Genomic DNA, 72,089 nt, shown 5'->3' on the forward strand with positions numbered 1-72,089 from the left:
AGTGATGGCCTGGTCCGCTATGGCAGGTGTGTTGGACGTGTAGTAAGTCGCCACAGCTGATAGGAATCCGCTGTGCGGATGCGTGGTAGCGAGGAAGTGCCGCTGGAACAGTCCCGCTGTAGCGGACAAGGGGCCACTACAGTGGATGATACAAACCAATTTCTATTTAACGACTATACAAAACCCTTCATTTCCTATCCATTCATTTATTGTTCCTAAGCACCTTTGAGGCGATTTGAGGAGGTTTCAACTAGATTTCTCTTGAGGGTAATTTCTCCAACTTATATTTCATTCATTTACTTTGCTTAAGCATGAATCCTTGATAGAAAATCTATAGAACTTAATAAGGAAGATGGGTTTGATGTTCCTTTCATTATTTGATTTTTAGCCTTTCTAAACGAGATTTGTTGATGGATTTGACTAATCTAAGTATGGAATTTGATGATTTAGTAACTAATAGGCTTGAATCTTCCATTATTGTTGATTAATTGAAAGATTGAAAGTTAGGGTTTATACCCAAATTGGGGGTTTTGACTTGGATGGTGAAATTGACCTAAACTTGAATTATTTTAGCAATTGAAGAGCAGAATTGAACTTTTAGAAAGTTGGGTTACCTATTCCACCTTTCAAATACCCGTTTTACCCTTGTAGGCCCATTTTCCCACTTTTCTTAATTGATTTGAATTTTAACTAAGTGTAGCAATATGAGTATCGTTATTTTTTATTTCTATCTTAGAATTCGATGATGGATAGACTTTGAGTACTTGGAGGCTCACCGAAAAGGTAAGGCGAAGGTTTGATTGTTATCTGCTTCCACTTGGCTACCAAGTAGGTTACGACTTACCTTTCGGTTAGACTTCAGTTAGCGAAGCATATGTATAAGTTAGTTATTGAAGGAGAAAGCATGTTAAGCCTTCGGGTATGAAGTTGGGATGGATATTCTTAGGCTTGCATTGTTGATTGACTATGTGGGTTCGTCGCCATGATTGTTGAAACTGGCCTGTCGCCCTAAGGGCTATGTGTGATATCCTTGTGACTGACATACTTTCCCCTCACCCTCTTGTTATTCCATGTTCATATGAAAGAAGATTGTTATTGAGAATTGAAATGTTGATATGCACAGTATAATATAGATTTGAAGACTTGGGGGATTGATATGTCTAATTGGGGCTGACGAAGTGTACGACATGCATTAAATAATTCATATGTGATCGCTGTCTCTCGTTGTGTATTGACTTGTTGCCATGTGTGTGATATTGGACTCATTATTTAGTTGTCATATCGTGATTGTCAAACTTTATCTCTCACTTATTGGGTATTGTCTTGCAAAGTGGAAGGATTGACTTATTCGTGATATTGTGATATGTGTCCATGTGTGGCATGATTGGTATTGATAGATTCTCGTTGGAATTGATATCATTCATGCATTTATACTTATATATTAGATTGGGTTGAGCATCGCAACATATATATACATATATTGGATCGGGTTGCGCGCCGCAACATATATATACATATATTGGACTGGGTTGCATGTTCGTGTCCATGTGTGGCATGATTGGTATTGATAGATTCTCATTGGCATTGATATCATTCATGCATTCATACTTATATATTAGATCGGGTTGAGCACCGCAACATATATATACATATATTGGATCGGGTTTCGCGCCGCAACATATATATACATATATTAGACCTGGTTGTATGTTCCGCAACATATATTTATTGGATCGGGTTGTGCGCCGCAGCAGGTACATGGGCTTTGTAGGTCTCCCGTGGGTCATGACTGTCGAGGCGTGGTGGCATTCCGCTCGGAGCATGTGTGTATCATTGCATTGCATGGGCATTTATTATTATCATCTCATTTGACATCTAGTGATCGGGGGTTGTACTTGTGTTTGTGATCATTTTGAGGAATTATGGGAAACTTGGCAGACTTGTGTTTAGGTCCTTCACCATAGGCCATGATTTGGCTGTTTATCTTTCTGTACTTGTGAGGATGATATTCTTGGACTGTGTTGTATTTATTATATTGTATAGTGCATTTTCGCATTGATTCCTAGGTTGATTATTGACTTGAGTTGTCGTGCGCTTGGTTAATACATACTTGGGAATTGATGGACTCGAGCATTAAAGACTTTCTCCCAGGCTATCACTTAAGGTTATAGAGATTTATTGTAGTTCTTATTACTGTGAGTCAACTTGTATTTTCTTGGTGATCATATTTGATTCTTTACTTTCCTTTTTGTTGATCTCTTTCTTTTATATATGTGAACTAACTGTTGTTGGCTTGATGCCTACTCAGTACGTGTTGTTTGTACTGATGCTACCTTGCTACACTCCTTTTCGGAGTGTAGAGTTTGAGACAAAATCCACGCCAGGCCCTCGTGAGCGATCCTCGAGGCAGTTCCTTTAGAGACTTAGGGTGAGCCACTGCCAGATCTGCAACCTGAGTTTCCATTCCTTATTATATCTGTCTTTTACTTTTTGAATAGTATTCCTCATCTTGTTATGAGCCCTGCATGGCAATATTCAGATATTTGTACTTATTGGTTTAGCTTTATGCAGTGAGTAGTTGCTCTTGTATTGATACTGATCAGATGCCTTGGGTAGTTTATGTATTTCCGCATTTATTACTTTTATATGATATTTGAGACTTATCAGCATTTATATTATTCTTCTGCATTGATAGATTATATGTTGGGTAAGGAAGGGTTGGCCTACCAAGGTGAAAAATGGTAGGTTCCCGCATGACTAAGCGATTTTGGGTCGTGACATGTTGGTAATCAGAGCCCTAGGTTACGGTCTATAAGTGCAACAGCATACATGAGGACATTAGTAGGATTGTGTATGTGATACGCTGGATTTAGAGAGTATTTTAGTTTAAGAGTTGAGTGGGTTAAGCGAACTCTAGCGTGTGGTATGCTACCATCTCCAGGATTGACTAGGCTAGTTTGCAAAACTTATGATTATGCGATATTCTATTGAGTGGGTTAAAGTAATGGTGATACGGTGACGATGATTATGATTTGATTGGAATTAGGGAATTGAAGAGTCAAGAAAAGGTATAGTTGATCGAGAATCAGTAAGAAAGAGGTACATCTTTGGGATTACTTGGGTCAGTGTGGATTGTGGTGCTATTTTCTTGCATGTTTCAGATGGGTTGTGATTGTTGAATACGCTTAAGGAAGGAAGCCTATAGAAATGGGCTAGTGATATGACAGAGTTTCGTGAGGTTTCGTGATCAGCAACTAGTGAGAAGCAAATTTCAGATAACCGACATGTTAAGCTTCTGAAAGTGGCTTGTGTGGTACTCAGTTGGGTAATTTCGTAAACTCTTCGGGGGATGAGTTAGTGTGGTTTAAGAGAAAGGAATTGTGGAAATCCCTATTATGTGAGGGCTAGAGTTATACTTTCGGGATGTGACCGTATTCGTGGTAATGTATTGTGTCACAAGTAATATTAGTTGGATCGCTTGGATGAGCACTTTTGGATATTAAGGGCTTGGGAGCAGTTACGTAGAGCAGTAGTTGTAAGATTTGATACCTTCGAAATTGTTATGGGCATATCGAGGTGTTACAACGGGAGATTTGATGGTTTAAAGGGGTATTATATGAGGGTACAAGTTTTGCGTCAAATTTTTTAGGGTTGTACCAGATTTGCGTATCGGGTGAAGGTTGAGAAAAATGAAGGTTGCAATCATAAGGTATACATCTTCGGTACTAAGTTGAGATCTTGGAGAAGACTCAGCTTTTGGAGCCGAGGGTGACAGACATGATTGATTATGCATGAGGAAAAAATTAGAATTGGCCGCCATAGATGTGTGGTAGGACTGTGATTGGTTTTGGAAAGTTGGAGTCGGTTCGAGTGGCTATTGGTGGTATTCAGGGGTGGTGCACTCATTCTGGGTCAGGATTGTTTGATAGTTTGATGGACTATGTTTATATTCCCAGAGGGACTTATGGGTTCCAGTAAATCACCTTCACGGATTTGATGAGTTTCAGTTCAGAATTGAGGTATGACAGGTGTACCGAACTTTATCAGGGTCTGTGAGTGGACTTTATGATAATTTATCGAGAGCAGCTATTCGGACAGGTATAATGGTTTACATCGGTACTTGTTAATGATTTGAGGAGGTACCATAGTTGCGAAAGGTCTTTAGAGTGATTAGATGGTTTCCTACGAACTTGGCCCGCGCAAGGTACGTAGTGGTATGCTTTATGTATTGTGATTTGAAGGTTTAAGAATACTTGGGACTAGCGAAGTCGGCTATGAGTAAGATCAGTTTGATGGAATTTCTTAGAGTTTCTCCAATAAGCAAGAATTCTTTTTTGGCAAGAGTAATTCGTTGTTTTGGGCTTGTGTTTATGTGTTTCTAAGAAATCGTGGTGGGAAGAATGGCTCTGAAGGGTGAAAGAAAGGTTAGCGGAATCAAAATATCTTTCCGGTTTAGAGTGGGCTATGATCATGTCTATGTCTAAAGGTTTGTGTTGTTTTGAGAAATGTTTAAGGGACCTATTGATCGCGTTCAGAGGTATGGTTATATCGAATCAGAGAATTCCAGCAAAAACAGTTCTTTATTTTGGGGAACAGTTGTGAGCGAAATTCGAGTATGGAAATATGGAAATTGGGTCTTTTAGCTAAGTTAGAGGAAGTTTTGACTGATAAGGTGAGTGGGCAGTGATTTTGGCGTACTTCGAGCCGTGGAGGCTTCCGTGTTTTTATATTAAAGATTTCTTGGTTACCGTCAGCTTTCATACTCTCTTTCTTCGTTCGAGGACGAACGATTGTTTAATTAGTATCTGATGTAACAACATGTTTGGTCGTTATTGCACTTTTGACTCATTTACCCCTGTTGGCCCCTCCTTGAGTTCTGTTTTTATGATTTTGATCCTCGGCGGTGGGCGACACGGTTCTCGAGGTAGTCGGGCGAGTTTTATGATGACTTATGTGAAATAAAGCCTTAAAGTGAAAAATATTTGACCAATAGTTGACTTTTGGATAAATGGACCTTTTTTAGAAATCTGTCGATTCCGAGATATCCGGATGGTCGATTATGACTTGGTGGGATGTTCAGTTCAGCTTCCAAGGCACTCGAGAGAGTTTTGGGTTATTGGTTGGAAAATTAGTCTTTGACCATCGGGTGTTGACCCGGTCAAATAGGCCTCCATTGGGAATTCTAAGACCACGAGTGAGTGCGTAGTGTGTTTTTATGTATGAGTGCATGTCTAGTTTATTTCTGGGAGGTCTCGGGTTATTGTCGGATTTTGGGATCGATTTTGGGAAAAACCAGAAGTTTTCTGGTTCTCTAGTGTCCGTCGTAGCGGACCAGCCGCAGCGGGGGCCTGGTCCGCTATGACGGGTGTGTTGGACTTGTGGTAAGTCGCCACAGTGGACGAGGATCTGCTGTGGCGGATATGTGGTAGCGAGTGAGGTGCTGTAGGCGTTGTCCCGCTGTAGTGGACAAGGGATCGCTGGAGCAAATGACACAAACAAGATTCTATTTAATGCCTAGACAAAACCCTTCATTTCCTATCCTTTCATTTATTGTTCCTAAGCACCTTTGAGGCGATTTGAGGAGGTTTCAACCAAATTTCTTTTGAGGGTAAGTTCTCCAACCTAGATTTCATTCATTTACTTTCCTTAAGCATGAATCCTTGATAGAAAATCTGTATAACTTAAGAAGAAAGATGGGTTTTGATGTTCCTTTCATTATTTAAGTTTTAGTCTTTCTAAATGAGATTTGTTGGTCGATTTGACTTATCTAAGGATGGAATTTGATGATTTAGTAACTAATAAACTTGAATCTTCCATTATTGTTGATTAATTAAAAGATTGGACATTAGGGTTTATACCCAAATTGGGGGTTTTGACTTGAATGGTGAAATTGACCTAATCTTGAGTTATTTTAGCAATTGAGGAGTAGAATTAAAGTAGAATTAAACTTTTAGAATATTGGGTTACCTATTCCACCTTTGAAATACCCGTTTTACCCTTGTCGGCCTGTTTTTCCCTTTTTTTCTTAATTGATTTGGATTTGAACAAAGTATCTTATTTCTATCTTAGAATTCGATAATGGATCGACTTTAAATACTTGGAGGCTCTCTGATAAGTCAAGGCGAAGGTTTGATTATTCGTGGATCCCGCTTGGCTACCAGGTAGGTTACGGCTTACCTTTCGGTTAGACTTCAGTTAGCGAAGCATATGTATAAGTTAGTTATTGAAGGAGAAAGCATGTTAAGCCTTCAGGTATGAAGTTGGGATGGATATTCTTAGGTTTGCATTGTTGATTGACTATGTGGGTTCGTCGCCATGATTGTTGAAACTGGGCCTGTCACCCTAAGGGCTATGCGTGATATCTTTGTGACTGACATACTTGCCCCTCTCCCTCTTGTTATTCCATGATCATATGAAAGAAGAATGTTGTTATTGAGAATTGAAATGTTGATCTGCACAGTATAATATAGATTTGAGGACTTGTGGGATTGATGTGTCTAATTGGGGTGGAGGAAATGTACGACATGCATTCGATAATTCATATGTGATCATTGCCTCTCGTTGTGTATTAGTTTGTTTCTATGTGTGTGATATTGAACTCATTATTTAGTTGTGATATCGTGATTGTGAAACTTAATCTCTCACTTATTGGGTATTGTCTTGGAAAGAGGAAGGATTGACTTATTCGTGATATTGTGATATGTGTCCATGTGTGGCACGATTGGTATTCATAGATTCTCATTGGCATTGATATCATTCATGTATTCATACTTATATATTAGGCAGGGTTGTGCGCCGCAACATATATATATACATATATTTGACCGGGTTGCATGTTCCGCAATATATATATATATATATATATATATATATAGGATCGGGCTGTGCGCCGCAGCAGGTACATGGACTTCGCGGGTCTCCCGTGGGTCATAACTATCGAGGCATGGAGGTATTCCGCTCGGAGCATGTGTGCATCATTGCATTGTATATGCATTCATTATTATCATCTCATTTGACATCTAGTGATCGGATTCTTGGGTTGAACTTGTGTTTGTGATCATTCTGAGGAATTGTGGGAAACTTGGTAGACTTTTGTTTAGGTGCTTCACCGTAGGCAATGATTCGGCTGTTGATCTTTCTGTACTTGTGAGGCTATTCTTGGACTATGTTGTATTTATTGTATTGCATGGTGCATTTTCGCATTGATTCCTGGATTGATTATTCATTTGAGTTGTCATGTGCCTGGTTAATACATACTTGGGAATTGATAGACTCGAGGATTAGAGACTTTCTCCTAGGTTATGACTTGAGGTTACGAAGATCTATTGTGGTTCATATTACCGTGAGTCGAATTGTATTTGCTTAGTGATCATATGATCAGTACGTGTTGTTTGTTTTGATGATACTTTTCTACACTTCTTTTCGGGGTGTAGAGTTTGAGACAGGATCCATGCCAGACCCTTATGAGCGATCCCTGAAGCAGTTCACTTGGAGACTTAGGGTGAACCACAGCCAGATGTGCAACCCGAGTTTCCATTCCTCATTATATTTGTCATTTACTTTCCGGACAACATTCCTCATCTTGTTATGAGCCTGGCATGACAATATTAAGATATTTGTATTATTGGTTTAGACTTATGCATTGAGTAGTGGCTCTTACATTGATACTGATATTTGAAACTTATCAGCATTTATATTATTCTTCCGCATTGATAGATTGTATGTTGGGTAAGGGAAGGGTTCGCCTACCAATGTGGGAAATGGTAGGTGCCCGCACGACTAAGCGATTTTGGGTCGTGATACCCTCGCAATACTAGCACGGGTCTTCACCATTTATGAGAGAATAGGAGTTAAGTCAGATACCAATTTGGACATCCTAGATTACAATTTATAAAGTAGCACGAAAGGAATGAAAAAATGGGAAATTTCATAAATGTCCTATAGCCTCTCCCAGATAAGTACAGAGCTCATCGAACCAATCCACAAGACTCTACTAGGCGTGCTCTCGTACTCTTAAGACCGGAAACCTAGGGCTCTGATACCAACTTGTCACGACCTAACTCCCCACCCCCTCTTCCCCCGGTGGGCGAACCCTTCCTTCTACTTAATCACTTTTAGGTTATCACATGCAAAAGATAAATAACACAACAATCTCAATGTATAATTAACTACTAAGTGCGGAATACTAATACATCGATACCCAAAATATGGTCTAAATACAATACAAGAGCTACTAATAATACTCTACAAGTCTAGAGTAAATACAAGTCTCATAATACGAAAATTATCTCAGAAAGCAAGAGAAGACAAATAATAAAATAGGAATCTCTGGGCTACGGAATCCATCAAGTGCCCCACCCTGAAAACTCAGAAAACAGGCCTTGGGATCACTCGCAAGGTTCGGAAGTAAAGCCTGTGACGAACACTGCACTCAAAAAAGAGTATGACAAGGTAGTATCAGTACAAACAACTAGTACTGGTAGGTATCATAGGCCGATAACAATTAGTTCACATATATGAAGAAAGAAATCAACAAGTAGACATGTAAGCAATCAAGCACATTCACGAACCAATTCAACATAAGATCAATTCAAATATCAAGTGTCATATACAAAATCAAGCAATGAAGAATGGATGTAAGTGTCAATGAATATTCGATGCAATGCACTTGTCACACCCCAAAACCCACCCTAGACGTGACCGGCATCCGACATCATGAACAACATTGGAAGAACCTAAACAGTGCAATAATAACACTTGAACCCGCCAGGTTCAATATTCGCCTCCAACAGTTTATAAAATAAATGTAACAAATCATGAATATATGAATTAAATCAGCGGAAGTCTTTATTCATCCAATACTTAGTCAAACGTAATAACGTGCCCCAGAATTAATCAATAACTCAACAACTACCCATAATAACGCATACTATAGAGCTTCTAAGATAAAGGAATAATAGTTTGACTCATCGGGACGCAGCCCGAAAAACTAATAATGAATAAACAACTAAATAGGGTGTCCCACGAATGAACGTGTGGGCTCACCAAATCAGCAGCAACAGCAAGTCCTTCCTAAGTGCCTGAAGTGTCAAGAACCTGCTCTTCTCCGTTACGTAACATACCATCAAAGACAACAATGGTATGTCTGAGTACTTCGTACTCAGTGAGTGCCTCGGGGACAATAAGTAATATGAAAATAAATTATGACAATACATAAAGAAATCAGTCCTGAAAAGATAACATAAAAATAGTCATTCCACTTGTGATTCTCAATATCATTTATTAAACAGTTTTAAAAGCCATTTCGTAATCCGAGTTACAATTATGCTTAAAGTCAATCAGGCATAAATACTAGTTCCATAATAAAGATGGATATCACAATCGCCTGTATAGGCCCAACTAAATAGCAACAACACTGCGCAATACACCAGAATATGGATTCACGGTGGCTACTCTTCCTCCCGAATAGCAAGGACATTAATACACCCCAGGTAGCGAACTCGGAAGTGACCACTTTCCCCCCTGAATGGCAAGGAAATTAATACACTAGGATCCGTAGTGACTACCCTTCCTCCCGAGTAGCTAGGCATAAACGCACCGGAATATGAAATCCTCGGTGACCACTCATCCTCCCGAGTGGCTAGGCAAAATCACATCAACAGAGTTCCTGGCATAAAAGCCGAATTACAATTCATCTCAAGGTAGTCACATCACCATTTACTATTAAGGTTCATTATGCCATATCGTAAAGATAAATCATTTCAAAGAATATCTTGAAAACGTTTCACTGCCTTAAACAAGTTTCAATTTCCATAATTCGTGATAACATACTTTTATGAGTCAACAACCTTTCAAGTAACTAGTTAAATCATCCATGAAGAGAATTCCAATATTATTACCAATCATTATGCTTCATTATTAAGCATCTCTTATAGAGGAAAACATTCATAATATCATATGCATATATAGGGTTTGTTACAATCTAGGTTTAATGTGGGTTTGTCCCCTCACACACATTAACCACCATTTAGACATGAATTGGAGTTCAAAAAACATGAAAAGATTACTTTTCCTTTCATTCATTAAATAATCTTGAATAAAATTTATACTTCCAACAATAGTTTCAAAAGTGATTTTCATTCAAAATAAGTTTTCAAAAGAGAGACATACAAATCACCTTTATAGTCAAAAAGGATTTTTAAAGAGACATACCTTAATATGTTAAACAAAGTTTAACAATTCACTTTTCTAATGAAGAACACCCAAACCCTAGCTTGAATCACTTTGGGAAGAATTATGTTGCAAACCCTAGGTTTTGGTCACAAGAATCATGTTAAGAATCATGGGTTTGATGTTAGAATGGATTAGGAATGTTAAGGATGTTCTTACCTTTGATTTGGAGACTTGGAGGAATGATTTTCGTCCTTAGGGTTGTTCAGAAAGTGGAGGAATAAACAAAACAAGTGTCTTATTTATATTTTTCTGGTGAAAACGGGCCAAAGGACGCCCCCGAAGGATGGACCGTCCTTCGTGTTACGGACCGTTCTTTGGACGTCCTTTAATGGAAATTTCCAGAGAGTTCTGATGATTTTTGAGGCGTTACGGTGCCATGTTACGGCCCGTAACACGTGTTACGGTCCGTAACGTCTCACCGTAACACAGGCTAAATTTCCAGCGAAGACAGGCTTCAGTAAAACGGGCATAACTTTTTGTAAGAAACTTTGCTTGGGCTGAGCGACCTATTGTTGGAAAGCTATTTCAAAGATCGACAACTTTAATTAAGGTTTTCCAAATTCTCAACACATTGTCATGAAAATCGCCCTGAAGACAGACCTATCAAAACTTCGGCGAATTTAAGAGCCCTTAAGAACTTCAATTGTTGGTTTGACTTCAAAACGACCATCTTCCACCCGAATTCATCAAGAATGGATTCATATAGATATAATATCATCTTAACACTAGATTTTTACACATTCACACCTAGTTCAAGTTTACGGGGTGTTACAGCACTGGTCAACTGTCCATACCGTACACACATGCTTAGGACGGAAACCTCCACATCTCAATAGTCATGACCCATGGGGGACCCGCGAAGTCCATGTACACACTTGTCCCGACAAGAAACCTGAGGCAGCGAGTACAACACATTTCGCTCAGGTAGCAACCTCGGATCACAGATTCTCATCTCTCTTTTACACGATCCAGCAAAGACCTCGGATGTTCCAGTTTGGTCGCTTATCATCATTTATTACCAAGTCACAGTTCTTATCCATGCATCAAATGAAATGAGAATGTATGCAATGCATGATATCGCAAACAACAGTAAATCATGATCAAGATCTCATCTGTGTCTTATCATAACTACACATCACGATACAAGCCTAATCTCATTATTCTTCTTTTTTCCGATGATAAGTAACATAACAAGAGAGAGATGAATGCATACACAAGTCACAACATAGCAAATAAGGCGACAAGCCCAATAATAACAACAACAGAACCAACCTAATAGGATTTAACCTCCACACCATACCCGAACAAGCTTTCCCCGTCAATATCTAACTCCTACTTATGCTTCACCAATTGGAGTCTAGGCGAAAAGTAAACCATAACCTGCCTCGATGCCAAGCGGTGGCCACGAACTATCCCACGATAGCCTTACCAACGTAATCTACATTATAAATGAATATTAATGATACCCATATTGCTACAATACTATTTGAATCGAAAACAACCCTTTTAAAGAGGAAACTGTGCCAACAAGGGAAAAATAGGAATTTCAAGTTACAAACGGTTAATCAACGCTTTGGAAGTCCAATAATATCACTCAATTACTAATTACAATCACTTTATCATCAATTCCAACATAAGATCAAAAACCTCCAGATTAGAGAAGAACCCTAATTTCCATGACTTTGATTCTTGAAATAAAAGGAAGATTCAACTCGAGGAACTAATTATCCAATGATTAGATGGTAGAAATCATTAAATTTACTAATAAGACCCAATTCGATTGAAAGATCCTAGAGTTCATGAAACCATCTTCTTCAAATAGCTCATTAAAACTACGATGGATTCCATTCTTAAACATAAGTAAATCACAAAAGGAGAAATAGGAGCTTACCCAAGGAAGAATTTACCCAAAAGCTCTGCAAATCTCCCATACAAACACTCTCTAGATTTAGAATTTGAGAATGGTTCGAAATTGGGAAATTATAGCTTCTGATTCGGCGATTTCGCATCCGGGGACACTTAGTCTGCAGACGCGGACGCCCCTACGCGAATAAAAGACCTGCATAATCGGAGTCACTTGGCACCTCATAATCTCACGTCTGCGGGCCAAGTCCCGCAGAGGCAGACACTTACCTGCACCTGTAGAAGCGGAACATCAGAAAATAAGAAAATTTTGGTTTTCACCAAGTTCCACCCTAATCCCGATATCTATCAGAGACCTCCCGAATACAAACCAAACATGTGTCTACGCGCTACGAACTCAACCGTGACCTCGGAATTCCCAACGGAGGTCACCTTGACTTGGTCAACCCCCAATCGCCCAAAATAAAGTTTCCAATCAAGGGTACAAAATGCTCCTGAATGCCTTAGTAACCGAACCCAACATCCCACCAAGTCATAATCGACCCTCCGGACGTCATGGAATCTGCGAAATTCCCAAAAAGGTCCGTTTATCCAAAAGTTAACTATTGGTCAAACATTTTTCACTTTAAGGTTCTAAATTCCTCAAATCTCGCCAACACTCGCCCGATGACCTCAGGAACCGTGCCGCCAATCCCTAAAGGTCAAAAGCACTCTAACGGCGCCAGGGGAAGGGTCAACGGGGGTAAAATGGTCAAAACACACCTAACGACCAAACGGGTTGTTACATTACTACATAAAGTTACCTCAAATAACTTTAAATTTTTAGGGCGACTTGATATAATGTAAGAATTCGTTACATATTTTTTTTTGTGGTTTCCCACCCGGTGTCCGACCCGCATTGGAGCCCGACTACATTCGGATTCGCGCATCGTAGGGCCCCATTCGGGGAGAAAAGCTCCCTTTCAAGGATTGTTTCATATTCAGGGCTCAAACCCGAGACCTTTGATTAAGGGAGGAGCAGCCCCATCCGCTACACCACATCCTTTGGTGGTAAAAATTCTTTACATTATCGGTGTATAGAAGTTAAAATCTAGTTATAGTCAAAACATATGTAATTATGTGATAAACTAAGCCCTCATGTCTTTTTACATCAGACAATAAATAGCTGCAGTTTGATTTACTAGTTATCTTAATATGGGTATATGATTAAATTTCAATATTTAGAATAAAATGTAAGTACGATGTGTGCAAGTATTATTATAGCTGGAGTCTTATTTTGGGAAGCAAGTGAGAGTATGTGCAACAAATAATATAACTTGAGTTGATTTCTATTTTGAGAAAATTAAAGTATGCCCATCGAGGAACAGAAGTCTATAGAGTAGTAGTAACTAACTTCGGTTTGAAGAAACTTTTGTTTAGGTTTTCTTGGTTTTTGATAGGTTAATATTCAGTCAAGTATGTTTACATGTGTCACTAATGTGCTTCGCCTAGTACTTATGATATTACTAGATACGGATGTCAGTGCTATGCACAGGCCCAACACTACAACTCACAAATTTGAGCTTACGTGACAAAATAAGTTGAAGTATGATATTACTATATAATATAAGAGGGAATGTGAGGACTTTTGTAGTCCTCACAAGAGTTTCCCAAATTTTTAAAAACTTTTTAATTAATTACTTTTATGTCCTAATTTTATTTATTTAAGTAAATTTTTTTATTTTTTATTTTTAAGGTCTACTTTTCAAAAGCTATCGAACCTGGGGACTTTTGTAGTCCTCACAATAATTTCTAATTCTTTTAAAAAAAAATTAATTAATTATTTTTAGGTCCTAATCTTATTTATTTAAGTCAATTTTTTTTATTTTTTATTTTTAAGGTCTACTTTTCAAAAGCTATCGAACCTTCTACCTCATTTTTCATGTTCTTTGATTTTCTGGTTCGTGCTCGATATCCGCATTTAAGTCCAATTAATCTAGATAATTAGCACTGTATCGCGCCTATTCGGAGGGAACGCTTCCTCCAAAGATTTTTTCCATATCCATGTTCGAACCCCTAATCCCTAATTAAGAGAAGAGCAGCTCCATCCGCTGTACAAGTTAAATTATGTATTTGTCTTAAAAGTTCATTAACTATGTATAGATTATTTATTTAGAACTAAATAACTTCAAAAAATTAGGATACATAAGTTATATATGTCAAATTCTGGCTCCGCATTTGATTTGAAGTAAATAATTTTATCAAAATGGAAGTTAAAATATTAAAGCAGTGGAATGAAAATTTTGCTTTTATATAATTACCCACTTGTAGGACTACAATGGGTATATGGTTGTTGTTGTTGTTGTACACTTGTACTAACACAGATTATATTTTTTTAGTTAAAATATCTACTTTTATATCTTGAGTTTGGGCCCGGGCTTAGCACGGGCTTCACATAACTAGTCTCAGAGATAAGGCAGTAGCTATGAAGCAGTAGATACGGTTGACAGTAGAAACAGATACAATAGATACATTTTATCCATTGATAGCTAATTATATTAGATCCTGTATAAGGATGGGAAACATCCTTGACCGCTGCGTGTTTGCTTAACTCAACAGATCTGGGTACAGAATCCAAATTACTAAAAAAAAGATTACAACTGATTTTAACTTGGAGATTCTTCTCCATGTTTTTTGTCACTTTCTCACGGAATCATACGTGCACATTACTGCTCATACAGCTCCCAACCAGCAAGCAATTAGCCTTCCTTTACTGAGAATAGAAGTGTGGATGAATCGACATCAAATATAGGATTGACATTGTACACGATCTGCCTTTCCCTTGACTTCCCGGACCAACCAACCCGGATTAGCCTTCGCAAGTCTCTTCATTTTAGGTGCAGAGAATGCAGTAAATTGAGCAACGAATCTTAGAAAATTTACACATTTTCAACGTATTCGTATATTAAGAACAAAGATCCTTCAGCACAATATCCTATCAAACGTACTGAAAATATTTCAACATGTGAAATATTAACTCTTATTCTCCATAAATCTCAAGTACAGCAGAACTAAATCACCATTCTTGACTTTCATAGGGAAAAGTATCACGTTAGCTAGCTAAATGGCTCAGACCACTGAACGGATTGACATATTGAGTAATGCAAAATCTGGAAAGGAAGTTTATCATTGAAAAATGGAATGTCCACCAAATTTTTTAAAATTGCACTACAAATAAGTTAAAAGATTGCCGATGTCTGTAAGTTTAACCATCCATAATGGATATTTCTTACCATAGACTCAGAGCAGGTGCTAAAAGAGGTTATAATCAAGGAAAAATAGATAGTATATACTATGAGTAATGAATTTACCAAGATCAAGATGTACATGCGTCAAAATCTTCAATTCAGCAAGAAACCTTTTTGTTGCTTGCATATCCATCTTCTTGATCACAACTTTCTGCATATTATTAAGATATTAGTACTCACAAAAATTAAGTTGGTAATTTCACCTAAAAGGTTAAAAAAAAAAAACAAATTTGATTGCAACAAACGCACATAAAGTGACCTTCCAGAGAAGTTGATAACTTCACATGTTCAGGTCTTTCTCAAGATAAACCAACTTCAACGGGAAAAGAGTAAACTGAAAGACTACCCTATGTTTTTTTTTTCTATTGCAACAATTTTTTTTAAAAAAAAAAAAAAAATTAGTTAAAACATGTCTTATCTAAGCTCATAGATGAACAAAATTGGAAGCTGCAATGGAAACATATTTTAGACGGGAAAAATAAAAAATAAAAAATCAGATAATTGCACGTACAATTGTTATTACTATATCTAGGCCTTTGACGCTCTCTGGAAAAGTTTCTCAAGTTGCCACGCTTATAGCATCTGACCTCCTAAGTCTGTGACACAGAAACTGAAGATTTGGTATAGCCACCACGGTTTGCTGGTCGAGAATAGAAACCCCTAGAAGTCTGCCTTGTACAAAATCTGTTCTGCCTTGAAGGACCACTAGCTAAAGCCTTGAGCGATGACTGGATGGGGTGGCCAGGATAATATTAGTGAGTCCTGCCCGACTGGCCCCCACCGCTTGAAGTATAACCACTAAAACTGCCAACCTGTCGGGCCTTCTTGTCACTACCTTCACCTCGAGTTCAGAGCCCAACAGGCTCACACTCGTAGCATGATCTACCACTGATTGGAATGAAGAACCTTAGCCACAACCTAAAGACAACAAAAATGAAACGAAAGTACCAACCCCTTAACAAATCTCCTAAGCCTCTCAGCCTCGGTGGGAATCAATTGAATAGCGCAGCCAGCCAAGGAAAGGAATCAAGCCTTGTACTCAGCAACTGATATACCCCTCTGCTCCAGATTGTTAAAATCGTCTCTCCTCATATCCCTTAGAGTACGGGGGACGTACTTCTCCAAGAATGCCTGATGAAACTGGGCCCAAGACAATAAAGGCAATCCAGTTGCCGACACTCGACAAAGGACCCAACCATATCTTTATGTCCCCATGCAACTGATAGGAGACATAATCAACTCCATGTGAATCAACAATACCCATCTTGTACAAGGTTTCATGACTGTCAATGATAAACTCTTTAGGCATTCTCAGCCGGAGTACCAAAGAATTTCGGCGGCTCCATCTTGATAAATATAGAAAATAACTGATGATCCCTCACAATCATAGCTGGACTGCAAACAGGCAAAAGATCATATGCAGGTGTTGGGATCTCGTCGATATGGGGATCCATAGAACCAGCAGGCTGCATCCCGTGGGTCTGGCCTTGCTCGAGAGCCACACTCCCGCTCTAGTCTGAGACCCTCCTAGAGTGGCCGGAAGGCCACCCACCGCATGCACCCAACAAGATAGTTCAGTAAATGGACCATGGTATCCTGAAGCACAGGATTAACAATCACCTTAGGCTGAGCCTGAGCTGGTCCCAACTCTCCTTCATCTATAGGCTCGTGCTCAGGTTAATGCTCTGGCTCTGGAGATAAGGATCTGGCTCATCTTTGACTAATTGTAGCGGCCCTGCCCCTGGCTGGTGTTGCACTATGACCTCTCACTCAGCCTCGTGCTCTGTCCTAGCAGCGAGCTCGGGCACCTCATCCCTTTGTAACGACCCGTTTGGTCGTTATTGTACTTTTGACCCACTTACCTCCGTTGGCTCCTCCCAGAGTCCTGTTAGTATGATTTTGACCTGCAAGGGTGAGAGACACGATTCTCGAGAGTCGAGAGAGTTTTATTATGACTTATTTAAAATAGAGCCTTAAAATGAAAAACATTTGACCAATAATTGGCTTTTGGGTAGAACGAACCCTTTTCGGAAATACGCCAATTTTGATAAGTCCAGATGGTCGGTTATGACTTGGTAGGTTATTCAGTTTGACTATCAAGGCACTCAGGAGAGTTTTGGGTTATTGGTTGGAAAGTTGGTCAACGACCATCGTTGTGTTGACCTAGTCAAATAGACCTCCGTTGATAATTTCAAGACCACGAGTATGTTTGTAGCATGTTTTTATGTGTGAATTCATGTCTGGTTAGTATCTGGAAGGTCTCGGGTGATTATCAAATTTTGGGATCGAGTTTGGGAAAAACTAGAAGTTTTCTTGTGTCTGGTGTCCGCTGTAGCGGCAGCAGATGTGCCGTAGCGGACCCACCGCAGTGATGGCCTGGTCCGCTATGGCAGGTGTGTTGGACGTGTAGTAAGTCGCCACAGCTGATAGGAATCCGCTGTGCGGATGCGTGGTAGCGAGGAAGTGCCGCTGGAACAGTCCCGCTGTAGCGGACAAGGGGCCACTACAGTGGATGATACAAACCAATTTCTATTTAACGACTATACAAAACCCTTCATTTCCTATCCATTCATTTATTGTTCCTAAGCACCTTTGAGGCGATTTGAGGAGGTTTCAACTAGATTTCTCTTGAGGGTAATTTCTCCAACTTATATTTCATTCATTTACTTTGCTTAAGCATGAATCCTTGATAGAAAATCTATAGAACTTAATAAGGAAGATGGGTTTGATGTTCCTTTCATTATTTGATTTTTAGCCTTTCTAAACGAGATTTGTTGATGGATTTGACTAATCTAAGTATGGAATTTGATGATTTAGTAACTAATAGGCTTGAATCTTCCATTATTGTTGATTAATTGAAAGATTGAAAGTTAGGGTTTATACCCAAATTGGGGGTTTTGACTTGGATGGTGAAATTGACCTAAACTTGAATTATTTTAGCAATTGAAGAGCAGAATTGAACTTTTAGAAAGTTGGGTTACCTATTCCACCTTTCAAATACCCGTTTTACCCTTGTAGGCCCATTTTCCCACTTTTCTTAATTGATTTGAATTTTAACTAAGTGTAGCAATATGAGTATCGTTATTTTTTATTTCTATCTTAGAATTCGATGATGGATAGACTTTGAGTACTTGGAGGCTCACCGAAAAGGTAAGGCGAAGGTTTGATTGTTATCTGCTTCCACTTGGCTACCAAGTAGGTTACGACTTACCTTTCGGTTAGACTTCAGTTAGCGAAGCATATGTATAAGTTAGTTATTGAAGGAGAAAGCATGTTAAGCCTTCGGGTATGAAGTTGGGATGGATATTCTTAGGCTTGCATTGTTGATTGACTATGTGGGTTCGTCGCCATGATTGTTGAAACTGGCCTGTCGCCCTAAGGGCTATGTGTGATATCCTTGTGACTGACATACTTTCCCCTCACCCTCTTGTTATTCCATGTTCATATGAAAGAAGATTGTTATTGAGAATTGAAATGTTGATATGCACAGTATAATATAGATTTGAAGACTTGGGGGATTGATATGTCTAATTGGGGCTGACGAAGTGTACGACATGCATTAAATAATTCATATGTGATCGCTGTCTCTCGTTGTGTATTGACTTGTTGCCATGTGTGTGATATTGGACTCATTATTTAGTTGTCATATCGTGATTGTCAAACTTTATCTCTCACTTATTGGGTATTGTCTTGCAAAGTGGAAGGATTGACTTATTCGTGATATTGTGATATGTGTCCATGTGTGGCATGATTGGTATTGATAGATTCTCGTTGGAATTGATATCATTCATGCATTTATACTTATATATTAGATTGGGTTGAGCATCGCAACATATATATACATATATTGGATCGGGTTGCGCGCCGCAACATATATATACATATATTGGACTGGGTTGCATGTTCGTGTCCATGTGTGGCATGATTGGTATTGATAGATTCTCATTGTCATTGATATCATTCATGCATTCATACTTATATATTAGATCGGGTTGAGCACCGCAACATATATATACATATATTGGATCGGGTTTCGCGCCGCAACATATATATACATATATTAGACCTGGTTGTATGTTCCGCAACATATATTTATTGGATCGGGTTGTGCGCCGCAGCAGGTACATGGGCTTTGTAGGTCTCCCGTGGGTCATGACTGTCGAGGCGTGGTGGCATTCCGCTCGGAGCATGTGTGTATCATTGCATTGCATGGGCATTTATTATTATCATCTCATTTGACATCTAGTGATCGGGGGTTGTACTTGTGTTTGTGATCATTTTGAGGAATTATGGGAAACTTGGCAGACTTGTGTTTAGGTCCTTCACCATAGGCCATGATTTGGCTGTTTATCTTTCTGTACTTGTGAGGATGATATTCTTGGACTGTGTTGTATTTATTATATTGTATAGTGCATTTTCGCATTGATTCCTAGGTTGATTATTGACTTGAGTTGTCGTGCGCTTGGTTAATACATACTTGGGAATTGATGGACTCGAGCATTAAAGACTTTCTCCCAGGCTATCACTTAAGGTTATAGAGATTTATTGTAGTTCTTATTACTGTGAGTCGACTTGTATTTTCTTGGTGATCATATTTGATTCTTTACTTTCCTTTTTGTTGATCTCTTTCTTTTATATATGTGAACTAACTGTTGTTGGCTTGATGCCTACTCAGTACGTGTTGTTTGTACTGATGCTACCTTGCTACACTCCTTTTCGGAGTGTAGAGTTTGAGACAAAATCCACGCCAGGCCCTCGTGAGCGATCCTCGAGGCAGTTCCTTTAGAGACTTAGGGTGAGCCACTGCCAGATCTGCAACCTGAGTTTCTATTCCTTATTATATCTGTCTTTTACTTTTTGAATAGTATTCCTCATCTTGTTATGAGCCCTGCATGGCAATATTCAGATATTTGTACTTATTGGTTTAGCTTTATGCAGTGAGTAGTTGCTCTTGTATTGATACTGATCAGATGCCTTAGGTAGTTTATGTATTTCCGCATTTATTACTTTTATATGATATTTGAGACTTATCAGCATTTATATTATTCTTCTGCATTGATAGATTATATGTTGAGTAAGGAAGGGTTGGCCTACCAAGGTGAAAAATGGTAGGTTCCCGCATGACTAAGCGATTTTGGGTCGTGACATGTTGGTAATCAGAGCCCTAGGTTACGGTCTATAAGTGCAACAGCATACATGAGGACATTAGTAGGATTGTGTATGTGATACGCTGGATTTAGAGAGTATTTTAGTTTAAGAGTTGAGTGGGTTAAGCGAACTCTAGCGTGTGGTATGCTACCATCTCCAGGATTGACTAGGCTAGTTTGCAAAACTTATGATTATGCGATATTCTATTGAGTGGGTTAAAGTAATGGTGATACGGTGACGATGATTATGATTTGATTGGAATTAGGGAATTGAAGAGTCAAGAAAAGGTATAGTTGATCGAGAATCAGTAAGAAAGAGGTACATCTTTGGGATTACTTGGGTCAGTGTGGATTGTGGTGCTATTTTCTTGCATGTTTCAGATGGGTTGTGATTGTTGAATACGCTTAAGGAAGGAAGTCTATAGAAATGGGCTAGTGATATGACAGAGTTTCGTGAGGTTTCGTGATCAGCAACTAGTGAGAAGCAAATTTCAGATAACCGACATGTTAAGCTTCTGAAAGTGGCTTGTGTGGTACTCAGTTGGGTAATTTCGTAAACTCTTCGGGGGATGAGTTAGTGTGGTTTAAGAGAAAGGAATTGTGGAAATCCCTATTATGTGAGGGCTAGAGTTATACTTTCGGGATGTGACCGTATTCGTGGTAATGTATTGTGTCACAAGTAATATTAGTTGGATCGCTTGGATGAGCACTTTTGGATATTAAGGGCTTGGGAGCAGTTACGTAGAGCAGTAGTTGTAAGATTTGATACCTTCGAAATTGTTATGGGCATATCGAGGTGTTACAACGGGAGATTTGATGGTTTAAAGGGGTATTATATGAGGGTACAAGTTTTGCGTCAAATTTTTTAGGGTTGTACCAGATTTGCGTATCGGGTGAAGGTTGAGAAAAATGAAGGTTGCAATCATAAGGTATACATCTTCGGTACTAAGTTGAGATCTTGGAGAAGACTCAGCTTTTGGAGCCGAGGGTGACAGACATGATTGATTATGCATGAGGAAAAAATTAGAATTGGCCGCCATAGATGTGTGGTAGGACTGTGATTGGTTTTGGAAAGTTGGAGTCGGTTCGAGTGGCTATTGGTGGTATTCAGGGGTGGTGCACTCATTCTGGGTCAGGATTGTTTGATAGTTTGATGGACTATGTTTATATTCCCAGAGGGACTTATGGGTTCCAGTAAATCACCTTCACGGATTTGATGAGTTTCAGTTCAGAATTGAGGTATGACAGGTGTACCGAACTTTATCAGGGTCTGTGAGTGGACTTTATGATAATTTATCGAGAGCAGCTATTCGGACAGGTATAATGGTTTACATCGGTACTTGTTAATGATTTGAGGAGGTACCATAGTTGCGAAAGGTCTTTAGAGTGATTAGATGGTTTCCTACGAACTTGGCCCGCGCAAGGTACGTAGTGGTATGCTTTATGTATTGTGATTTGAAGGTTTAAGAATACTTGGGACTAGCGAAGTCGGCTATGAGTAAGATCAGTTTGATGGAATTTCTTAGAGTTTCTCCAATAAGCAAGAATTCTTTTTTGGCAAGAGTAATTCGTTGTTTTGGGCTTGTGTTTATGTGTTTCTAAGAAATCGTGGTGGGAAGAATGGCTCTGAAGGGTGAAAGAAAGGTTAGCGGAATCAAAATATCTTTCCGGTTTAGAGTGGGCTATGATCATGTCTATGTCTAAAGGTTTGTGTTGTTTTGAGAAATGTTTAAGGGACCTATTGATCGCGTTCAGAGGTATGGTTATATCGAATCAGAGAATTCCAGCAAAAACAGTTCTTTATTTTGGGGAACAGTTGTGAGCGAAATTCGAGTATGGAAATATGGAAATTGGGTCTTTTAGCTAAGTTAGAGGAAGTTTTGACTGATAAGGTGAGTGGGCAGTGATTTTGGCGTACTTCGAGCCGTGGAGGCTTCCGTGTTTTTATATTAAAGATTTCTTGGTTACCGTCAGCTTTCATACTCTCTTTCTTCGTTCGAGGACGAACGATTGTTTAATTAGTATCTGATGTAACAACATGTTTGGTCGTTATTGCACTTTTGACTCATTTACCCCTGTTGGCCCCTCCTTGAGTTCTGTTTTTATGATTTTGATCCTCGGCGGTGGGCGACACGGTTCTCGAGGTAGTCGGGCGAGTTTTATGATGACTTATGTGAAATAAAGCCTTAAAGTGAAAAATATTTGACCAATAGTTGACTTTTGGATAAATGGACCTTTTTTAGAAATCTGTCGATTCCGAGATATCCGGATGGTCGATTATGACTTGGTGGGATGTTCAGTTCAGCTTCCAAGGCACTCGAGAGAGTTTTGGGTTATTGGTTGGAAAATTAGTCTTTGACCATCGGGTGTTGACCCGGTCAAATAGGCCTCCATTGGGAATTCTAAGACCACGAGTGAGTGCGTAGTGTGTTTTTATGTATGAGTGCATGTCTAGTTTATTTCTGGGAGGTCTCGGGTTATTGTCGGATTTTGGGATCGATTTTGGGAAAAACCAGAAGTTTTCTGGTTCTCTAGTGTCCGTCGTAGCGGACCAGCCGCAGCGGGGGCCTGGTCCGCTATGACGGGTGTGTTGGACTTGTGGTAAGTCGCCACAGTGGACGAGGATCTGCTGTGGCGGATATGTGGTAGCGAGTGAGGTGCTGTAGGCGTTGTCCCGCTGTAGTGGACAAGGGATCGCTGGAGCAAATGACACAAACAAGATTCTATTTAATGCCTAGACAAAACCCTTCATTTCCTATCCTTTCATTTATTGTTCCTAAGCACCTTTGAGGCGATTTGAGGAGGTTTCAACCAAATTTCTTTTGAGGGTAAGTTCTCCAACCTAGATTTCATTCATTTACTTTCCTTAAGCATGAATCCTTGATAGAAAATCTGTATAACTTAAGAAGAAAGATGGGTTTTGATGTTCCTTTCATTATTTAAGTTTTAGTCTTTCTAAATGAGATTTGTTGGTCGATTTGACTTATCTAAGGATGGAATTTGATGATTTAGTAACTAATAAACTTGAATCTTCCATTATTGTTGATTAATTAAAAGATTGGACATTAGGGTTTATACCCAAATTGGGGTTTTGACTTGAATGGTGAAATTGACCTAATCTTGAGTTATTTTAGCAATTGAGGAGTAGAATTAAAGTAGAATTAAACTTTTAGAATATTGGGTTACCTATTCCACCTTTGAAATACCCGTTTTACCCTTGTCGGCCTGTTTTTCCCTTTTTTTCTTAATTGATTTGGATTTGAACAAAGTATCTTATTTCTATCTTAGAATTCGATAATGGATCGACTTTAAATACTTGGAGGCTCTCTGATAAGTCAAGGCGAAGGTTTGATTATTCGTGGATCCCGCTTGGCTACCAGGTAGGTTACGGCTTACCTTTCGGTTAGACTTCAGTTAGCGAAGCATATGTATAAGTTAGTTATTGAAGGAGAAAGCATGTTAAGCCTTCAGGTATGAAGTTGGGATGGATATTCTTAGGTTTGCATTGTTGATTGACTATGTGGGTTCGTCGCCATGATTGTTGAAACTGGGCCTGTCACCCTAAGGGCTATGCGTGATATCTTTGTGACTGACATACTTGCCCCTCTCCCTCTTGTTATTCCATGATCATATGAAAGAAGAATGTTGTTATTGAGAATTGAAATGTTGATCTGCACAGTATAATATAGATTTGAGGACTTGTGGGATTGATGTGTCTAATTGGGGTGGAGGAAATGTACGACATGCATTCGATAATTCATATGTGATCATTGCCTCTCGTTGTGTATTAGTTTGTTTCTATGTGTGTGATATTGAACTCATTATTTAGTTGTGATATCGTGATTGTGAAACTTAATCTCTCACTTATTGGGTATTGTCTTGGAAAGAGGAAGGATTGACTTATTCGTGATATTGTGATATGTGTCCATGTGTGGCACGATTGGTATTCATAGATTCTCATTGGCATTGATATCATTCATGTATTCATACTTATATATTAGGCAGGGTTGTGCGCCGCAACATATATATATACATATATTTGACCGGGTTGCATGTTCCGCAATATATATATATATATATATATATATATATATATAGGATCGGGCTGTGCGCCGCAGCAGGTACATGGACTTCGCGGGTCTCCCGTGGGTCATAACTATCGAGGCATGGAGGTATTCCGCTCGGAGCATGTGTGCATCATTGCATTGTATATGCATTCATTATTATCATCTCATTTGACATCTAGTGATCGGATTCTTGGGTTGAACTTGTGTTTGTGATCATTCTGAGGAATTGTGGGAAACTTGGTAGACTTTTGTTTAGGTGCTTCACCGTAGGCAATGATTCGGCTGTTGATCTTTCTGTACTTGTGAGGCTATTCTTGGACTATGTTGTATTTATTGTATTGCATGGTGCATTTTCGCATTGATTCCTGGATTGATTATTCATTTGAGTTGTCATGTGCCTGGTTAATACATACTTGGGAATTGATAGACTCGAGGATTAGAGACTTTCTCCTAGGTTATGACTTGAGGTTACGAAGATCTATTGTGGTTCATATTACCGTGAGTCGAATTGTATTTGCTTAGTGATCATATGATCAGTACGTGTTGTTTGTTTTGATGATACTTTTCTACACTTCTTTTCGGGGTGTAGAGTTTGAGACAGGATCCATGCCAGACCCTTATGAGCGATCCCTGAAGCAGTTCACTTGGAGACTTAGGGTGAACCACAGCCAGATGTGCAACCCGAGTTTCCATTCCTCATTATATTTGTCATTTACTTTCCGGACAACATTCCTCATCTTGTTATGAGCCTGGCATGACAATATTAAGATATTTGTATTATTGGTTTAGACTTATGCATTGAGTAGTGGCTCTTACATTGATACTGATATTTGAAACTTATCAGCATTTATATTATTCTTCCGCATTGATAGATTGTATGTTGGGTAAGGGAAGGGTTCGCCTACCAATGTGGGAAATGGTAGGTGCCCGCACGACTAAGCGATTTTGGGTCGTGATACCCTCGCAATACTAGCACGGGTCTTCACCATTTATGAGAGAATAGGAGTTAAGTCAGATACCAATTTGGACATCCTAGATTACAATTTATAAAGTAGCACGAAAGGAATGAAAAAATGGGAAATTTCATAAATGTCCTATAGCCTCTCCCAGATAAGTACAGAGCTCATCGAACCAATCCACAAGACTCTACTAGGCGTGCTCTCGTACTCTTAAGACCGGAAACCTAGGGCTCTGATACCAACTTGTCACGACCTAACTCCCCACCCCCTCTTCCCCCGGTGGGCGAACCCTTCCTTCTACTTAATCACTTTTAGGTTATCACATGCAAAAGATAAATAACACAACAATCTCAATGTATAATTAACTACTAAGTGCGGAATACTAATACATCGATACCCAAAATATGGTCTAAATACAATACAAGAGCTACTAATAATACTCTACAAGTCTAGAGTAAATACAAGTCTCATAATACGAAAATTATCTCAGAAAGCAAGAGAAGACAAATAATAAAATAGGAATCTCTGGGCTACGGAATCCATCAAGTGCCCCACCCTGAAAACTCAGAAAACAGGCCTTGGGATCACTCGCAAGGTTCGGAAGTAAAGCCTGTGACGAACACTGCACTCAAAAAAGAGTATGACAAGGTAGTATCAGTACAAACAACTAGTACTGGTAGGTATCATAGGCCGATAACAATTAGTTCACATATATGAAGAAAGAAATCAACAAGTAGACATGTAAGCAATCAAGCACATTCACGAACCAATTCAACATAAGATCAATTCAAATATCAAGTGTCATATACAAAATCAAGCAATGAAGAATGGATGTAAGTGTCAATGAATATTCGATGCAATGCACTTGTCACACCCCAAAACCCACCCTAGACGTGACCGGCATCCGACATCATGAACAACATTGGAAGAACCTAAACAGTGCAATAATAACACTTGAACCCGCCAGGTTCAATATTCGCCTCCAACAGTTTATAAAATAAATGTAACAAATCATGAATATATGAATTAAATCAGCGGAAGTTTTTATTCATCCAATACTTAGTCAAACGTAATAACGTGCCCCAGAATTAATCAATAACTCAACAACTACCCATAATAACGCATACTATAGAGCTTCTAAGATAAAGGAATAATAGTTTGACTCATCGGGACGCAGCCCGAAAAACTAATAATGAATAAACAACTAAATAGGGTGTCCCACGAATGAACGTGTGGGCTCACCAAATCAGCAGCAACAGCAAGTCCTTCCTAAGTGCCTGAAGTGTCAAGAACCTGCTCTTCTCCGTTACGTAACATACCATCAAAGACAACAATGGTATGTCTGAGTACTTCGTACTCAGTGAGTGCCTCGGGGACAATAAGTAATATGAAAATAAATTATGACAATACATAAAGAAATCAGTCCTGAAAAGATAGCATAAAAATAGTCATTCCACTTGTGATTCTCAATATCATTTATTAAACAGTTTTAAAAGCCATTTCGTAATCCGAGTTACAATTATGCTTAAAGTCAATCAGGCATAAATACTAGTTCCATAATAAAGATGGATATCACAATCGCCTGTATAGGCCCAACTAAATAGCAACAACACTGCGCAATACACCAGAATATGGATTCACGGTGGCTACTCTTCCTCCCGAATAGCAAGGACATTAATACACCCCAGGTAGCGAACTCGGAAGTGACCACTTTCCCCCCTGAATGGCAAGGAAATTAATACACTAGGATCCGTAGTGACTACCCTTCCTCCCGAGTAGCTAGGCATAAACGCACCGGAATATGAAATCCTCGGTGACCACTCATCCTCCCGAGTGGCTAGGCAAAATCACATCAACAGAGTTCCTGGCATAAAAGCCGAATTACAATTCATCTCAAGGTAGTCACATCACCATTTACTATTAAGGTTCATTATGCCATATCGTAAAGATAAATCATTTCAAAGAATATCTTGAAAACGTTTCACTGCCTTAAACAAGTTTCAATTTCCATAATTCGTGATAACATACTTTTATGAGTCAACAACCTTTCAAGTAACTAGTTAAATCATCCATGAAGAGAATTCCAATATTATTACCAATCATTATGCTTCATTATTAAGCATCTCTTATAGAGGAAAACATTCATAATATCATATGCATATATAGGGTTTGTTACAATCTAGGTTTAATGTGGGTTTGTCCCCTCACACACATTAACCACCATTTAGACATGAATTGGAGTTCAAAAAACATGAAAAGATTACTTTTCCTTTCATTCATTAAATAATCTTGAATAAAATTTATACTTCCAACAATAGTTTCAAAAGTGATTTTCATTCAAAATAAGTTTTCAAAAGAGAGACATACAAATCACCTTTATAGTCAAAAAGGATTTTTAAAGAGACATACCTTAATATGTTAAACAAAGTTTAACAATTCACTTTTCTAATGAAGAACACCCAAACCCTAGCTTGAATCACTTTGGGAAGAATTATGTTGCAAACCCTAGGTTTTGGTCACAAGAATCATGTTAAGAATCATGGGTTTGATGTTAGAATGGATTAGGAATGTTAAGGATGTTCTTACCTTTGATTTGGAGACTTGGAGGAATGATTTTCGTCCTTAGGGTTGTTCAGAAAGTGGAGGAATAAACAAAACAAGTGTCTTATTTATATTTTTCTGGTGAAAACGGGCCAAAGGATGCCCCCGAAGGATGGACCGTCCTTCGTGTTACGGACCGTTCTTTGGACGTCCTTTAATGGAAATTTCCAGAGAGTTCTGATGATTTTTGAGGCGTTACGGTGCCATGTTACGGCCCGTAACACGTGTTACGGTCCGTAACGTCTCACCGTAACACAGGCTAAATTTCCAGCGAAGACAGGCTTCAGTAAAACGGGCATAACTTTTTGTAAGAAACTTTGCTTGGGCTGAGCGACCTATTGTTGGAAAGCTATTTCAAAGATCGACAACTTTAATTAAGGTTTTCCAAATTCTCAACACATTGTCATGAAAATCGCCCTGAAGACAGACCTATCAAAACTTCGGCGAATTTAAGAGCCCTTAAGAACTTCAATTGTTGGTTTGACTTCAAAACGACCATCTTCCACCCGAATTCATCAAGAATGGATTCATATAGATATAATATCATCTTAACACTAGATTTTTACACATTCACACCTAGTTCAAGTTTACGGGGTGTTACAGCACTGGTCAACTGTCCATACCGTACACACATGCTTAGGACGGAAACCTCCACATCTCAATAGTCATGACCCATGGGGGACCCGCGAAGTCCATGTACACACTTGTCCCGACAAGAAACCTGAGGCAGCGAGTACAACACATTTCGCTCAGGTAGCAACCTCGGATCACAGATTCTCATCTCTCTTTTACACGATCCAGCAAAGACCTCGGATGTTCCACTTTGGTCGCTTATCATCATTTATTACCAAGTCACAGTTCTTATCCATGCATCAAATGAAATGAGAATGTATGCAATGCATGATATCGCAAACAACAGTAAATCATGATCAAGATCTCATCTGTGTCTTATCATAACTACACATCACGATACAAGCCTAATCTCATTATTCTTCTTTTTTCCGATGATAAGTAACATAACAAGAGAGAGATGAATGCATACACAAGTCACAACATAGCAAATAAGGCGACAAGCCCAATAATAACAACAACAGAACCAACCTAATAGGATTTAACCTCCACACCATACCCGAACAAGCTTTCCCCGTCAATATCTAACTCCTACTTATGCTTCACCAATTGGAGTCTAGGCGAAAAGTAAACCATAACCTGCCTCGATGCCAAGCGGTGGCCACGAACTATCCCACGATAGCCTTACCAACGTAATCTACATTATAAATGAATATTAATGATACCCATATTGCTACAATACTATTTGAATCGAAAACAACCCTTTTAAAGAGGAAACTGTGCCAACAAGGGAAAAATAGGAATTTCAAGTTACAAACGGTTAATCAACGCTTTGGAAGTCCAATAATATCACTCAATTACTAATTACAATCACTTTATCATCAATTCCAACATAAGATCAAAAACCTCCAGATTAGAGAAGAACCCTAATTTCCATGACTTTGATTCTTGAAATAAAAGGAAGATTCAACTCGAGGAACTAATTATCCAATGATTAGATGGTAGAAATCATTAAATTTACTAATAAGACCCAATTCGATTGAAAGATCCTAGAGTTCATGAAACCATCTTCTTCAAATAGCTCATTAAAACTACGATGGATTCCATTCTTAAACATAAGTAAATCACAAAAGGAGAAATAGGAGCTTACCCAAGGAAGAATTTACCCAAAAGCTCTGCAAATCTCCCATACAAACACTCTCTAGATTTAGAATTTGAGAATGGTTCGAAATTGGGAAATTATAGCTTCTGATTCGGCGATTTCGCATCCGGGGACACTTAGTCTGCAGACGCGGACGCCCCTACGCGAATAAAAGACCTGCATAATCGGAGTCACTTGGCACCTCATAATCTCACGTCTGCGGGCCAAGTCCCGCAGAGGCAGACACTTACCTGCACCTGTAGAAGCGGAACATCAGAAAATAAGAAAATTTTGGTTTTCACCAAGTTCCACCCTAATCCCGATATCTATCAGAGACCTCCCGAATACAAACCAAACATGTGTCTACGCGCTACGAACTCAACCGTGACCTCGGAATTCCCAACGGAGGTCACCTTGACTTGGTCAACCCCCAATCGCCCAAAATAAAGTTTCCAATCAAGGGTACAAAATGCTCCTGAATGCCTTAGTAACCGAACCCAACATCCCACCAAGTCATAATCGACCCTCCGGACGTCATGGAATCTGCGAAATTCCCAAAAAGGTCCGTTTATCCAAAAGTTAACTATTGGTCAAACATTTTTCACTTTAAGGTTCTAAATTCCTCAAATCTCGCCAACACTCGCCCGATGACCTCAGGAACCGTGCCGCCAATCCCTAAAGGTCAAAAGCACTCTAACGGCGCCAGGGGAAGGGTCAACGGGGGTAAAATGGTCAAAACACACCTAACGACCAAACGGGTTGTTACATTACTACATAAAGTTACCTCAAATAACTTTAAATTTTTAGGGCGACTTGATATAATGTAAGAATTCGTTACATATTTTTTTTTGTGGTTTCCCACCCGGTGTCCGACCCGCATTGGAGCCCGACTACATTCGGATTCGCGCATCGTAGGGCCCCATTCGGGGAGAAAAGCTCCCTTTCAAGGATTGTTTCATATTCAGGGCTCAAACCCGAGACCTTTGATTAAGGGAGGAGCAGCCCCATCCGCTACACCACATCCTTTGGTGGTAAAAATTCTTTACATTATCGGTGTATAGAAGTTAAAATCTAGTTATAGTCAAAACATATGTAATTATGTGATAAACTAAGCCCTCATGTCTTTTTACATCAGACAATAAATAGCTGCAGTTTGATTTACTAGTTATCTTAATATGGGTATATGATTAAATTTCAATATTTAGAATAAAATGTAAGTACGATGTGTGCAAGTATTATTATAGCTGGAGTCTTATTTTGGGAAGCAAGTGAGAGTATGTGCAACAAATAATATAACTTGAGTTGATTTCTATTTTGAGAAAATTAAAGTATGCCCATCGAGGAACAGAAGTCTATAGAGTAGTAGTAACTAACTTCGGTTTGAAGAAACTTTTGTTTAGGTTTTCTTGGTTTTTGATAGGTTAATATTCAGTCAAGTATGTTTACATGTGTCACTAATGTGCTTCGCCTAGTACTTATGATATTACTAGATACGGATGTCAGTGCTATGCACAGGCCCAACACTACAACTCACAAATTTGAGCTTACGTGACAAAATAAGTTGAAGTATGATATTACTATATAATATAAGAGGGAATGTGAGGACTTTTGTAGTCCTCACAAGAGTTTCCCAAATTTTTAAAAACTTTTTAATTAATTACTTTTATGTCCTAATTTTATTTATTTAAGTAAATTTTTTTATTTTTTATTTTTAAGGTCTACTTTTCAAAAGCTATCGAACCTGGGGACTTTTGTAGTCCTCACAATAATTTCTAATTCTTTTAAAAAAAAATTAATTAATTATTTTTAGGTCCTAATCTTATTTATTTAAGTCAATTTTTTTTATTTTTTATTTTTAAGGTCTACTTTTCAAAAGCTATCGAACCTTCTACCTCATTTTTCATGTTCTTTGATTTTCTGGTTCGTGCTCGATATCCGCATTTAAGTCCAATTAATCTAGATAATTAGCACTGTATCGCGCCTATTCGGAGGGAACGCTTCCTCCAAAGATTTTTTCCATATCCATGTTCGAACCCCTAATCCCTAATTAAGAGAAGAGCAGCTCCATCCGCTGTACAAGTTAAATTATGTATTTGTCTTAAAAGTTCATTAACTATGTATAGATTATTTATTTAGAACTAAATAACTTCAAAAAATTAGGATACATAAGTTATAAATGTCAAATTCTGGCTCCGCATTTGATTTGAAGTAAATAATTTTATCAAAATGGAAGTTAAAATATTAAAGCAGTGGAATGAAAATTTTGCTTTTATATAATTACCCACTTGTAGGACTACAATGGGTATATGGTTGTTGTTGTTGTTGTACACTTGTACTAACACAGATTATATTTTTTTAGTTAAAATATCTACTTTTATATCTTGAGTTTGGGCCCGGGCTTAGCACGGGCTTCACATAACTAGTCTCAGAGATAAGGCAGTAGCTATGAAGCAGTAGATACGGTTGACAGTAGAAACAGATACAATAGATACATTTTATCCATTGATAGCTAATTATATTAGATCCTGTATAAGGATGGGAAACATCCTTGACCGCTGCGTGTTTGCTTAACTCAACAGATCTGGGTACAGAATCCAAATTACTAAAAAAAAGATTACAACTGATTTTAACTTGGAGATTCTTCTCCATGTTTTTTGTCACTTTCTCACGGAATCATACGTGCACATTACTGCTCATACAGCTCCCAACCAGCAAGCAATTAGCCTTCCTTTACTGAGAATAGAAGTGTGGATGAATCGACATCAAATATAGGATTGACATTGTACACGATCTGCCTTTCCCTTGACTTCCCGGACCAACCAACCCGGATTAGCCTTCGCAAGTCTCTTCATTTTAGGTGCAGAGAATGCAGTAAATTGAGCAACGAATCTTAGAAAATTTACACATTTTCAACGTATTCGTATATTAAGAACAAAGATCCTTCAGCACAATATCCTATCAAACGTACTGAAAATATTTCAACATGTGAAATATTAACTCTTATTCTCCATAAATCTCAAGTACAGCAGAACTAAATCACCATTCTTGACTTTCATAGGGAAAAGTATCACGTTAGCTAGCTAAATGGCTCAGACCACTGAACGGATTGACATATTGAGTAATGCAAAATCTGGAAAGGAAGTTTATCATTGAAAAATGGAATGTCCACCAAATTTTTTAAAATTGCACTACAAATAAGTTAAAAGATTGCCGATGTCTGTAAGTTTAACCATCCATAATGGATATTTCTTACCATAGACTCAGAGCAGGTGCTAAAAGAGGTTATAATCAAGGAAAAATAGATAGTATATACTATGAGTAATGAATTTACCAAGATCAAGATGTACATGCGTCAAAATCTTCAATTCAGCAAGAAACCTTTTTGTTGCTTGCATATCCATCTTCTTGATCACAACTTTCTGCATATTATTAAGATATTAGTACTCACAAAAATTAAGTTGGTAATTTCACCTAAAAGGTTAAAAAAAAAAAAACAAATTTGATTGCAACAAACGCACATAAAGTGACCTTCCAGAGAAGTTGATAACTTCACATGTTCAGGTCTTTCTCAAGATAAACCAACTTCAACGGGAAAAGAGTAAACTGAAAGACTACCCTATGTTTTTTTTTTCTATTGCAACAATTTTTTTTTTTTAAAAAAAAAAAATTAGTTAAAACATGTCTGATCTAAGCTCATAGATGAACAAAATTGGAAGCTGCAATGGAAACATATTTTAGACGGGAAAAATAAAAAATAAAAAATCAGATAATTGCACGTACAATTGTTATTACTATATACAAAAGGGACAAACATGAAATAGACAACAATACATGTTGATGATGTTGAGCAATTAGTTTACATCTTTAAGTCTTCAATGATTTGATCTATGCAATATTTTTACAAAAAAGATATATGCCTCTTAAGTAATTAGTATAATACAGAATATATTTAGACCCACGCTAAAACAAACAAAATATGCTACCAGCTCCACAATCACAAGAAGGTATTTCTGAACCAGGAGCACATACAAATTTAAAAAAAGAAAAAGCCACAAAACATGAATTAGAATATGTGAAAAATATTAGTAATAACTTTCAACAGCAGGAGTATCAAGGAAATGAAGTCACATAAAAAAATTGATGAATCGGTAAAACATAGAAGAAAAAGAGGGCAAGGAAGAAGCAGAAAGCACATTACTCGCAGCTGGAAGAGCTCCTACATTTCAATTTACATGACCGCTTGTCCTTTCCTTGATTGCAACAAAAGGACGGCGTATTAAGAGAATTCAGTAAGAAGGAGACCAGAGCAAGGAGTCATGAACTAACAAGGGCAAGCATAAGTTGACATAGACCAGAGCAAGAAGGACTCACGAACTAATAAGGGCAAGCATAAGTTGACACATGAATTGGCCATAGTAATAACTGATAAATCTACTAATTAAGAGAAATCCAACAGATTAACAACGAAAGCTATATATTTGAGCAAAATCTACCAGATGCCACAGCTTCCAGAAGGCTTACCTTTCTTTGGTCCAAACTGGTTCTGAACATCTAATAGATGTAACAGTCTCAGCTAATTGAGAATTTCACTTGTTCATCATGCCCCATATAGTGCACAACTGAAACAAAATAACAGAAAAACTCTGGTAAAATGAATGGCTAATTAAGAATCAATGGGAGAGAAAAAACCTATCACTCTTATATAATCTCCTATTTATCTCTTCTTCCATTAGTTAGCTTGATTCATAAAGTCTCCGCCTAATATTAGTCAGCCATGTCTGATTTCTCTCATCTATATATCTGTTATATCACCAAATCACATACCAGTTATCACAAAAATCTCCACTTCGACCAAAATAGAGTTGAGACAGCATATAGGAAATAAGTCAAATATAATGGAGGCATTGGTAAATTATATTCACATGGACATGCATAACGTGATCGTCGAAAGCTACACAGAGAATAAAGCTCTGAAAACTGTCAAATTCCATATAACCAACATTCATGAGCTTGAAATTTCCATATGAAGATTCATTATCCATTTGAAGGAAATTCACTTACCTCAGATGAAGGTATACACTCGAGCTACGCTATTCAAGGTGAACAAAACGTGTTGGTAAAATTGAACTCAGAGTAGGTCCAACTAAAAAGTAAAATAAAACAAAGAACTCACCTTAAGGGTAGTAGGAAAATTGATCTCCTGCCAGGTTCCATGAGAGAACAATTGAATGGTATAATCAGATGTATCTTCAATTAGGGTTAGAGACACACTCATCCATAAATTAGAAATTCACATTCTTCTTCAAAATAATTCCCTCAATGTATCTGCGAAGAATCTTTGTTGCATGACTTAGCAGGAAGCAAAATCTTTCGAGCCATAATCCCAACTCTCATTTAATTATGAGAAAACTATGAAAGAGTAATAGATCCAGGTTTCAATAGTTTAGATGGTAAATACAGTACACATGTATTTCAATAGTACAGGAGTCTTTCGAGAGGACAGGTTGTAGTTAAAAGCAAACTTTAGACTGTGTAGCAGAGCATGGTTTTCAAGGTGAACAGCCCACTCAAATAATGAGCTTTGAGAGCCTACCTTTGACCGACCTTTCGAAGAGCAGTTATTATATGAGAAGCTATTATATCATTTTCAGAAAAACTTTACATACCCTTGTTTCAAATTTAAGAACCCCAAACTTCTAAACTCTTGAATAAAACTTATGATCTCTCCCCTTCAACAAAGGGAATGAAGAAAGAAGGAGGAACAAATTATTAGTTTTAGCAGACAATGGATGGAGTACACTAAGCCACATTAACGAAAATTGGTGAAAATGCCAGAATCATTATATGACATATCTTAGCTTTTAACTTCTGCAATAAATTGTCCGCTCTCAATGTAACAGATTATGTTTCCAGCACTCTTCAAAGTTGGTCCAACATCTCCTTTGCTTGGCTAGAAACAAAACCAAGCTATCATCTAATGAAGCCAAATCAATGTGCTCTCTTTTGTTTCAATATAATAAGAAATCACCAGAATTTTCCATATGTAGCTTCATAACATGTTTGGCAATTAGCCATCGACTGAAAATTCTTGCTTTATCCATGGAAATTCACATTTTTTTTATGAAGACCACCTAGAAGAATAAAACAATAAGCTCATACTGACACGCGACAACATGAAATAGAGTAAAACTGAAAATGATATCGTTCTCAGAAAACCTCATGAAGTACCCTTGCACAGCGGAAATACCAAACTTTTAAACAAAACAGTAATAATAATTTTTTTTTTTTTTACCTGAAGGCTGAAACATCTTATGTAGATAGTAAAGCACGCCCTGCAAAAACCATGTGAACATAAAGAGCAAAAGTCAGGAATTTCTTAAGTTAATAAAACTATTAACCCAAGGAAAAAGTTGAAATTATAATTTCTACAAATAAGTGGCTGCAGAAATTCAATGAAGGCTGGAGAAACTATTGATTTCCAGTAAGTTCAAAGTCGAACAAATAAATTATTTTGCATTAACTTGTGTGATTACAGGCTTAGCATTACAAATTCATACCTGATAAATACATATTCATCTTCACAGTTTTCCCACATAGTTAAATTAGTAGTCAAGAATTTTATTTAGAAATTTATGAAATATAAGTGATTTCAATTGCGAGTTGCCTTTTAATAGTAGAACTATAGTTTCATATGCATGCCAAAACAATTCTAACACAATAGGTAGCCTAATTAGGTTCTTCATCACATCAAATTCTTTGAAATTTATAGCATGTATATTTTTTTGTTGACCGTGGTGTCCATGCGCATACCTTGACTAATTCCACGGGATACCTGCTACCTCCTACCACCATCAAGTACCTGGTAACTTTGTCCTAAGGCTAGAACAGATGGGAAGAAATTACCTAATGTTTTTATCTCTGCTGGAAATTGAACCCGAGACCTCATAAGCATCTATATTACGCTAAGAGCAAGATACAATGAGAAATCGAAAAGAACTAATGAAGCATTACACATCCATCTAAAATAACTTCTTCTTCGTGTTTTCTCCTCCATCTCCATTTCCTTTAGCTTGCACTTTCTTGTTTTTCCTTTGCTTCTTGTAGTAGAATACATCACCCGTACATGTCGCACATACACATACTAATACTCAATTCTGTTTGTTATTAGGTCGCCTTGTCTTGTAGGTTGATGTTTGCATATACTGCTCAATCAGTGACATCTGGACCACCTTCTTTTCCTTAACAAAAGAGTTGATGGTGCTGCTGCAACATAGAAAATGAACTATATCAAATGGATAGTGCACGATGACGCATCGCAGGTACAGATGCGGAGGAAAACTGGAAATAGCATAGTAAAACTTGCTAAGTACGTTATGACTTATGAGATCTTTCTCTATCAGCATAAATCAATATCAAAAGGGTACTGTATTCTAAAAACAACATATCTACCTTCTACTCTGCCAATCAAAGATGTCGAGAAGAGTAACCTGTGCCTAATATAAATGTGGATTGTCAATACTAACTACGACTCCTATACAAAAGATAACTTATCCATTAAAATTAATCAAAGAACCATGGACCTCACAAGTTTCAATGTTCCCTAGTTGGCACAACTGATTTACTGAAGTGATAAGTTTCAATAGTTAATTGTTTCTTCTACTTGCTTTTTCATTTTTTCTTAAACACTGTCTATCCAATAAGGAAAGCAGTGCCAACAAACTACAAAGAAAACAAGAAAAAAAAATGTCATTTTTCCAAATTCCCAAACCAAAACACATAAAAGTTAAAAGGCAATGTTGACTTAATAAATAAGAAAATCAATATCTCAGGGAAAAAAAGCAAATAAACCCAAAAACTCTAAGGAAAACCCCCCAGAAATTTACGATTAGAACAAATATTACCTCCAATATCGATAGCTAAATGTGAAATTTGATCACCAGATTGATCCACCGGCTCAAAAGTGTAAAAAAACTGTAATTTTCAATGATTGAATAAATAGCATTCTCATTCGTCAAAAAGGGCTGCTACTTTCATCACAACTTTGTCACCTTTGAATTTAGGGTTTATTGATTTGAGATTTTCTGCGAATTTAGGGTTTTGAAAGCCCTGCCATTGAAGTGAAAAATCATAAGACAACCGATTGAATTCTAGAATGAAGAAGAATATGTATAGCATAGGCGTAGTTACAAGTTTACCCCTAAGTAATCTTTAATATTACAGGTTTGGCCCTGGTCGTCCTTGTTGGTACCACAACTCCTGTTTTTCTAATATAGTAGAAACTAGTCTTTTGGGAATGTGCGTTGCACTTTTGTCCCCTATTACTATATACAATTTGTACAAGCCTATTTTCATTGTGATATTTATTTATTTATCTCATATGTAATAGTATGTTTGTAAATACGATAGACCTTGTGTTGATTAATTTGTTTATATGTAGCGCGTGCACACCAATATAATATAGTACTGTAATATTTTTTTTAATGCATTTGGCTCATAAAATAAATTTAAAATGAGAAAAATGTGAGTTTCTGAAAATGATGAAATTTGATCATGTTTAGCTAACTCAATAAATAAATAAACTCTCTCTCACATAAATTTCTTTATTATCATTTCAATATATGTTTTTGTGATTAGTTTAGAAGCATCCCAGTAAAATGTATTGACTTATATTTGCACTACTCATAATAATATTTTTGTCTGTGTCTTACCTTTACACATCTTTTAAAAAACACAATAAAAGGGTACCATCGCTAGCCTGCACAATTCAAATAAGAAGAAATAAATTTTTACAGGAGGAGCTTCACACATATCCTCGAGAAGAGTCTCACCGACAACTTTCTTCTCACATTTTTCAACATTGTAGAACTTGCTTTAAATGTTATATTATGTGTGAATATAACAAAGAAAATGAATTAGAGGGAACAAATGAGTCATATCGCTTTCAAGAATTATAAGAATCGGGAGTAAGTTTACTAATTACTTGTACCAAATAAACAAACAAGGCAGTGATACCTACATCTTCACTTCATCGTAAATTCTTTTTTAAATAATATAGATTATAGATAGATATAGATATAGATTATATATATCTGATGTTCGGTCAAAAATGCATATATCCACTTATTGTTGACTCACATTCTAATATTTTTAATCGTATTTTGAGTATTAATTATAGTGATTTGTGCTAATATTATATTTTTATTATTTAGGGATAAAATGATGTAAAAATTAAGAGATTTGAAGCAAAATTGGATGAAAAGCGGGAATTTGAGAAAATAGAAAAAAGGTCGCGATGAAAGACAAAAGAAGACATAAAGTGGGGAGGACATTATTGCCTAGTGATTGGAAATAATTAAATTGTACATCAAAGAAATCGAAGCAAAGTATTGAAATTTGACAGTAAACAAAGTGAACGAGCAAAACAGAGGCGGTGTCTTACTGCTGTACACGTTCGAATTTCACTTATTCCTCTTTCGTTTTGGATCAGGTTAAATTATTTGAGCTTTTTCCTATACATATAAATAGTCCATAAGACACAAGTGAGAGCTTGGAGCTATCGTGGAGGCCGTAGTTACAGGGTTTTACCTTTTCTTACGTTTTTATTTGAATGATTTGTTGTTTTTCCTCCCTGTCTATGTGAAGCTAAACTTTATAGTCTAGTGTTTTGACGCTAGCATGAAAATTGACTTTTGATTATCGTTTATATCCATTGATTTTCCATCTTTGGGTTATTTATTTATTCTTGATCTTATTAGTTTGATTATTTGACAAAATAGTCAGACACTATCTGTGGCGTGTGAATTGAACTAGGGATAGAGAATTTGCATGCTTAATAAGAATAAATAGAGCTTGTTCGATTAATCGTTTCGCTAATGAGGATAGGAATATGCCCTTTAGGCTTGCTTAGTTGAATACATAGAAGTAAATGTGTTCTTGTTACCTCTGGCGACCATAGGAATATAAGCGTTATAGTAGCATCTACAGGCTTGTGAGCAACTCGGAAGATACTCATAAAGTTAACATCAACCCGTCAACTAGTAACCCATAAGTAGAACGATTTGAAGACTCAACTGGATTGTTAGTGGTCATAGCCCTAGATCTATCTCTTCTCCAATAAAAATCCGCTCTTTCTTGGTTGAAGTTCATTATTTGCTTTCTTTTATTTTTAGTTAGTTTATAAATATAAATTTAGATTTTATTTCTTGTTTAAATAATTAGCATTAGTTTAATTTAGTAAATAGTTAATCATAAGTCCCTGTGGGTACGATATCTAGACTTTAAATCCTATATTTCTTGTACGACCACGTATACTTGCGAGTACGTTTGAGAGCAACAAGTTTTTGGCGCCGTTGTCGGGGACTTAAAGATTAATTGTTTATCTAGATCAGAATTTTCTTTTTGTCTATTTAAGTTTTTTTTTCTTTGTTTAATATTCTAGTATTCTTCTTGACATGGCATCTTGGAACGAAAATATATCGTTTGGGTATTCATGTTTTAATGATTTTTGTGCACTTTGTGGAGGACCCCACTTATGGGAAAATTGTTCTAAATTTTGAATCATACGGGATGTGATGTGTGACCCTTCTAAGTTCTATAATTTGAACTTTTGTAACTGGTGTGGTGGTCAGTGAAAAGAGTGTCCTAAGTGTTGTTCTAGTCTCTCAAGTGATTTTCACAAGGTGGATATTGTGAGTGATACTTGGCTATTGATTCGATCTCAACGATTGGAGGTATGGGGGGGATTATCTTGATGAAATTACAAGTGACATGACACACTTCATGGAAGAAAGAACAAAGCTCGAACAAGAGATAGACCAATTTGGCTCAAATATCTATGACCTGCAAGCTCAATTGAATAAAAAAAGTTGAGGCGTCTGATTCCCAACTACATATTATTTTGGATAGTGGCCAGCATGTGGAACAGATAGAGGAATTCCAACTATTTGATCAGATCTTTATTGAAGATGTCAATGTTGAGGAAGTGTACAAAAGTGAGGATGTCAAAAATAATGCAGTTTTAGAGTTAGGGCGTGTTGGTCCTCATTCTAAACATTTTTCTACATTATGTTTGGTTGGCGACATGGAGATCGAGCCCTTCACGCCAATGAAGACATGTATAGATGAGGAACAAGAGTCTTACATCCTGAAATTTGCCACACCGAAAAGACAAAATGACATTCCTCACTTAAGGGCCAAGAAGTGCAAGATGCGACACCTATTGCTTGGTTCCTTTATTTTCACACCACCACCCCACAAGCTTGATAAAAAATTTGATGCAAAATTGGGGACATAATTCATATCTTCGAAGTGGAAGGAAAAGTAGTGAAAGTTGGTTCACGTCGTGCCTCGACGTTAAATCAAGCACTTGTTGGGAGGCAATTCAACTTGTATTTTTTATTTTTTTATTTTTATGGTGTTATATTTTGTTTTGTTTTAATTTTGCAGATTAGGGGAAGTCTGAATACCCGAAGTTGACATTGAGGAGCATGTCTGGGCTTGCGTGTGGGGTCGTGCCGACCCTCGATATTGAGGATTATGCTACTAGCTAGGCCCTAGAGGGTCTCAGGGATTATTTCTCACTCTTGTTTTAATTCTTCTCTACTACACATGCATCGAGGACAATGCATGTGTGGCTGGGTACTTCCGATTTTTGAGGTCAAGGATGATTACGCCATAAGATTTTTTTTTAATTTCTCTTAGCCTTATATATTTATAAAAAATAAAAAAATCAAAATGATTTTATTTTGTTCTTTTATTTTTCTTTTATAGTGTTTTTTCATTAGCGGCATAGATCATCCACTCCTTGGGTTTTCTTATGGCCTCGATTCTTTCCCGAGGAGGGAGCCTTTGAACCAGGTAATTTTTTTTTAATTTTTTAGGATTAATTTTTTTAAGGAGTAGTAAAGGAGAGAGAAGAAAGATCCTTTTTTGACTTGTTTGGTACTAGCATATTTGAGCCTGAGCCTGAGCTTGAGTAGTACTTTCCTGTGAGTGCTTGAGTAATGAAAAAGATAGCAGACTTGCTGACACCTAGCTCAAGGTTGTGACTCTATATATAGCTTATTCTTATTTTGTAGTTCGCCATGATCCTATCTGTCCTAGAGTAGAATTGATCCATCTTGATTGATACTTGTGCCATGTGTGCTGAGAATTTTCTACATTTATTCTATGTTTTGCATCTTAGTCTAGAACTTTCCCTGCATGTTATTGAAGCGAAATAAAAAGTGTTGCTCTTTTTAGAAGATGATTATAGGCTTTCTTTGATATGTCTTGTGAATTTTAGCCTTTTCCGAAATTGTACCACTAGTTCGCCTTTTGAGCCAGTAACCTTTCGTTTGTTAGCCGTATTTTTGCCTTGATCCTTTTGTTTGAATCCTTAGTTTTTGCATCCTTCTTCCTTGTGCACTGTAGCTTAGACTGTGTTATAAGTGTGAAATCTGAAGAAAAGGGATGGTCGAGTGTAAAAGGTGACCAATGATAGCTGCAAAGTGATGAGAAGACCCTCTTAGAAAGAATGTTGGAAAAAAAAAAACAGTTGCTTGAAAAAAGAAAAAAATTGAATCGTTCTTGATATGATGAGAACTACTAGTGAAAATAATTGATGAAGAGAGGGTTGAAAAATAAAGTGAAGAGGTGAAAATAATGGGTGATGAAGTCTAAAAGTGCAAAGTGCTTAGAGAAGTGTAAGTCACTATTAAATAATTTTCATACCCATCCCCTAGCCAACATTAAAACCCGTTAAAGTCCTATTTGATTTTATTTGAGCACACTTGATTAGTAGAGATGTACATAATGGGCAAGCCTATGGTTCTTTGTGCATACATGTGAATTTCCTTGTGTGTGCGAGAGTTGTGCTTTGATACTATGTGCTTTGATGCTAAGTCCTTAAATTAGATTCGATTCTTTGATTTGGTGTGGACTATTTTTTCTTGTGAGGGCACTTGTTTCAAGATAGATAGGTGATGTTATTATATTTCTTTGACAGAGTAGGTGAGCGAGCTTAAATTAGATGAGTTAGAGTCCGTCTCTGAGATTAGGTGGTTAGAAGTTGTTGTTTGTTTGTTGACTTGTATATCTTGCATGAAGATTAGGATGTATATATTTGATGGTTTGAGTTTCTATAGGTCCTAATTGTTGGTACCAATCAAAGTGTTGGTGTTCCTAGGCTTGATTTATTGAGAGTGGTTTTAATGCTTACTCGAGAACAAGTAAGAGTTTAAGTGTGGGGTGGTGATGTTCGGCCAAAAATACATATATTTACCCATTGTTGACTCACATTCTAATACTTTTAATAGTCTTTTGAGTATTAATTATAGTGGTTTGTGCTAATATTTTTTATTTTATTATGTAGAGATAAAACGATGTAAAAATTAAGAAATTTGGAGCAAAATTGAATCAAAAGCGGGAATTTGAGAAAATAGAAAAAAGGTCACGATGAAAGACAAAAGAAGACATAAAGTGGGAGGGCATTATTGCCTAATGATTGGAAATAATTATATTGTGCATGAAAAGAAAGCAAACCAAAGAATTGAAATTTGGTAGTAAACAAAGTGAACGAGCAAAACAGAGGAGGTTTTACTGCTGTACGCGTTCGAATTTCACTTATTCCTCTTTCGTTTTGGATTAGGATATTTTATTTGAGATTTTTTCTACACTTATAAATAGTCCATAAGACACAAGTGTTACATAACTTTGGATAACTTGAAACCCGGAGTTCAGAACTTTAGACCGAGAGAGAGAGAGCTTGGAGCTACCGTGGAGGCCGTAGTTACAGGCTTTTACCTTCTCTTTTCTGTAATACTCATTTTTACGTTTTTATTCGAATGATTTGTTATTTTTTCTCCATGTCTATGTAGAGCTAAACTTTATAGTCTAGGGTTTTGACGCTAGCATGAAAGTTGACATTTGATTATCGTCTATATCTATTAATTTTCCATCTTTGGGTTATTTATTTATTCTTGATCTTAATTGTTTGATTATTTGACGAAATAGTCAGACACTATCTGTGGCGTGTGAATTGAACTAGGGATAGGGAATTTGCATGCGTAATAAGAATAAATAGAACTTGTTCGATTAATCGTTTCGCTAATGAGGGTAGGAATATACACTTTAGCCTTGCTTAGTTGATTACGGAGAAGTAAATGTGTTCTTGTTACCTCTGGAAACCATAGGAATATAGGTGTTATAGTAGCATCTACAGGCTTGTGCAACTCAGAAGATACTCATAAAGTTAACATCAACCCGTCAACTAGTAACCCATAGGTAGAACGATTTGAAGACTCAACTGGATTGTTTATGGTCATAGCCATAGATCTATCTCTTCTCCGATAAAAATTCGTTCTTTCTTGGTTGAAGTTCATTATTTGCTTTCTTTTATTTTTAGTTAGTTTATAAATATAAATTTAGATTTTATTTCTTATTTAAATAATTAGCATTAGTTTAATTTAGTAAATAATTAATCATAAGTCCCTGTGGATACGATATCTGGACTTTAAATCCTATATTACTTGTAAGACCAAGTATACTTATGTGTGCGTTTGGGAGCAACAATATCCACTTGTCATATGATCAAATGACTTACTATTTTGACACACACATATATATAAGTATATGAAGCATGTCAATTGTTTAATTAAGATCGTGTTTGAAAGAAAAAGTATTTGTATTTAAACGAAGAAATATGTCTTACACTAACGAAGACTTAATAAAAGAAATATTGAAAGCCAGGAGAATTAGTGAATTAGAGCTAGCAATTCTACTCGTTTTAAGAAGACTCAAGCTTATATTCCAAGCACATCGAAGTAATGTATGATTTTCACTTTATCTTATATCCTAGCCATTTGAGCTTCCACTTCAACGGTTGTACCGAAGCGTAACTCCGCTACCACTCAGGTAACTACTCAAAAGTTTAAGGAGGAAATTAATTTAGAACTTGCTTATGAGTTTTTCGGACAAGTTATTTTTTCTTTCTTTTTAAATGTAAGAATGTGAGAGACTACTGTATGCACATACACTAACGACATTCTCTAGTAAATTTATTAAAATTGATAAAGGAAATTCCAAAACAAATGAATAAATAATCAAATAAATGATGCAAAATCAATCATAAATAATCAGTCTCGTGTGTCTATCATTTCACTGCCACGACATCTTGAAAGTGAATCGTATTCCATGAATATGATATCTATCTAGTATGATGTATGGAATATATGACAAAGGTGGATCTATTGATCGGTCATGTCATATAGACCCGAGTTGACATCCAATTGCTTCGATTTGAATTATCTGGAGAATGCAATGCCTGATATATATCAAAAAAATGGATGCTTCGATTTGAATTATCCGGAGAATGTAATGCCTAATATATATCAAAAAGATGGACAATCAAACTTATTTCTCGATTCACTCAAAGAAGTGATGCAACATCAATCATAAATAACCAGTCTCATACTCCCTCTGTCCTAATTTATGTGGCACTTTTCGCTTCCCGAAATTCAAACTGCATGAACTTTGACCAACATTTTAAGATGTATTTTTTCACCAAAATGATATGAGAAAAGTTGCAAGTTATAGTATTTTGGCATAACACATAAACAGGCCCTTATACTTGGCCTTAGCTGGCAAGTATGCCCTCCAACTTTGGGTGTGCACAAGTAGGCACCTCAACTTGTATAAAGTTGAACACATAAACACAAATAATGACATGGCATGGATGTGGCCCTCCAAAATTTATGTGCCACGTCTGTGCCATGTCAACATTTGTGTTAACGTGTTCAACTTTATACAAGTTGAGGCGTCTATGTTGACACCCAATTTAGTCCCGCTTTCCTCTAAAATATTTATTTACGCTCCTAATATTTTTGGCAACTTAAGGAATAATTATTTATACTTTACTACAATTATTAGTTTTTATTAATATCAGCGTTGCATTATCCTATTGTAGTCACTAGCTATTATTATTTTTTATTTTTTATTTTATTACCATTACTACTACCACTATTATCATTATTATTATTATTATTATTATTATTATTATTATTATTATTATTATTATTATTATTATTATTATTATTATTATTATCATCATCATCATTATTATCATTATCATTATTATTATTATTATTACTATTATTATTATTATTGTTATTATTTTATTATCATTATTACCAGTATTTATTATAATTTGCATTATAATCATTTCAGCATTTTTACCACCTTATGCACATGCATCACATTTATTTTGCGCAGTTAAATAATAGCGTTTATTTACTGATATTATCGCACGACTATTGCGACGTCATATAATTTTATTTTTATCCGAGCACTAATAAATATATACTTTTATATTAGGTAATATTTTAGCACACGTTAGTATATCGTTAATTAAAATAGGTCTTTTATTTGAATTTAGAAGCCCCAAATTGTTTCTTTCATTCAGCCAATATTAGCCCAAACCCGAGTCCAATCAATCCACAAATGTTTTTCGGACCAGCCCATTGCACCCAAAATAATAAGCAGCCCAAAATATTAATTCAATCCATAAAAATCAGCCCACTACTCGTTACCAGCCCATTTGTCAACAACCCACTAACCCTTAAGCCGACCCGAACCGGTCAATTGTCCTTTTGATTGATTCATCCCTAAACCTAATATCCATATGGGATCCGCCGCACCCTCATCTTTCTTTCTCTTCTCTCCATCTCTCTCTTCGTCGACGAACAGAGCAAAACCACAGACGCCTTTCACCTCTATCAGACCATGCATGGTCATTTTGGGGAAGGAAATTAATGGCTCGTCCTTCCCCCATCCGGATTCAACCGTTCAAAGAGGGTAAAATTTTGTTTTCTTCTTCTTTCTCTTCTGCTTGCATCTGAAAACCTTAATGAGTTTTGTCTGTTCATGAACCCAAATTGATTTTTTTTATCAGTTCCTTTTTATTTTCGGGTACGAAGGTTTTAATGGTTTTTGGTCTACTTCTTTCTTTTCTGATCAAGGTCTGAAGTCTCGACAAAATCCGAACGTCTGTATCTGGAGTGGGGCGTTGTTGACCGAAACAAACCCCGCCCAAAATTTCAAATCCCAGCCAAACCCTAATCTAAATCTATAAATACAAACCCTAGCGGGACTTAAAGAGAGAGAGAGTTCTTCAGCCGTCCAAATCCCCCTTTTAAAAAAATATTAGTTTTCAGCAGTCATATATTTCTTGATATCGATCCAAAAAAAATATACTAAATCATTTTTTCTGTTTTCTTTTGCCCCTGGTATTGGTTCGAATCCGAGTGTATACAAACTCGGAGTTTGTAGTGTTTCGAGGGAGATCGGAGATTAAAACCCCACATCGCTGCACCCGAAAAAGGTGCGTTAATTCCCCTTTGCTTTTTTTTTTTCCTTCATTTTTTGCAGTTTTTAGCTTCTTAGTCATTATGTGTTAGCATCAGTTTATTGTCTGTATGATTTAGCACATTACTATGTTAGTTCAGTTTGGAGTTTGTGAAGCATGTTATATGCTGGTGTGATTAGATGAAATGCCTATGTCTTAATTTTGCTTAGTGGTTAAACATGTTTTAGTATGCTAGGTTAGTTTAGTATTGCATATCTTATGTGCGATAGTCTATTAGGTCGAGCATGACTAGTTGCATCAGGGTTGCAATTAAGTGATTTGAGAATAGCATGAAGATTGTTGATTGTTTTGTCAGCAAGATATGATGTGTTTAAAGGAAACCTTTGTAAATTTAAGATTTGCATTAGTCTCTGCTCAGTATGGAATAGTCTAAACATGTTTAGTTGTCCTGAAATCTTTATACATTACATGTTGGGTGAATTTGAGATAGTCAAGGTGTAAGGGTTGTGTCCTGTAAATCCTACAAGTCTGCCACAACAATGATGGTTTAAATATTCATATATGGTTGTTTCAGTTGGCTTAATTTCAGTTTATTAGCTTAGTAGCATTGTGCATGTTCCTGTTTTTCTTTAGTTAGTTTAGTTTCGGTTAGTGGTTAATAATATTTATATGTTCATGTCTTTGTTTGGTTTAGTTTTTTTTTTTAGTTTAGTAGTTAACAGTGTCTATATGTTCATGTCTTAACTTAGTTTAGTTTAATTTCAGTTTTTTCAGTTCCCCTGTGACTGATTGTCTTGTTGTTTGATCTTCACTCATGTTTAGTTAATATATGTGATCAGTCTACATTTCAGTAATTTACTAATCATGTTTAGCTTAAATTAACCATGTTTGTTTAATGTGAATGTTGGGTCTGCTAATCAGTAACTGCCTAGCTGTGTACATGCTATCTTCAATCTGAACTAGGATTGTTTTGTCGTAAGTTTCTTTCTGTAAACGATTAGTTACATATTTTAGGCAACCTGCTTACAAACTTTAGTTTCATCTATGATTGGTTAAACCTAAACTAGCTTAGGAGGGTTCTGTATGGACTAAGTATATGTGTATGATTGTTTAAAAGTGATTTGTATGCTTGAATGATTAGTAATGCATGTTTAAAGGCTTACATCTTGCTTCACTATACTGTGCACCTTTCATTTGAGTGAAATCATGTATCATGTGTTTAGCTCAGAATATCATTTAATAGAATTGAGTGTGCCTCATGAGGGTAGCATATGCATATGATTCATGTCCATTCTACTTGCATCAAATCATGTATCCATGTATGTATCACTAGTTTGCCCATTCTGAGCCTAGCATGATATCACTCAGTTTCTTATTGTGGCTATACGAGAGTAATTCATTTAGTTTGTATGCTTCTGTGTTAGAAAAAAGATTAAAGAACTTGTTTCATACTTGATTACTCATATTCAACTAGTTCTGCCTAATACTCATGACTGTAGCTATTTTACTTGCATCATGTTGCACCTCTCCCCTCTCCTCTTGGTGTGTTCTTCTATTTCCAGGCATCTGGTATATGCCATGTTAAACGTGAATCCAGTGTGCACATCTGTTTGTTTGTTGGCTGAATTTTGTGTCCCTTTTTGTGGAGTGCCTTTTGTATATTTTAGAATAATGTCATTAAGTATGTCAAATAAGTTGAAATCTGCATGCTGCTTGAGTGTTCTATGTCATCACAGATAGGGTACTGCTAAGTGATTTCTTAAGTCTAAATATAGGTTTGGTTGGGATCATTATATTTAGTTGTAATGGTAGTCTCTTTGCTTCGTTCACTCAGCTTACTGTAGTGCCTGATCCTGCTGTCCCTGTTTGGTTTCTTCATGGCTGGTTGTTATATTCAAGTCCTTTTTTTTCCTCTGTTAACTTAATTCAGCGTGTCTAGCATGAGTGCTTAGTGTCACTGTTTTCCCTGTTCAAATTCCTCATGACTAGGCAAGTGTTTAGTCTCTTCATTTCGGGTATGCCATCAGATGTATGACCATTAGTTGGTGTGCTTGATTTGTGTTAACTGATTCGGAAATAAAATTTCAGTTCTATAAGCATGTTATGATTCCTGCATCTGTTAATTTTATTTTCTTTTTGTGCCAATATGAACCCGAATATTGTTTATAAACATTTTTAAGTTTGATTTAGTCATGCATTCTTTTATAATTGAGCATAGACAAATAAAAAATAAAAAAAAAGAGAGGAAATTCACGCCCTTTTGTGTATCACAAATCTAAATTTTCAACATTAATATAGTCACGTAACGTAAATTATTCAAATCCCAAATTAGCTAAATTTTCCTTTAAAACTATTATCTAGGTGTAATTCTTTATTTGAATTCATATAAGATGTTGCGGAAATATATTTTCTTTTTAAATAATACTAAGATGCATAAAAAATGATTTTTGCCCTTTTGAAGATAGCTATTTACTTGGTCAAGTATAAAATGTATTATGTTTATTTGCAAGGTTTCTCTATTTTAATTACGTATATGCATTTTGTGAGACATCTTTCTCAAAATTACTTATAAAATATTATTTATCATATTTTCGATATTAACCTAAGTTTGGTCGGTAACTATAATTAATGGATTCTAAAGGATGCCTAACCCCTTCCCTTTAGGATAATCAAGAAACCTTACCTAGAATCACACTAATTAAGTAGACCGTTAACGGAGGCTTAGTTTAACTTTACCTTAGTTGCTAATTAGGTGTCCTAATTCACCTTTGAAATTAATTAGGTGGAGACTCCTTAAAATAAACAAAATAGGAATCACCAATATGTTGTACTCTGATTTGACCCGTTTAAATGGGGTATAACAGCTTGGCGACTCCGCTGGGGACTTCAGGTTCTTACCCATAACAAACTTAGGTTAATAATTAATTGGATGTTTTGGGTGTTTTCTTTATTTTTGCCTTATTTGTTGCTTTTATTGTTTTCTTATGTGCATTTAAGTGACTATTTTATTATGTGAAATTTTCTATGTTACTGCTTTCATTAAACTGGCATTCCATTCATATTTCCTCAATTTCTGGAAATTCACACTATCACACGTACATGCGAGGTGTGTTTTGCGAACCCGCAAAACTTTTTCAAAAAAATTCCCAAAATTTAGGAGAGTGGGCATATGCGTGGGGTGTCCGAATTTCGGTGACCGCGTAGCCTTCTCACTCGAGTATTCCACTCGGGAACCTTGTGTCCAGTAAGACAAATCTTAGAAAACTTAAGGTAGAGCTATGCCACCAATTTTATTAAGCCATGCATGCATAAACCTTAGGTGGGTCGGTCCTAGGTATCGACTCCACATTTAGGAAACCTACCAAATTGTCGACGGGTCTCATAACCCAACGACCAACAAGCATATTATGTGTAACGTGATGATGATAGAAGGATCCAAGCCTAATTATGACATGTCGAGTTTGGAAAATCATTTCTTTTTCTTTTTTTGTAGGATGGATTTCGTCCCGTAGATCCCCAAAATTAAGATGGTCAGTGGCGTCCCGAGCAAGCTGAGGGTATGGTGGGAGGATTTGGACCTGGGTAGTAGACTGGCGGTCACAAGGATGTTGAAGTTCATCCCTTCGCTATTTCAGATCACTCCCGACAAACACATTATTAGAACTTTACTCCAATTTTGGGATCCCAACCGAGTGGTCTTCAAATTTAAGGACTTTGAGCTCACACCCACGTTGGAAGAAATAAGATATTTCACGAACTTAAAATACCAAGGGAGGGGTCAGATTATCCCGCACAGTCAATCGGGAAAGAAATTTCTCCGCTATTTGGGTTTGAAAAACACTAAAGAACTTCGATGCTTCGAAAATAACTGGGTATCTTTGGACTATCTATATGAGAGGTATAGGCGTCAGGACGGGTACAAATTGTTCAAGAAGGAATTTCCGTGCACTCCCGCTCATTGGCAAGCTAGACGACCCATTGTATTCGTTGTCGCCTTACTTGGGATTTTGGTATTCCCACGAGAATACGGCAAGATCAGCACTTGCATATGTTATGTGGCTCGAGCACTCTGTGAAGGGGTTGATGGCGCGCAACTCACTTTGGTTCCGATGATTTTGGCAGAAATACTCCGGGCTTTTGGAAAGTGTAAACGGAGAGAAACAAGTTTCTTTGAGGGTTGCAATCTTCTCCTCCAGATGTGGGCAATGGAGCATTTCTATCAACGCCTGAATATGGCAGATATATGCTTTAGTGAGTCAAACAAAATTGGTAGTTTTTATGAAAGGACGAAACCGTTCGTATCTCCGGTTGGCACTCACGATTGGTATGAGTTCTTGGCTTCCTGAACTGGTGATCAAATCCAATAGAAGTATCCTTTACTACCACGCACCACGACTTACATAAGAGGAAGGAAGCTTTACTATATTGAGCTTATTGGGTTGAAAGGCCTCCAGCAATACGCCCCGGTACGCGTGCTTCGACAGTTCGGTATAGATCAAGTAATCCCTCTCCAAGCTGATATGAGCGGTTCTGAAATCCTTTTTGTGCCGGACTTCAAAGTTCCTAGAGCGGCCTAATCCTCGATGAATGGGTTAACATCGATCCGGTAAGCATTGGGGCTGGACTGGCAGGAGGTATTCCAGAATATCATGCATGGCTGCAAGAAGATTATGGTAATATAGAGCCTAGCCCAGCAGGTGAATCAGGCTTCGAAGACAAAGTGAAGGCAATTTGGATAAAACATTCTCGCTTGGGGGACATGGTCGTCACCCCCGAGATGTGGGCTCAAATGGCGAACATAATGCAGTATTTAGGGAATACGGGAGCAGGGCCTAGCAATGATGGAGCATCATCTTCAGCTCAACCGCCAGCACGATCAAATGCAAAATTTTAGGCCAAGTTTTAGGGTTGTCTTTATATTATGCCATCTTTGATGTACTCTAGTTTCTTTAATGTACCCGCTTTCATTTTATGAAATTTGGCCTTTTATTTCCAAACTCAAGTGTCTCAATTAAATGGCTTGGATCAATCTATCATAATCCCGAATATTTGGCGTTAGGCTTACCTGTGGCATAAAAGGGGCACCGTGCATAATAGGTCGCGCTATGATTATTAGAATTCTCTTTTACTATGTGATTTTGTTTGCTATGCAATATGTGCTCCTTTCAACGTTATTTGCCCAATGTTCGCATTATTTTATTTAAAGAAGCAATCATTCGCACTATACTAACGCAATTTTCTTCATTTTTGAAGGTTTTATTTTATTTTGATTATTCCCCCCAAAGGTTGATTCGTGTTGACTGCGAACTGGCATACCACCCGTACTTCACAAGATCAAAATCATGAGCATCCAACGATATGAATGATTGAGGGGCATCCAAACAGACTGGCTTGGGACTTGTCACCGTCCCAAGAGACGAACCTGAGGCTTCGGGAGGAGGAAATGATGAACTTATCGCCCAATTGATGCAGCAAATAGCCAACATGCAAAATGAAATTGAGCGACTGCGAAATCTTACCAACCTCTCCATTACCCTCAACACGCCTCACCATGAACAAAGAACAAGTGCGACAATCCCACCATCCTTTTCGCCTGTTGACTCGCCCGCTCCTCAGCCCTTTCCCTCAAACCCTCCACTTCACACAACCAATCCAAGCACCACCAATTCACCCCCTGTCCCACAACAAACTAGCCTGCAACAAACCATCTCACAACAATCAAATCCACAACAAGCCATCCCAGCACCAGTTAACTCACAACAAGCCATCCTGCAACAAACTAACCTACAACAAACCATCCCGCAACAAAATGACCCGCAACAATCCAACCCACAACAAGTTAACTTCCAACAAGCCAATCCGCCACCTTTCACCACTCCCTATATTCCTCAGCCTTCAGTTATCCAAACTACCCCACTTACCCAAAACTACCAAGCAACTCAACACATACCATGGACACACACCGCTAACCATAACACGCAGTATGTGCCACCGGTATATGTGGCAGAAGCTCAACCTTTCACTACCCAATTACAGGCTGTGCAGCATCCAGAGGCTGATCCTTATGAGGAGATGGAAAGGGAAGCCAGGGCGAAAACAGTTGAGAATGTAGCAAAGGAGATTCGTAGTCTGAAGTAAGCAGTTAGAAGCATCCAAACTCACAAGGGATGTGAAGGACTAGAATACGAGGATTTGTGTATTCATCTTGACATTGAGTTGCCTGCTGGATATAAGGTGCCAAAATTTGATATGTTTGATGGAAAAGGAAATCCTCGGGCTCACTTGAGATCGTATTGTGACAAGCTTGTTGGAGTAGGAAAAGATCAAGCTATTAGGATGAAACTGTTTATAAGGAGTTTGACGGGAGAAACGCTCGATTGGTACACATGCCAAGATCCGCAGAAATGGCATAGTTGGGGAGAAATGGCCCAAGAGTTCATGGATAGGTTCAGGTTCAACATTGAGACTATCCCAAACCAATTCTATTTGATGAAGTTAGAAAGGAAGTCGACAGAAACTTTCAGAGAGTATGCTATGCGCTGGAGAGCGGAAGCCGCAAAGGTCCAGCCCCCAATAGCGGAGAGTGAGATGACGACGCTTTTTGTACAGTCTTTAAAAGATGCAACATACTATGAAAGACTGATAAGTGTCATCAGACAAAAGTTTTCTAAAGTTATTAGAATGGGAGATTTCATAGAAGAAGGAATCAAGACAGGAAGAGTCACAAATCTTACAGCCTTGCAAGCCACAAGCAAGGCAATTCAGTCAGATTCAGCTAAGAAGAAGAGGGACGGAGTGTCCGCGGTCATGACCATCCAGGAACGAAGACCAAACTAGATATTAACCTACCAATAACCTTCATCCTAGCCTTCATATTATAGCCAATACACCCAAGCCCCTCAGCCTTATTACCAACCTCCACCCACTCCCCATCCTGTTTACCATACCCAGCCAGCATATTACCCACCTCGAGCACCTGCCCACCAAAGCCCATCACAATACCAGCCAACTTACTCGCCTCAACCCCAATACCAATCACCAAACCGTCCGCAAAATGCACCCAGACCTCGCCCAAACTTCGAAAGAAAGCCAACCAAAACCTACACACCGTTAGCTGAACCCTTAGCCCAATTGTATGAAAGATTGAGAACCGCAGGGATACTCCAACCAATTCAGGGAAGAGTTCCTAATCCCCTTCCTGGGTGGTATGACGGGACTAAGCATTATGCATATCACTTAGGAGTTGCTGGACATGATACGGAAAATTGCCTTACTCTCAAAGACAAAATCGAGGCATTAATCAAAGAAGGGGTCATCCAGATCAAAGAAGATCCCCCAAATATAAACAACAATCTGCTGCCCAATCATGGTGATGAAAATGTGAACATGATTACCATTGATGAAGATTGTGATTTGGAAGGGACTATTGTGCCGGTCAAAAAAGAGAAAAATGTTGAATTATCAGCTTTTGTTGCTCCAGTGATCACGGTCCAAATGAGGACCCCAATTGAAGTGGAAGTGCTCACTCCAAGGCCTAGAATCACAGCCTTTGTTGCTCAAGCACCTTCTTTCAGCACCAAAGCAGTTCCTTGGAATTATGAGTTTGAGGAAAGGAACAAAGCAAAAGGAAAATTGGTTGTAGAAACTGTTGCTGCTAGATTGACTAGATATGGGCGGTGTTATGCCCCCGAGGAGGTAGCACGAGGAGCACCGAGCAAATAAAATGGCCAAAAGAAGGCTGTGATTGAGGCTGAAGTTGAAGAATTCTGGAGAAAAATGCCAACTAAAGAATATTCTGTTGTAGAACAACTAAAGAAAACACCAGCCCAAATTTCTTTATTGGCATTGTTGATGAGTTCTGAAGCTCATAGGGACGCTTTAGCAAAGGTACTGAATGAAGCTTATATTCCGGCTGAGACTTCCAGCGAGAAATTTTCAGCCATGGTTCGAGAAGTCCTTGAAGCCCACAAAGTTTCTTTTCATAATGATGAATTGCCACCTGAAGTTTTGGGGCACAACAAGGCATTGAACATTACAGTCAAATGCAGGGACAAGTTTATTTCTAAAGTATTGATTGATGGGGGTTCAGCTGTGAACATATGTCCTGTCACTACTCTCCGTGCTTTAGACATTGATATCGGGAAACTTCGCGACAGTCAGGTGAGAGTCAAAGGTTTTGATGGAGCTTAAAGAGGTGTCGTGGGAGAGATTTACGTAGCCTTGGAAATCGGACCCGTGTAGTTAACAGTGGAATTCCAAGTAATGGATATATCCGCTAGCTACAATCTACTGATAGGAAGGCCATGGATCCACATGGCTGGTGCAGTCCCCTCTACCCTGCCTCAAAGTTTGAAATTTGTCTGGAATCATAAAAAAAAATTGATCCATGGAGAAGGCAGCAATTCGATCTATCCCGGAAGCTCAATTCCTATTATTGAAAGTCTGGAAAGGCTGAATGGATCTGTCTTCCATGTCAAGGAAATCATGTGCACTACTCAAGCTAAAAGGGTAAAATTGCCACGCGTGCTTATGATGGTGGCTTGGGAGATGTTGAAGAATGGTTTCCAGCCCGGTCAGGGTCTCGGAGTGAATTTGGACGGAATAGTGGAACCAATTCATTTACCCGGTCAGAAGGATACTTTCGGGCTTGGACACGAGCCCACTCTTGAAGAAATTTCACTGGCTAGTCTCAAAAGAAGAAGTGACATTCCCTTGCCAAAGCTTGTTCCTCTCCTGAATCAGTCATTCTTCAAGGCATCCGTCACCCAGGCATCAGAAGAAGTAGCTGAAGACAACCTCGTGGAAAGACTCAAGAATTTATTCATTGCCGAGGAGGAAGCTGAATGCAATGTGGTTCTGGATGAATGCTCTGAAACCCTAACTATCTGGGATGCTGAGCCTGGAGATATTTTGAACAATTGGACTTGTACCCCGCCCCCAGTTCTCCGGGAGTCTTGGTAGAAAATTTGTATTAGCATTTGATGAAATAACACGATTCAAATTGAGGCCTGAATCGTGTTTATGCTTTTGTTGTGTTTTGCCTCCAAACTTTTGAAAGCTCAAATGCCAAATTCAAGCTATGCTTTTTATTTATTATTCCGTCTTTATTTAATTAGTTTTTATTTTATTTTTCAGCAAACAAACTAGTAAATCTGCTGATACTGTGAATGTGACACGTAATGAAACAAGCGAGCCCATAGTGAATGCCGAACAAGACTCTGAAGAATATGAAGAGAACATGCAACCTGAAGAGTTAACTAAGGATTTTGAACATTTTGAGAATAAGCCAAAACCAAATTTGGATGAAACAGAAACCATAAACTTGGGAGATTCAGAAACAGTGAGGGAAACAAGAATTAGGGTCCATTTAACTCCGTCACAAAAGGAAGAATTGATCAACCTTTTGAAACAATATATAGACGTGTTCGCATGGTCTTATGATGATATGTCGGGTCAAAGCACAGACATTGTTTCGCATAAGTTGCCCATTGATCCGTCTTGCCCTCTGGTGAAACAAAAGAAGAGAAACATTAAACCGGATTTGAGTTTAAAAATCAATGAAGAAGTCTCCAAGCAATTTGATGCAAAGGTCATTCGGGCTGCAAGGTACCCCACTTGGTTAGACAATATCGTGCCTGTACCAAAGAAGGATGGCAAAGTCAGGGTATGCGTGGATTATCGGGATCTCAACAGGGCTAGTCCGAAAGATGACTTTCCCCTCCCGAATATTCACATACTTATTGATAACTGCGCGAAACATGAGTTGCAGTCATTCGTCGATTGCTGCGCAGGATATCACCAAATTCTGATGGATGAAGAAGATGCTGAGAAAACGACATTCATCACACCTTGGGGAGTATACTATTATCGAGTGATGCCTTTTGGGCTCAAGAACGCAGGTGCCACCTATATGAGAGCCATGACTACTATTTTTCATGACATGATCCATAAGGAGATTGAAGTCTATGTGGATGATATCATCATCAAGTCACGAAAGAGTTCAGATCACTTGACGGATTTGAAGAAGTTCTTTGACAGGTTGAGGCGGTACAATTTGAAATTAAACCCCGCAAAATGTGCGTTTGGTGTTCCTGCTGGGAAGCTTTTGGGTTTTATTGTGAGCAGGAGGGGCATAGAATTGGATCCTTCGAAGATAAAGGCTATTCAAGACTTTCCTCCCCAAAAAGTCGAAAGGACGTGATGAGCTTCCTCGGTCGTCTCAACTACATTAGTCGGTTCATAGCACAATCGACAGTAATATGTGAGCCAATAATCAAGTTGTTGAGGAAAGATGCTGCTACCAAATGGACGGAAGATTGCCAACGAGCCTTTGAGAGAATCAAAGAATATTTGTCTAATCCGCCTGTTCTGGTGCCTCCAGAAGCCGGGAGACCTTTGTTATTGTACTTTTCTGTATTAGCAAATGCATTTGGATGTATGTTGGGACAACATGATGAAACGGGAAAAAAGGAGCAAGCAATATACTACTTGAGTAAGAAGTTCACGCCTTACGAGGCCCGATATACTTTGTTGGAACGCACCTGTTGTTCCCTGACTTGGGTTGCACAAAAGTTGAGACATTATCTGTCTGCATATACTACTTATCTCATCTCAAGGATGGATCCACTTAAGTATATCTTTCAGAAGCCTATGCCTACTGGGAAGTTAGCCAAATGGCAAATTTTGCTAAGTGAGTTTGATATCGTATATGTTACCCAAAAGGCCGTCAAAGGGCAGGCAATAGCCGATCATCTTGCTGAAAATCCCGTAGATGAAGAGTACGTGCCTCTTGAAACATATTTCCCTGATGAAGAAGTGTTGTTTGTCGGAGAAGATATCACAGAGGAATATCCAGGGTGGAGAATGTTCTTTGATGGGGTTGCAAACTCCAAAGGAGTTGGAGTTGGAGTATTCTTAATTTTGGAGTCAGGCCAGCATTATCCAATTTCAGCAAAGCTCAGGTTTCCGTGCGCCAACAATATGGCAGAATATGAAGCTTGTATTCTTGGACTCAGAATGGCCGTTGATATGAACATACACGAATTATTGGTTATAGGCGATTCTGAGTTGTTGGTTCATCAAGTACAAGGCGAATGGACCACCAAGAACGTGAAGATACTCCCATACCTGCATTGCGTGCAAGATCTGTGTAAGAGATTTATCAAAGTGGAATTCAAACATGTTCCAAGGGCTCAAAACGAGTTCGCTGATGCTTTGGCAACCTTGTCCTCTATGATCCAGCACCCGGACAAGAATTACATAGATCTTATCAAGGTGAATGTGCACGATCAGCAGGATTATTGTTTCTATGTAGATGAAGAACCTGATGGAGAACCTTGGTATTATGACATTAAGAAGTATCTCAAGGTAGGAGACTACCCAGAAGGTATAACCAGTGTTCAGAAGAAAACACTTCGAAGGTTAGCAAACCATTGTTTCCTAAATGGAGAAATCCTTTATAAGAGGACTCCAGATTTAGGGCTGTTGAGGTGTGTTGATGCCAAAGAAGCGACCAAGTTGATTGAAGAAGTGCATGGCGGTATATGTGGGCCTCACATGAATGGTTTTACTCTGGCTAAGAAAATTCTACGAGCAGGCTATTTCTGGATGACTATGGAATCAGATTGCATTCGTTTTGTGCAAAAGTGTCATCGATGTCAGATTCACGGCGATTTGATTCGAGTCCCGCCAAATGAATTAAATGTGACGAGTTATCCATGGCCATTCGCAGCTTGGGGCATGAATGTCATTGGTCCTATCGAGCCAGCCGCGTCAAATGGACACAGGTTCATTTTGGTAGCTATCGACTACTTCACAAAATGGGTAGAAGCATCTTCGCACAAGTCAGTGACGAAGAAGGTGGTGGCAGACTTTGTTCGCAGTAACATTATCTGTCGATTCGGAATCCCTGAGTCAATTATAACAGATAATAGAGCTAATCTTAATAGTGGTCTGATGCATGAGATTTGCGAAACATTTAAGATTACTCACCGCAATTCCACCCCATACAAACCTCAGATGAATGGAGCAGTTGAAGCAGCCAACAAAAACATCAAGAGAATATTGCGGAAGATGATTGATAATTACAGGAATTGGCACGAAAAATTGCCATTGGCCCTTCTCGGTTATCGCACCACTGTAAGGACTTCAACTGGGGCAACACCTTATCTCTTGGTCTATGGGACAGTGGTTGTACTACCTATAGAGGTAGAGATACCATCTTTGAGAATTATCCAAGAAGCTGAGTTGAGTGATGCTAAGTGGATACAGAACCGATATGAACCATTGATGCTCATTGATGAAAAAAAGATGAATGCAGTTTGTCATGGGCAGCTTTATCAAAACAGAATGGCCAAAGCTTTCAATAAGAAGGTAAGGTCGAGACAGTTCAAACCGGGACAATTGGTATTGAAGCGCATATTCCCATGCCAAAATGAAGCTAAAGGAAAATTTGCACCTAACTGGCAAGGGCCTTACATGGTTCATCGAGTACTGACTGGAGGAGCATTAATTCTGGCACAAATGGATGGCGAAGTTTGCCCGAAAGCTATCAACGCAGATGCCGTCAAGAGATACTATGTCTAGGAGCCTTTCATTTATTTTATTTGTAATATCTTGTAATATCTTTCTATGTAATGAAGCTACGGTCCCTCGGCAGGATACGTAAGAAACCTATATCGGGTTTGGGCTCTTAAGATAAAAATTTCCAAAATTTTATTTTGCTTGTAACATGAACTACGCCTGACCTGATTCCCGCGGTGGGATACGTAGGCGGTCTACATAGGCCTCGTTCACATTATTAGAAAATCTTAAATTTATTTTGCTTGTAATTTGAACTACGCTTGACCTGATTCCCTTAGTGGGATACGTAGGCAGCCTATATGAGGCTCGGTCTTGTCATGTTAAAAGTTCAATATCCTTCTATGCCAGAAACTAGGACAATTTTAAGGGTATCATCGCAAGACGACATCGAGAGACATGAAAGAGTATATGGTCAACAGAGTCATCAGACAAAGGAAAGACTTTGGAGAAAGGGCATTCGCTTGGTTTCACAATGTGTCACAGTTCCAAATTTCAGCAGAAATTATTTATCACTATATACATATTTTTTATGCATATTTCCTTTTTAAAATAATATGATTTTTAATCAAATAATTTTATTAGTTGGCCAAGACTCAGAAATAGGCGGAGGTTACAAGTCCAAACCAAATTGGAAGCATGAAGCATCAGGAGCCGAATCTTCAAAGTCAACGCGAATCAACCTCCCCCCCCCCCCCCCCCCCAAAAAAAAAAAAACTTACAAATTTTCTTTGAATGCAGATTTCCAAGTTGCGGAAGCCGAAATATGTAATGTTTACAACCGTGCAAGGATTGCGCGTCGAGCGGTTTGAGCTTTCTTATAACAATTATGCCTCTCAAGTGTCAATAATTCTCGAGATTTGCGATAAATTAATGCTTAAGTCTTGCAAATGACTTTTCAAATGTATCGACGCACAAATATTTTCTATTACTTTCAAATGCTTCGCATAAATGCTTTCAAATACATTGCGCATGCACTATTGCTTTCAAATGCCCCGCACTGCACATGCACTATTGCTTTCGAATGCCCTGCATCAATGCTCTCAAACGCACCGCACATGCATAGCACTGTTAATTTTAAATGCCCTACAAACGCACTGCATAAATGCTTTCAAACGCATTGCATTATTACTTTTAAATACCCTGCAAACGCACTGCATAAATTCTCTCAGACGCACCGCACATGCATTGCACTATCACTCTCAAATGCCCTGCAAACGTATCGCATAAGTACTTTCGAACGCACCGCACATGACTGCACTGCACACGCATAGCACTGCCGCTTTCAAATGTTCTGCATGAATGCTTTCAAATGCACCGTAAATGCATTGCACCACCGCCTTCAAATGCTCTGCATAAATGCTTTCAAGTACACCGCACACTTATTGCAATACAACTTTCAAATGCACCGCACATACATTGCATGGCTGCCTTCAAAATGCTTTGCACCGCACACGCATTGCACAAATGCTTTCATCCGCTTAGCATAAATACTTTCATACGCACATGCACTGCGCAAATGCTTTAAATTCACCGCACAAATGCTCTGCACTATGAATCAAAATGGTTTGAAAACCTTGTTTCATCAATCATTGGGTTTTAAAGAAAACCTCATTATGCCAGCTTAGAAAGCCTCATTTCTCATAAATCATTCGGCTTAAATATCCCATATTCATATCCGGTTTGAGGTCTCATTTTCATTAATCATCGCCAAAGGCATCATTCTCATGAATCATCGGCCTAGAACCTCATTCGCATTAGCCTCAGCTAAGGCTGTCATTTTATTAAATCATTGCAGTTTTTTTTCATGGGTTTATTATACATCGCTTACTTTCGATATTTATTCTTACTGACTATTTTATCAAGTCTAAGTTTCGCAGGAGCTTTAGCGCAACGTGGAACTATTTCTTCGGCAGCGAACTGGGGCAATTTGTTAGGAAGGATAATCAGACTTCCCGACAAGGGTCAAGGATCTACCTCGAACACTCGTCTCCAACCCCAAATATTCCGCTTGCATACCAACACATTCATATTTCAGAATTCTCGAGTTCGATCATAATACCCAGTGTCATCATAATTCGACACTGGGACAATGTTTTGCAAAGATTCGCGCGAACCGGTATTCGCTATTCATAGGTGTCGTAGTTTATCCTAGAACTACACACGGCCTGATTCTCGTGCAACCCGAGATATGTAGGCAACTCGAAGACCGGAGTTCGGCCATAATCCCCTCAAATTTTCTTTACCCTTAGTCCTCCAAAATCATTTAGCCGGGACAAAATAGGCTACTGAGTCAACGTCTTTGCCCGAAAATTCTATCATCATTACCGGTCAAAGATGGACAAGTTGTTGACACCCAATTTTGTCCCGCTTTCCTCCAAAATATTTATTTACGCTCCTAATATTTTTGGAAACTTAAAGAATAATTATTTATACTTTACTACAATTATTAGCTTTTATTAATATCAGCGTTGCATTATCCTATTGTAGTCACTAGCTATTATTATTTTATATTTTTTATTTTATTACCATTACTACTACCACTATTATCATTATTATTATTATCATTATTATTACTATCATTATCATCATTATTATTATTATTATTATTATTATTATTATTATTTTTATTACTATTATTATTATTATTATTGTTATTATTATTATTTTATTATCATTATTACCAGTATTTGTTATAATTTGCATTTTAATCATTTCAACTTTTTTACCACCTTATGCACACGCATCACATTTATTTTGTGCAGTTAAATAATAGCGTTTATTTACTGATATTATCGCACGACTATTGCGACGTCATATAATTTTATTTTTATCGGAGCACTAATAAATACATAATTTTATATTAGGTAATATTTTAGCACACGTTAGTATATAGTTAATTAAAATAGGTCTTTTATTTGAATTTAGAAGCCCCAAATTGTTTCTGTTTCTTTCATTCAGCCAATATTAGCCCAAACCCGAGTCCAATCAATCCACAAATGTTTTTCGGACCAGCCCATTGGCACCCAAAATAATAAGCAGCCCAAAATATTAATTCAATCCATAAAAATCAGCCCACTACTCGTTACCAGCCCATTTGTCAACAACCCACTAACCCTTAAGCCGACCCGACCCGACCCGGTCCATTATCCTTTTGATTGATTCATCCCTAAACCTGATATCCATATGGGATCCGTCGCACCCTCCTCTTTCTTTCTCTTCTCTCCCTCTCTCTCTTCGTCGACGAACAGAGCAAAACCACAGACGCCTTTCACCTTTATCAGACCATGCATGGTCATTTTGGGGAAGGAAATTAATGGCTCGTCCTCCCCCTCCCCCCCCATCCGGATTCAACCGTTGAAAGAGGGTAAAATTTTGTTTTCTTCTTCTTTCTCTTCTGCTTGCATCTGAAAACCTTAATGAGTTTTGTCTGTTCATGAACCCAAATCGTTTTTTTATCAGTTCCTTTTTATTTTCGGGTACGAAGGTTTTAATGGTTTTTGGTCTACTTCTTTCTTTTCTGATCAAGGTCTGAAGTATCGACAAAATCCGAACGTATGTATCTGGAGTGGGGCGTTGTTGACCGAAACAAACCCCGCCCAAAATTTCAAATCCCATCCAAACCCTAATCTAAATCTATAAATACAAACCCTAGCGGGACTTAAAAAGAGAGAGAGTTCTTCAGCCGCCCAAATCCCCCTTTTAAAAAAAATATTAGTTTTCAGCAGTCATATATTTCTTGATGTCGATCCAAAAAAAAATATACTAAATCATTTTTTCTATTTACTTTTGCCCCCGGTATTGGTTCGAATCCGAGTGTATACAAACTCAAAGTTTGTAGTGTTTCGAGGGAGATCGGAGATTAAAACCCCACTTCGCTGCACCCGAAGAAGGTGCGTTAATTCCCATTTGCCTTTTTTCTTCTTCATTTTTTGCATTTTTTAGCTTCTTAGTCATTATGTGTTAGCATCAGTTTATTGTCTGTATGATTTAGCACATTACTATGTTAGTTCAGTTTGGAGTTTGTGAAGCATGTTATATGCTGGTGTGATTAGATGAAATGCCTATGTCTTAATTTTGCTTAGTGGTTAAACATGTTTTAGTATGCTAGGTTAGTTTAGTATTGCATATCTTATGTGCGATAGTCTATTAGGTCGAGCATGACTAGTTGCATCAGGGTTGCAGTTAAGTGATTTGAGAATAGCATGAAGATTGTTGATTGTTTTGTCAGCAAGATATTATGTGTTTTAAAGGAAACCTTTGTAAATTTAAGATTTGCATTAGTCTCTGCTCAGTATGGAATAGTCTAAACATGTTTAGTTGTCCTGAAATCTTTATACATTACATGTTGGGTGAATTTTGGATAGTCAAGGTGTAAGGGTTGTGTCCTGTAAATCCTACAAGTCTGCCAAAACAATGATGGTTTAAATATTCATATATGGTTGTTTCAGTTGGCTTAATTTCAGTTTATTAGCTTAGTAGCATTGTGCATGTTCCTGTTTTTCTTTAGTTAGTTTAGTTTCGGTTAGTGGTTAATAATATTTATATGTTCATGTCTTTGTTTGGTTTAGTTTTTTTTTTTTTTAGTTTAGTAGTTAACAGTGTCTATATGTTCATGTCTTAACTTAGTTTAGTTTAATTTCAGTTTTTTCAGTTCCCCTGTGACTGATTGTCTTGTTGTTTGATCTTTACTCATGTTTAGTTAATATATGTGATCAGTCTACATTTCAGTAATTTACTAATCATGTTTAGCTTAAATTAACCATGTTTGTTTAATGTGAATGTTGGGTCTGCTAATCAGTAATTGCCTAGCTGTGTACATGCTATCTTCAATCTGAACTAGGATTGTTTTGTCGTATGTTTCTTTCTGTAAACGATTAGTTACATATTTTAGGCAACCTGCTTACAAACTTTAGTTTCATCTATGAGTGGTTAAACCTAAACTAGCTTAGGAGGGTTTTGTATGGACTAAATATATGTCTATGATTGTTTAAAAGTGATTTGTATGCTTGAATGATTAGTAATGCATGTTTAAAGGCTTACATCTTGCTTCACTATACTGTGCACCTTTCATTTGAATGAAATCATGTATCATGTGTTTAGCTCAGAATATCATTTAATATAATTGAGTGTGCCTCATGAGGGTAGCATATGCATATGATTCATGTCCATTCTACTTGCATCAAATCATGTATCCATGTATGTATCACTAGTTTGCCCATTCTGAGCCTAGCATGATATCACTCAGTTTCTTATTGTGGCTATACGAGAGTAATTCATTTAGTTTGTATGCTTCTGTGTTAGAAAAAAGATTAAAGAACTTGTTTCATACTTGATTACTCATATTCAACTAGTTCTGCCTAATACTCATGACTGTAGCTATTTTACTTGCATCATGTTGCACCTCTCCCCTCTCCTCTTGGTGTGTTCTTCTATTTCCAGGCATCTGGTATATGCCATGTTAAACGTGAATCCAGTGTGCACATCTGTTTGTTTGTTGGCTGAATTTTGTGTCCCTTTTTGTGGAGTGCCTTTTGTATATTTTAGAATAATGTCATTAAGTATGTCAAACAAGTTGAAATCTGCATGCTGCTTGAGTGTTCTATGTCATCACAGATAGGGTACTACTAAGTGGTTTCTTAAGTTGTCACGCCCCAAAATCCACCCTAGACGTGACCGGCATCCGACGTCATGAACAACATCGGAAGAACCTAAACAATGCAATAATAACTCTTGAACCCGGCAGGTTCAACATTCACCTCCAGCAGTTTATAAAATAAATGTAACATCAAGTTTTTTTTTAATAATCTTTCCTTATTAAATTAAACAAAGTTATAAATAACTGCATATATCAGGATCATAATTATGAAATAAGATCAGCGGAAGTCTAATATAAGTAATAGTCATAAACGTGGCAACGACCCAGTAAGTCGTACGAGACTTTGACAATCTACCCACAATTCTGACCACTATCTATGGAGCTTCTAGGAGACACAACAATCATCTAACTTCGGGACACAGCCCGGAAATCTAGAATAGTAAATGAAACAGGAAGTGTCCCACGAACAAGGATGTGGGCTCACCAAATCAACAGCAGCAACAAGTTCTCCTAAGCGTCGAGAGTATCATGAACCTGCTCTTCTCCGTTACCTAACATACCATAAAAAACAACAATGGTATGCCTGAGTACTTTCGTACTCAGTGAGTTCCTCGGGGACAACGAGTATTATAAAAATAAAATATAATAATACATAAAGAAATCAGTTCTGAAAGGATAGTATAAGAAAAAAAAACAGTCATTCCACTTTGTGATTCTTAATATCATTTGTTAAACAGTTTACAAAGCCATTAATCGATATATAAACAGGTATTCAACATATGTATCTCAATAAGAATTATCAAAACCGATTACAAAGCCTTTTGTCAATTTATAACTTTCAATTATGCCTTTCAAATTGATCATGATTGTCAACAACAGTTCCATGAGAGAATAAGAATATCACACATGCCAATACAGGCCTAAGAATCAATCATATCGCGCATAGCGCACCACACCGGAACATATAATTCTCGGTGGCTATCCTTCCTCCCGAATAGCTAGGCATACATCACACCGGACTATGTAGTACGCGGTGGCTATCCTTCCTCCCGAATAGCTAAGTATAAATCACACCGGACTATGTAGTGCGCGGTGGCTATCCTTCCTGCCGAATAGCTACGCATACATCACACCCCAGGTAGCGAACCCAGCGGTGGCTATCCTTCCCCCCAAATAGCTAGGCTTGAATCACACCCCGGGTAGCGAACCCGGTAGTGGCCACTCCTCCTCCCGAATGGCTAGGCAATTACCACACTAGGATCCATAGTGACTACCCTTCCTCCCGAGTAGCTAGGCATATATACACCGGAATATGAAATCCTCGGTGACCACTCATCCTCCCGAATGGCTAGGCAAAATCACATCAACAGAGTTCATAGCATAAAAGCCAAATTACAATTCATCTCAAGGTAGTCACATCACCATTTACCATTAAGGTTCATTATGCCATTATGAAAATCCATAGTTTCATAGATAATCCTGAAAACGTTTCCACTTCTTTAAACAAGATTCCTTTGTCATAGTTCCTTTGTAAAATCATCAATACCAACAATTAACCATCATCACTGATCATCTCTTATAGAAGAAAATGATTATGATTTCATATACGTAAACAGAGGATAATACAATCAAGGTTTAATGTGGGCTTGTCCCCTCACGCACATTAACCATTAATCAAAACATGTAATAAATTTCAAGATTGTAAAACCAATTCATCATATCATTCAAAACATGATTTTATAAAGAATCAATCTTTCAAGAGAGTTTGCAAAAGAGACATATAAATTACCTTTATATTAAAAAAGGATTTTATTTTTAAAGAGACATACATTAGGGTTTTGTATGAGAAGTTCACCCTTTTTATTCAATAAAGAACTTTCGAGAAAAAAGACATATATCCATAATAAGGTTTTTAAAAGAGAGACATACCTTAATTTGTTAAACAAGGTTTAACAATTCACTTTTCTAATGAAGAACACACAAACCCTAGCTTGAATCACTTTGGAAAGAATTATGTTGCAAACCCTAGGTTTTGGTCATAAGAATCATGTTAAGAATCATGGGTTTGATGTTAGAATCGATTAGTAATGTTAGGGATGTTCTACCTTTGATTTGGAGGCTTGGAGGAATGATTTTTGTCCTTAGGGTTGTTTAGGAAGTGGAGGAATAAATAAAACAAGGGTCTTATTTATATTTTTTTGGTGAAAACGGGCCAAAGGACGCCTCTGAAGGACAGACCGTCCTTCGTGTTACGGACCGTCCTTTGGACCGTCCCTTAGTTGAAATTTCCAAAGAGTTTCTGAAAATTTTTGAGACGTTACGGTTCATGTTACGGCCCGTAACACGTGTTGCGGTCCGTAACGTCTCACAGTAACACAGGCAAAATTTCCAGCGAAGACAGGCTTCAGTAAAACGGACATAACTTTTTGTACGCAGCTTTGTTTGGGCTGGGCGACCTACCGTTGGAAAGCTATTTCAAAGATCCACAACTTTCAGCAAGGAAGTTTTTCCAAATTCGCAACACATTTTCATGAAAATCTCCCAGAAGACAGAACTATCAAAACTTAGGCGAATTTAAGAGCCCTTAAGGACTTCACTAGTTGGTTTGACTTCAAAACGACCATCTTCCACCCGAACTCATCAAGAATGGATTCATATATATAAAATATCATCTTAACACTAGATTTTTACATATTCACACCTAGTTCAAGTTTACGGGGTGTTACATAAGTCTAAATATAGGTTTGGTTGGGATCATTATATTTAGTTGTAGTGGTAGTCTCTTTGCTTCGTTTACTCAGCTTACTGTAGTGCCTGATCCTACTGTCCATGTTTGGTTTCTTTATGGCTGGTTGTTATATTCAAGTCCTTTTTTTTCCTCTGTTAACTTAATTCAGCATGTCTGGCATGAGTGCTTAGTGTCACTGTTTTCCCTGTTCAAATTCCTCATGACTAGGCAGTGTTTAGTCTCTTCATTTCGGGTATGCCATCAGATGTATGACCATTAGTTGGTGTGCTTGATTTATGTTAACTGATTCGGAAATTAATAAAATTTCAGTTCTATAAGCATGTTATGATTCCTGCATCTGTTAATTTTTATATGCTCTTACATTATAAGTATACCATTGTTGAGTATGTATATGAGTGTATATTACAAGTAAGTTGTGGTTAGCACATTGATGGGGAAGTTAGTGGGTCATTATGGATCAAGCTTGAACCCTCCCCGGTGTTAGCCATGCCTGGGATTCATGAAATCCCTTGGAACTTGTGCAACATCGGGAAGACGGAGGCAAAAGCTTTCTAATATTAACCTTCTAAGTATCCTTATGAATGTGTATACGCGAGATATACTTCAATATACACAATATATACATAATCCACTGGTTTGTTTTGAATTTACATTATATATGTTTAGCCTTATTTATTGATTATGTGCTAATCCTTTTCTTTCGTTCTTATGCATGACCATCGCGTACGAGTCCGAGGGACTCGTCTTCTTCCGCATTCGGCGTTGGGCTAAGGCCCAACATGATTTCTCTCTTGAGTCAGCCCCATTGTCCGCAGCATAGAAAAAAAAAAGAATTCTGGGCCAAAGCCCAATAGCAGAAACAGATCGCAGCAATGGTCCTAAAAAATGGGCCGATCCATTCGATTATTTGTCCCTCTATTCTACTTTCTTTTTGTGCATTTGATTTGCCTTGTATGACTAACACTTTATCCTATTTTTGTTTTCTTAGCTTAGACGAATTCTAGGAGAATTAGTGGGGATAGTTTTAGTAATAATGGGTAGTTAATTTAAGGAAAAACCAACAATTAATTTCATAGGTTTCATTCCCTTCTTTTTATGTTAAAATTATTTGTAGTATCTATAATACTTATTTTTATTAGAACAATTGATTTTCAAATAGCGGGAACACATATTTTGAGTTAACGGAATCATGTTTTTATTCTTACTTTCTTAAAATTTAAAACGTAGTGTATATGCCAATATGAACCCGAATACTGTTTATAAACATTTTTAAGTTTGATTTAGTCATGCATTCTTTTATAATTGAGCATAGACAAATAAAAAAAATAAAAAAAGAGAGGAAATTCACGCCCTTTTGTGTATCACAAATCTAAATTTTCAACATTAATATAGTCACGTAACATAAATTATTCAAATCCAAAATTAGCTAAATTTTCCTTTAAAACTATTATCTAGGTGTAATTCTTTATTTGAATTCATATAAGATGTTGCGGAAATATATTTTCTTTTTAAATAATACTAAGATGCATAAAAAATGATTTTTTCCCTTTTGAAGATAGCTATTTACTTGGTCAAGTATAAAATGTATTATGTTTATTTGCAAGGTTTCTCTATTTTAATTACGTATATGCATTTTATGAGACATCTTTCTCAAAATTACTTATAAATATTATTTATCATATTTTCGATATTAACCTAAGTTTGGTCGGTAACCATAATTAATGGATTCTAAATGATGCCTAACCCCTTCCCTTTAGGATAATCAAGAACCCTTACCTAGAATCACACTAATTAAGTAGATCGTTAACGGAGGTTTAGTTTGAATTTACCTTAGTTGATAATTAGGTGTCCTAATTCACCTTTGAAATTAATTAGATGGCGACTCCTTAAAATAAACAAAATAGGAATCACCAATATGTTGTACTCCGATTTGACCCGTTTAAATGGGGTATAACAGCCTACACACCCAAAGTTGGGAGGCATACTTGGCAGCTGAGGCCAAGTTTAAGTGTTTGTTTATGTATTGTACCTAGTACTTCTCATGTAGTTTTCAAATATATAAATTTCAATGTTAAAATATTGAGCTAATCTAATCCAATTTAGCTTCAAAATTTTATCAAATTGATTCTCGAAAAGCGAAAAGTGTCATATAAATTCAAATGGTGGGAGTAATTCATTACGGTTACCGAGCTCTATAGTCCAATAGTACTCTAAAACCAACGGTACAAATTCCTAGCAACTTGAACTTTTGTGATACTTTAAAGTTACTAGAGTGAATGAATTAAGGGTGATAAATAAGTTTCAAATTTAAGGATGGGTGTAAGCCCGTCAATCGGTTTCCGTTAACCGGTTAAAATCGATAATAGGACCGGTAAAATTGGAATCGGAAACAAAACCGGTTGAACCGGTTAACCGTTTAATAAATACCGGTTCGGTTTCGATTTTTTTAGAACCGGAACCGATTAAACCGGTAAAACAGGAACCGGACCGGTAAAACCGGTAAAACCAGTCGAATTATTTTTTTATTTTTTTTAAATGTAGCCGTTGGGCTGCTTAATTGGACCGTTGGCCAACGGCCATTTGCAAAAATGGCCGTTGCCAAACGGTCCCAAACCCACATTTTGGCCCCCCTAACCCCCCAAACTTTTTTTAACACTTTAACCCATCCCCCACCCCTGTATAAACCCCTCTCTATTTTCATTTTAATCCACACTAATTCACCCTTCTCTTTCTCCCAATCTCTCAATTATAGTTACTTTGCAACAATTAGCCACTTTAAATTTCTCTCAATTAAATATTATAAAGTCTTATTAAAGTTTCAATTATTAATTTTGCAATTATAATATTGTTGGTGGAGTTGGTGATTTTGCAACAATCCGAAGTAGCTTTGGTGGATTTGCAATTCTAGCCGCCTTCACTTTGTTGGAAATTAGTCTGGCAATTTTGGTACCTTTGTTCCAACTCTATCTTTATTTTTCGCAATTTAATTTGTTGCAATTTATTTTCTTGTGATTTTTTTGAGTGTGATTTAAATTAATTCTATTTAATAATGGCGAAGAGATTTAGACGTGGTGCCGGTAGTAGTGGTATTGTTAGGGGTTCGTTTAATGAGGAAACATTTGTGGAAGAAATACCTAATTTAGGTATTAATGTTGGTGGAAATAATCCACTTTTAGATCATGAGGCAATGCAACATTATTATACCGACACTTTTATTGAAATTGATGATGATGATGAAACACAAGCCCCCGAAAATCCCATAGGAGATACAGGTCCTGCACAATCACATACACAAGACAAATCGCCTAGAACTCGTAAGCCAACCGCTAAAATTTGGAAACATATGACCAAGGATAAGGAAAGCCAAACAACTAAATGTAACATATGTGGACAAGTATTTGCTTTTAGACAAGGAACTAGTAAGGATGGTGGAACGGGTACACTAAATGGTCATATGAGAAAGAAACATATGGATGTTTGAGGAGAGCAAACGGGTTCAAATGTGAGGGGTATTCAAATGATGATAGACCCACGAACCGGTAAAAAATTTAAATATGACAAGAAACAAGAGCGTATAGAAATAGCTAAAATGGTAGCTTATGATTATTTACCATTTTCCTTTCCTTCGGGTTTGGGGTTTGTTACTTACATTCAACGTTGTTATAATCCATTATTTGAGGGTATTCCTAGAAGTACTTGTAGAGCGGATGTTATAGATTTGTATAAAAAAATATAGATTTTATTTGCGCCATGTATTTAATTCTTTAAAATTGTAATGTTTCTCTTACCGCTGATATGGGTCTTAGTCTTAACAAGTTAGATTTTTTTTGCTATTACATGTCATTGGGTTGATGATAATTGGGTTATGCAAAAAAGAATTATAGCTTTTTTATATGATGAAGGGAAAGGTCGTCACGATGGAAAAAGTTTAGCGGATTCAATGTCTACTATTA

At 37.5% G+C, this 72,089-nt stretch overlaps 2 long non-coding RNA genes across 20 annotated transcripts; both read right to left on the reverse strand.

Moving 5' to 3' along the window:
- Nucleotides 1-14,578: 14,578 nt before the first annotated feature.
- On the reverse strand, nucleotides 14,579-15,946 carry LOC132626790 (uncharacterized). The gene is made up of 2 exons (XR_009577624.1): nucleotides 15,447-15,946; nucleotides 14,579-15,245 (listed from the first exon to the last, which is right to left on the reverse strand). It is a non-coding gene; the product is annotated as an uncharacterized LOC132626790 (long non-coding RNA).
- A 16,385-nt stretch (nucleotides 15,947-32,331) lies between these two features.
- LOC132626791 (uncharacterized) lies at nucleotides 32,332-38,017 on the reverse strand. Of its 19 annotated transcripts, none has more exons than XR_009577643.1 (6): nucleotides 37,770-38,016; nucleotides 36,679-37,131; nucleotides 36,161-36,200; nucleotides 34,390-35,193; nucleotides 33,200-33,287; nucleotides 32,332-32,998 (listed from the first exon to the last, which is right to left on the reverse strand). It is a non-coding gene; the product is annotated as an uncharacterized LOC132626791 (long non-coding RNA). The 19 variants fall into 19 exon arrangements; XR_009577642.1 differs by having other exon boundaries at nucleotides 34,390-35,999; nucleotides 36,880-37,131; nucleotides 37,770-38,015; XR_009577640.1 differs by having other exon boundaries at nucleotides 34,390-35,999; nucleotides 36,772-37,131; nucleotides 37,770-38,015.
- Between the last annotated feature and the right edge of the window lie 34,072 nt (nucleotides 38,018-72,089).

Source organism: Lycium barbarum, chromosome 2, assembly GCF_019175385.1.
Source record: "Lycium barbarum isolate Lr01 chromosome 2, ASM1917538v2, whole genome shotgun sequence".
NCBI lineage: Eukaryota > Viridiplantae > Streptophyta > Magnoliopsida > Solanales > Solanaceae > Lycium > Lycium barbarum.